Source organism: Carcharhinus amblyrhynchos, chromosome 28 (assembly GCF_965287045.1).
Source record: "Carcharhinus amblyrhynchos chromosome 28, sCarAmb.v2.hapA, whole genome shotgun sequence".
NCBI classification, from domain to species: Eukaryota; Metazoa; Chordata; class Chondrichthyes; order Carcharhiniformes; family Carcharhinidae; genus Carcharhinus; species Carcharhinus amblyrhynchos.
Window position 1 is genome coordinate 12,430,019 of NC_137351.1, and position 72,089 is coordinate 12,502,107.

Consider the following 72,089-nt stretch of genomic DNA (forward strand, 5'->3'; position numbering starts at 1 on the left):
AAAATCATAAAACAATTTTATTAATATCTCTGTTAAGAACCCCTCTGATGTAAAGGCAAGAATATTCCAAAACTCAGAAGGGTAACTTGGAACAAAGGTTTGTAGTGGTATATATTTTCAATTTGGTGCAATGCGAAGAAAGATATGCAAGCCAGTGAGGTACAGTCAGTCTTGTCGTAATCAATTAATAAAGAATATTTATTAACTTAAATGGAACATAAAACAAGAAAGACTACAATGCACTGCAACAGTACACTTAACTACATTAATCACATACAATATCTCATGAAGTTAACCCCTGTTATAAAGCAAAATTACTGCAGATGCTGGAATTTGAAGCAAAAACATGTTGGTAATGCTCAGCAAATCTGACAGCATCTGTGGAGAGAGAATAGAGCCAACATTTTGAGTTTGGATGACCCTTCACTGGAGCTGAGCCCCTGTTCCCAACTATCTATGTTCCTGAACTCTGAAGAATGCCCCTTTTCCCAAATAGGGAAGAGAGAACGTCCGGGATGCGTGGGGTCCATGATTATGCTGGCTGCTTTGCCGAGGCAGTGGGAAGTGTAGACAGAGTCAATGGATGGGAAGCTGGTTTGCATGATGGATTGGGCTTCATTCACGACGCTTTGTCGTTTCCTGCGGTCTTGGGCAGAGCAGGAGCTGTGATACAACCAGAAAGAATGCTTTCTAGGGTGCATTTGTAAAAGTTGGTGAGAGTCTTGGAGGACATGCCAAATTTGCTTGGTCTCCTGAGAAAGTAGAGGTGTCGGCGTTGCTTAATCCTTTCTAATTTCCAGGTCTATCTGATCAGGCCGTTTCCTGTGGGTACAGAATTTCTGATTATATACCTCTGGCACTAACTGGTACGATCTTAAAACAGCTTGCTTGGCTGCCTCATAGTCAGCGATGTGTTTGTCGGGCTAGAGGAGTAAAGCTCTCAAAATTTCCCTGAAAGTTTACTCTGCAGTAACTGGGACCGCTGTTGCAGCGTTCACTTTACCTGCAGTGCGAGTCGCTCTAAAGACAAAACGACATGCCATCTCTGCTTTATCAAGCTTAAGGATTAAACGAACGAAGCAGTTAGCCTCAACCCTTACGTCTGAGCTATTGGGGTCCTCAAGTGACACGGAAAAGGGAGCATTTTTAGATTAAGTGTCATAGCGACTATCAGGGGGTGTTGAATAAAGACAGGAAGCCAGTTCATCCCTCCTCACCTGGGGTGTTACAGTGGGGGAGGGGGTATCTCATCTGGCTGGTGACAAATTGAGGGGTCTCATACAGACTAACACTTTGAGGAACCTCACCATTCTAATTCACAACTATGTGGATCAAACTGCTATATTGTCACTGTCCACTTGGGGGTAGGCATGAGCACAGACAACAAAATGACGATGAATGGAATGGTCTTTAAGGCCAGTGAGTAAGATCAGAAACTTCATTGCCCTGGAGTCAGAAGCCACACAAACATAGTGCAAATCTGGGTAAAGTATACAAGTATAAAGTACAGAAATAATGACAGATACATGTCAGTCAACTCTTTAAATTCGTCAGTAAGGTGATTAGGGGCACAAATTATTCAGTGTCCCCCGAGTGGGAACAATTAGTTTCAAACTGAGACAGAACTAAGGTAAATACAAACCTGCCAAATTATAATTGCTCCCTTTATCTGCAGTAAGTTCCAGCCCTGTGTACACAGTTGTGGAGGCAAGGTTAAAGTTTATTTATTAGAATCATAGAATCCCTACAGTGCAGAAGGAGGCCATTCGAGTCTGCACTGACCACAATCCCACCAAGCCCCTATTCCCATAAACCCACATATTTACTCTGCCATTCCCCCGACACTAAGTAGCAACGTAGCAGAAAGAGGCCATTCAGCTCATTGGGTTTGCACCAACCACAATCCCACCCAGGCCCTATCTCCATATCCCTAAATATTTATCCACTAATCCCTCTAACCTTTGCATCCCAGGACACTAAGGGGCAATTTACAATGGCCAATCAACCTAGCCCGCACATCTTTGAACTGTGAGAGGAAACCTCTCCAGTCTATCCTCGTAACTGAAGTTTCTCAACTCTGGAACCATTCCTGTAAACAGCTTCTGCACTTTTTCCAATGTATTCACATCCTTCTGATAATGCAGTGCCCAAAGGTTGTCCGTTGACAATCCCTGCCTTTATTCTGCCATTCATATCTCTTAATGGATGCTATTAGCACCATTCTCAGCCTCTATCATCACCATTTATATTTCCTTTGTCTTTTTGTCCATGATGTTTTTCTGGGTTACACGCCCCTCCACCCTCACAGTATAAATCTCATCTGATTTTATTTCTCTAGAGCTCTATCGAAGGGTCATCCAGACTCCAAATGGTGGCTCTATTCTCTCTCTACACAGGCTGCCAGGCCTGCTGAGGTTTTTCCAGCATTTTCTGTGTTCGTTTCAGATTTCAGCAGTATTTTGCCTGTATCCATATTATGCAGTTTAGTGTCAAATTCTGCTGGAAATTGATCCTACAGAGCCATTCTTTGTGATGATCTGAGAGGCGCTACATAAATGCAGGTTGTTGTTATTGTTGTCTGATGTCATTTCCGCCGGACGTTGTCCGCCGTGCTTTCCAGTGATCCAAATCCCTCAGTTTGTAAAGATTCCTCGCGCCGTGCCCGGAGGGAGATTCAGCTTCACCTTCCCGGGAGAACAGAAAACCCTCGCCGCCATTCAGTGCCAAACTCCACTCCGGCGGCAGCGAGCACCGTCAGAGCAATCTAACCAATCAAAACCGGACCCCTCTGATTGATAGTAAGGTTATCCAATCGGACTATGAAGGGGGCGGGTAACGGTACACCTCACTGTGATTGACAGCGCCCTAAGCCAATCATACGACAGACACCGATTGTGGGCCAACATCCCCCATTCTCATTGACGGAAGGAATTGTCCAATCACACAGCATGAAAAGCTGCGGATGGTTCGCTTGACCGCAAATCGATCAATCAGGTGAGAGAACGAGTTGATCGACAGCGCTATTACCCAATCATATGAAAGGGGCGTTCCATTGTGAACGAGTCGTTATGATTGACATGAATTACCCAATCAGAGACGAGGACGGTCTGTGGCCCGTCTTGATTGACAGGAAGGGGACCAATCAAATGGTGTACACGATTGATGGACTGGCCGAGTATCCAATTGACTGAAAGGGGCGTTCGTTGGGGAAACGGTCCCCCACCTATGACTGATAGGAAACAACGTAAGAAGTCTCACAACACTCGATTAAAGGCCAACAAATTTATTTGGTGAGCCTCACCTGACGAAGGGACAAACCCCGAAAGCCTGTGAGTTTACTATCAAATAAATCGGGGACTTAAACCTGGTGTTTACCGTGTTTACCCCAGTCCAATGCCGGCTTCTCCACGTCAGGAAACAATCCAATCAGGCGATGGAGCAAACTGATGGGCAGCGCTGATTAACCGATCAAATTAAATGGGCGTTGTATTGGGGGTTCAGCCCCAGGGAGGAATTCATCCAATAAAGTGGAACAGGAAGGTCTGATTGACAGGAACAAACCCAATTATAGACGGGAAAGGCTGATGGACAACCAGACTATCCAATCAAATGAAAGGAGCGTTGTATTGCGGCCCAGTCCCAGGGAGGGAACCATCTGATAACATAAAGAAGGGGCTGGTCCTAGTCTGATTGACAGAGCAACATCCAATCATAGCGGGGAAAGAGTCATCGACAGGGCAATTAACCAATCAAACGAAAGAGGCGTCGTGCTAAGGCAAAGAATCGTTCAAAAAATAGGAAGGGGCGGGTCTAGTCTGCTTGATTGGAAACAACCCAATCAGATGCGGGAACCGGATGTTTGACAGGACATGTATCCAATCAGAGGGGAGTAAGGCGGGTTGGCCGGCGGGGGCAGGGATAAGGGACGGACTAATCAGAGGGCCGGTGGGTGGGGCTCGGTGTTAGGGGCCGGGCCAATGGGGAGGCGGGCCAGGTGGCGCGAGGCGCCAATGGGAGGCGCGGGATTTGAACTGGCGGGCGGTTGGCAGGTGGCGGCTAGTCGGGGCAGAGACAGGCGCCGGGGCTGAAGAGAGCTGTGGCTCAGCATCGGTACAGCAGGATGAAAGCAGCGTGAGTACAAACACAGGGACCAAATAAACCCCTTTTCCCCCACCCTATCTCCTCGGGGCCTCGTTTATTTTCGGTTTGTGGCCGTTGGCAGCAGTTTAATTTTTCAAAATTTAAATTTTTCAACAATGTTAATTTTTCAAAAATTTTAATTAATTTTTTTGCCTCCCCAGAAATCAATAGAGAACAGATCTCTGACTTTATTAATAGCCTCTTTTTTTCTCAAAAGCTTTACAAAGTGACGCCAGTTCTTACAGTGTAATTTTATTTGTTATTGGTCTTTTAAACATTTTTTAAAAAATGCTTCTGGGTGTTTGATAAATTCTCTGATATTTGTGCTGTGGTTGTCTTTCTTCTTCCCCCCCCCCCCCCCAATCTTCCTCCCCCACCGTGCCCCCCCAGTCTCGTTGCACTTTGCTGGTCACCAACTTGGGGAATGGTGACTTCAACAACAATTTACACCTCTAGGTAGGAGCAGGCGTGGGCCTTTTGTATACTGGAGCTTGTGTCGCTCACTGAGATCATTGATGGACAATCTGCCACCTATGTGAATCATCACAGAAACTGTAGTGCAGAAAGAATAGAAAGAAATGGGCGGCAAGGTGCCACAATAGTTAGCACTGCTGTCTCACAGTGCCAGGGACTTGGAGTTTGATTCCTGGCTTGGGTCACTGTCTGTGTGGAGTTTGCATGTTCTCCCTGTGTCTCTGAGGGTTTTCTCTGGCTGATCCGGTTTCCTGCCACAGACCAAAGGTGTGCAGGTAGAGTGCATTGGCTGTGTGAAGCTCTCCCTCCGTATTCCCGAACAGGTGCCAGAGTGTGGTGATGAGGGGATTTTCTCAGTAACTTCATTGCAGTGTTAATGTAAGTCTACTTGTGACTAATAAATAAATAAAGTTTGAGGCCATTTAGCCCATCAAGCCTGCACTGACAATCCCACCCAGGCACTGTCCCCATAACCCATGACTCTAGGGAAATTTAACAGTCAATCCACCTAACCTATGCAGCTCTGGACTGTGGGAGGAAACCGGACCACCTGGAGGAAATCCATGCAGACATGGGAAGAACATGCAAACTCCACATGGGTAGTCACATGAGGCTGGAATTGAACTTGGATCTCTGGTGCTGTGAATCAGCAGTGCTAACCACTGCCAATATGTGCTGCCCTTGAGTTATGATTGCAACCCAGGAGACATTTTGTTGACTGTTGCCCCATTCTGCCAATTTCTATCCAAGTTTTTTTTACCTTCCTGTATGACTGAAGTGATTTGCACATAAAGCAAGTGCAAGTGAAGTGCGGTGTGTACTGATTGTTCACAGCATTAACCAGGTGCTCCCTGTGTCCAAAGTGTAAACGTTTATTTTGATTTACCATTTGAAGATGATAGTAGTTCTATTAATGTATAAATGATTAAGCATTTTTTTTTGTACCCCATGAAATATTTGATGTGCATAAGAACATAAGAAATAGGAGCAGGAGTAGGCCACCTAGCCCTTCGAGCCTGCCCCGCCATTCAATAAGATCATGGCTGATCTGTCGTGGCTCAGTTCCACATTCCCGCCCTCTCCTCATAACCCTTAATCCCCTCTCTTATCAAAAACCCATCAACCCACGTCTTAAAAATATTTAGCGAGGTAGCCTCCACCACTTCAACGGGCAGAGAATTCCAGAGATTCACCACTCTTTGAGTGAAGAAGTTCCTCCTCAACTCCGTTCTAAACCCCCCCCCCCCCCCCTTTATCTTGAGGCTGTGCCCCCTAGTCCTACTGTCCTTTCTGAGCGGGAAGAGTCTCTCCACCTCTATCCTATCCATCCCATTCATCATCTTCTACATCTCAATGAGATCTCCCCTCATTCTTCTAAACTCTAACGAGTACAAGCCTAGTTTATTCAGCCTCTCCTCATAGCTCAACCCCTTCAACTCTGGCATCAGCCTAGTAAACCTCCTCTGCACTCCCTCCAAGGCCAAAATATCCTTGCGTAAGTACGGCGCCCAAAACTGCACACAGTACTCCAGCTGCGGCCTCACCAATGGCCTGTACAGCCGCAGCAAGACCTCCCTACTTTTATATTCAATCCCCCTCATTAAATGTATTAATTTTGTTTATGGAGTCACGGTTAGTGAACAAGCCCGAGTTCAATCTTGCGAACCACTGAGATGGAGAGTCACTCATGCAGCCCGCTCATTAGGCCAAGTTGCCCATCACTGATCTAGATCTTGGCTGGTTTTCCACCGCCATGTCATGTTGTCCCCATGTCCCTTGATATATTCACTCCCTGAAAGTTGCTGATTGAGCCTCTGCAGTAAACAATTGTAAAGACTCATTGTCCTCCAAGTGAAGGAATTCTTCCTGTTCTCAGTCCTAAATAGTCTGCCTTCATTCTGACATGCTGTCCTCTGGTTCTAGAATGTCCCCATCCCCTCTCAGTTAAAGGAAGCAAACATCCTTCCTGCATCTACTCTGTAAGAATTTCACAAACTTCAATGAGATCAACCATCATTCTTTAAAATTCTGGGGGCTACAAGCTCAATCTCATCCTCCCATCCCAGGGTACAGACTGGTGAACCTTTATTGGACTCCGTCAATGGCAAGTATATCCTTGGGTAAAGGAAGCTAAACTGCACAATACTTCAAGTATGTTCTCAAAGCTCTGTACAATTGAAGTAAAACAATTCTGTTCCTGTATGCCTATCCTCTTGCAATCAAAATCAATATACCATTTGCTTTGGTGGGACCTGCACCTGCACGTTAGCTTTCAGTGACTTGTGAACAAGAACACCCAGGTCTCTTTGGACATCTGCATGTCTCCATCTTGATTGAAGAAATATTCTATATGCCTTTTTTTCCTGCCAACAAATGAATTTCACACTTTTCCACATTATATTCCATCTATTGTGTTCTTGCCTACTCGTTTAGCCTGTCTCGACCCTCTTGAAACCTCTTTGCGTCTTTAGTACTTTTAATGTGCTGAAATGTCCCACAGTGCTTCAGGGGACTGTTTCAACACAGTGTCTCGTGGTGTGAATTACAGCTGAGCATTTAACTGCCTCCTATTGAAAACTTTCTTGCTAGTTCCCCTTTTTAGGATAAAAATAAAGAACAATTTCTAGTTTATCAGCATTCATTTGTGTAACACTTTTCATGTAATAACATTTCAAGGTGTTTCACGGGAGCTTTTGCTAGAAAACAAAATCTGACACCCAGACATGTGGCATACTGGGGCAGGTGACCAAATACACAATCAAGGAGTGGTAGAGAGGTTTAGGGAGGAAATTCATTTGATTTTAAAATGAAAAGAGTGAAATAATTGACTGGTATAAAAATGGCTGGGGTATTGTTTAATTCTGGACAGCATACTTCAGGAAAGGTGTCAGGGCCTCACGAGAGGATGCAAAGGAGATTTGTGACTTATACCAGAGTGGAGGGTCATCAGTTATGTGGCGAAGTTGGAGGTTGTTCTCATTGTAGCAGAGAAAGTTGAGGAGTGATTTGACAGACATGTCCAAAGTTGAGGGATTTTGAAAGATTAATGAGGAGAAACTGTTTCCAGAGGATACATCTAAGGTCATTGGCAAAAGAGTTGGAGGAGAAATGAAATAATCTATAGTTTCATCAGATTCTAGACATTTCCTGCCACAATTTGTGACTAGTTGGGTTTTGTCAATGGCACTCTTTGTCTCTGGGTGGCCGATTCTGTTTTTTGGAAGTTGGGGTGGGGGGGAGGAGGCTAAGTAGGTTCCACTCTTAAGTTGGAAGTGATCTGTCATAAGAAAGATTCATTTGCATTAATATGACATTTTTCACAATCAGACATCTCAAATTGCTTTATTGCTACTGAAATACTTTGGAAGAGTATTCACTGTAGGAAACGTGGTACTTAATTTGTGCACAGCAAACTTCCACTGATATCAATGTGATAATGACTAATTTATCCTCAGTGATTTTGATTGAGGGATAAATATTAGCCAGGACTTTGGGGAAAGCTTGACTGATCTTTTTTGCAATAGTGAGGGCAGATAGGACCAAAGTTTAATATCGCATCAAAAATCCAGCGCCTTCACCAGAGAGAACTGCGCTGGTGTCAATCATGATTGACAAAATAAAGGAACACATGGTGAAGAGAGCATTAAATTTGAATGTGGACAGTTAGCATAGCTGAGTTTGGTTCAGTTGGGTTGTCAGTGCAGAGGGCAAAGACGTGCTTCTTTTCTACTTCAGCCTCCAATATTTGGTGAGTTTTCTTTGTCTCTAAGCAAGGTGAATGTGACTTTCCATTTATCTGTTATATTAATTGACTAATTAAATGTATAATGTTGACAAAAATGTCAAGGCTGAAGATTTGCTATGACTACAACATGTGGGAATGTATGGAATGCACTGCAAACACACAGCCGTACCTACAGAATGTGTCTGCAGCTTGCTAGATTTTAGCTAAAGGGTTGCTGAGCTGGAGTCTGAGTTGCAGACATTGCAGGCCATCAGGGAGGATGAGTTATGTGAGCAGTTTGTTCCAGGAGGCAGTCACACCCATTATGTTTGGCAGGATATGAGTTGGTCAATGGTCAGGGACAGGAGGGCATGATTATGAGTCAGGCATGATTGTGAATCTGGCAGCTAAGAGGAATCAACATGTTGTGATTGCGGACCCTCAGCCCCTATCTTTGTCCAACAAGCATTGGTGCTTGGTACACGTGGATGAGGAAAAGCAGTGCAAAGTGAATGAATTACTATAACACCATTGACTTCCATGCTAAGTTTGAAAGTGACATTCTCCAATTGGAAGAATCTTAAAACTTAAAACCAAGGCATGGTGTGACAGGGTAAATAGTCTAAATAGTATGGTGGCAAACATTTGCAATTCCAAACTTTCAACAAAAATTCAATCCATTGAAAAACAAAAAAAAGATAAAAAGGGAAGAAATAAAATTGAGAAGAATGCAACCAGCAACAAGACAGCAGACTATATGAAAGGAAGAGAGCAGCCAAAATAACATCAGTCCCTGAGAAGGGGACTGAGGAAATGTTTAAAGTTTATTTATTAGTGTCACAAGTAGGCTCACGTTAACATTGAAATGAAGTTACTGTTGAAATTCTCTAGTCACCACACTCCAGCGCCTGTTTGGTGCTGAGGGAGAATTTAGCATGGCCAAGGCACTGAACCGGCATGTCTTTTGGACTAGGAGGAAACCAGAGCGTCTGGAGGAAACCCATGTGGACACAGGGAGAACATGCAGACTGTGACCCAAGCCGGAATCGAACCCATGCTCCTGGTGTGAGGCAGCAGTGCTAACTACTGTGCCGCCCCACCATGGCAGAGACGTTAAACAAATATTTTGCCTATATCCACAGTAAAGGCACAAAGCTTCGTACCAGAAGTATATGGTAACCAAGGGGCTAAAAAGAGTGAGGATATTAAGAAAATTAATACCAACTGAGAAACCTAGGGACTGAAGTACTAATGAACCTGAAGGCTAATACCCAAGGGTTCTAACAGAGAGCTGCAGAGATAGTGGACGTGCTAGCTATGATTTTCCAAAATTTCTTAGATTGGCATCCATAGACTCTGTCTACACTTTCTGTTGCCTCAGAAAAACAGCCGATGTGATTAAGGACTCCAGGCACCCTGGATGTTCTGTTTTCCATCATCTTCCATCAGGAAAAAGATACAGAAGTCTGAGATCACGTACCAACTGACTCAAGAACAGCTTTTTCCCTGCTGCTGTCAGACTTTGAATGGACCTACCTTATTAAGTTGATCTTTCACTACACCCTAGCTATGACTGTAACACATTCTGCACCCTCTCCTTTCCTTCTCTCTGAACGGTATGCTTTGTATAGCACTCAAGAAACAATACTTTTCACTGAATACTAATACATGTGACAATAAATCAAATCAAAAATGGTTCCATCAGATTGGAAATTGGTAAATGTTAGACTACTTTCTAAGAAAGGAGGAAGACAAAAACAGTTTGTCTATCATTTGCTGGGAAAATACAGAATTCTATTATTAAGGAAGTCTTAACAGTGCACTTTAAAAACATTGTTTCATTTGAACAAGTCAACATTATTTTACTACAAGGGACATCCTGTTCGACATCTTAGAACTTTTTTGAGGATGTAACTAGTAAGGCTGATGTAGGGGAACCAGTAGATGTGGTATACTTGGAGTTGAACAAAGCTAATAAGATGCCACACTAAAGGTGTCAAGATAAGGTCCCGTGCAGTTGAGGTAGTAGCATGGATAGAGGATTGGTTAACAGCAGAGATTGGGCATAAACTGTTCATCTTGATAGAGGGGAGAACCCAACCAGCAACAAGACAGCAAATTGTAAGGACCTTATACAACTATATGAAAGGAAGAGAGCAGCCAGAATAACATCAGTCTGTTAGAAGGAGCGAAGGGGAATGAGAAAATGTTTTAAATTTATTTATTAGTGTTACAAGTAGGCTTACATTAACACTGAAATGAAGTTACAGTTTAAATCCCCTAGTCTCCTGTTTGGGCACGCTGAAGGAGAATACTGTTTGGACTGTTTACCCAGTCACCCCATGCTTTAGTTTTAGTGGGAGTGCTGCAAGGATCATTGTTGGGTCTTTGGCAATTTGCAGTCTGTATTGGTGACTTGGATGAAGAGACAGTGGGTAATGTATCCAAATTTGATGCCAAGCTAGGTGGGATGGTAAGCTGTGAGAAGCTGCAAAGATATATCAGTGGGTTATGTGAATGGGCAACAAAATGGCAGATGGGGCATAATGTAGGGTAGTGTGAAGTTATTCATTTTGTAAGAATAAAAAAGCAGAATATTTTAAATATATGAAACTTGTACGTACTTAGGTCAAAGAAACTGGTGTGCTCATATGCGGATCACTGAAAATTAGCATGCAGTTGCAGCAAACAATTCAGAAGCAAATGGCATGTTTGCCTTTATTGCAAGCGGATTAGAGTAGTGGAATAAAGAAACTTTGCTACAATTGGACAGGGTTTCCACATCTGGGATATTGTATGCAGTTTTCAAGATATAATTGCATTGGAAATGATTTGGTGTCGGTTCACTAGATTGTTTCCTGAGATCAGGATATTGCCTTATGATGAGCAATTGAATGAATTGGGCTTGTTGTATTCACTGAGTTTGGAGGAATGAGAGATGATCACATTCGGAGTTTCAGAATTTTGTAGGTTTCATAGATTTGTTTCTGTTGATCAGGGAATTTAAAACATGGGGGCACAGGTTCATTGTAACAGGTCGCTCATTAGGGCTGGGATGTGGAAAGATCACATCGATAAAAGGGTACTGAATATTTGGAATTCTCTACCTGAGGATTGTGGATGCTACATTACAGAATATTTTTTCTCTTGGGGACTTAAGGGGTATTGGGAGTGGGCAGGGCAATGAAGTTGAAACCAAGATCAGCTGTGATCGTATTAAATACTGGAGGAAGCTTGATGGGCTGTATGGTCTACTCGTGCTCTTATGTCTTCTAGTCTTCTGATTTTGGTGTGAGAATTTTTGAGTGGAGATTTGAACCTGTAACCTTTTTACTTGGGATCGAGCATGCTTCCAGCGGGGCCAAAACAGCATTTCTGATGGTTTCGTACATCAGTGCTGTGTTCTATATGTCCTCTGTACTCTGCAATGCAACAAAAGCCGGTACTAGGATTCACTAAGAGGGTTGTTCTTCCGCTGAAGGCCTGAGCAGTAAATATGAGCTCACTGGGGAAGTAGCCACTTGTGCTGAGATCATTCCCACATCTTCCAATTGGCCTAGGGTGGTGTTTCTGGATTGTTGGGACCCAGATATAGTCAAAAGGTAAGATGTGAATGTATGTGCCTTGTGAACAGTTGCATGTGAATATGGTTTGTTCCTCTGGAATCCCTGACCTTTGAAAGTGCTAGTTTTAGCAGTACCAACAATCCAGGGTCTTATTATTTTTAAAAAATTCTTAATGCTACAAAGCCAATATACAAAGCAAACCAGGCGAACCCTTAATCCATTTCCTTGCTTGCTCCAAAAACAAATTCAAATTCAATTCCTTTTGGAGTGCCCAAAAGAGGGACATGCAAGATCCAAGCTGACAAGAAAAAACATCGCACCCGAGCTTGGGCTTCATCTGACACTTGGCTTTGCCAGGGTGTTGCATAAATGGATGTCACTAAAAATCAAGGCCTTCTCTTTCCCAGGGTTTGATCTCTTGAGTGTTTTTCCTTCAGTGTCATGAGGGTTGTGTTTCCCATTCTGTCCCTTTCTCCCTTTGATGTATTCAGTTTCATTAGAAAAATAATGAATATAAAAGAGAATTTATAGCTTTTTGATTTTGAAAGCACGCTAAAAACTCATGAAAATTACTCTATCTCTGTCATTTGCATTGTGTACAAAGTGAAAGTTAATGCTTTGACACCCCACCACCACCATCCACCCCAAAACATCATCTACATGACAGAGATGTGTTGAGGCCGTGCTGTTAGTAGAATATAGAAATAGATGTGACAATGCTTTATTAACAGTCTGGGAGCAGGTATTGGGATACACAAATAATTGTCTGAGATGAACTTGTATTTGTTGTCAAATTCAGTTACAGACTTTTGCTGGTATCCTATGATATGCTGAGGGAGTTGGAAGTTATTTCATTTTAGCATGCCATTGAGCCCTCCATAAAAATGATTTGTATTTAGGCATGTAATACGTTATGGAATTTACGATGACATTGGGATTAAAACTTAGTCAGGTAATTTAATATATCATCTGAATCTATGATACGGCCTTGCAACGATCTCTAACTTAGAAATTGCAATGACAAATAATTGAAATTTCCTATTCCTGTGGGTGATTGGCTTTTGTTTGTGGCTTCATGCTAAGTAAACATTTTACTTGGGTAGCTTCCTGTTATAATGGTGCCTTTGTGTCAGATCAGCTAAAACATTTGACTTGGTGATTTTGAACACAATAAAATATGAGGGCTATTAACTTGCCCATTGAGGGTTAGCTCTTAATAACTTCCTCGTTTTAGCATTCACTTTTAACTTGATTACTGTTTTATTTTACTATGCTGTCTGGTAAATGATTACAGAGTTTAAATGTCCGACAAGTAAATGAAATTTTGATGTTTTCGCTTTTCATTCTTTGGTCCTACTTTCAATGTTTACTTTGAAGCTGCTTTAATAACTTCAGACCATGAACGCGCTCCTCTATTTGGATCGTTTTTAATTTTTTTTCCTTAACGCCCTCACCCCAGAGAGCCATCTATAAGTTGTTCTTGTGTTTTGCTTTCACTGAGCTCTGTTCCTTGTTTTGTTATTACTTTGGTCTGTTATCTTGTATTTATGCCAGTATTAGTGCCTTCCTTTAATCTTTAACACTCCCATTGTCACTTGATCGTGACAAATCTCTCTGGAACTCCCACCTATCCCTGACCTTTTTATTTCTACCTACTCCACTCCACTCCACTTGAACAGTATAAAATCCCAACATATTTCAAACTGTCTTCAGCTCTGAGTCATAGAAGCTTGAAGCATTAACTTTGTTTCTCTTTCCTGAATGCTGTCAGACTAATACTTTTTTTAATACTGACAGGCGGATCCAGACGCCCAGAAGACCATTAAAGAAACCATCAAATAACCTCAAAGACCCAGTTGGTGTAAGTATCAACAAAGCTTTTGTTTCAAGGGTCTAGTTAGGGAATATTTCATGCAATGTGCTTGTTTTGAAATGAATGCTACCTATAGTAGTGAAGGGTTTTAACGAAAGGCTTTTGAGTTAATGTGTCATAAGAACTTAAGAAATAGGAGTAGGCCATCCAGCCCTTCGAGCCTGCCCTGCCATTCAATAAGATTATGGCTGATCTGAAGTGGATCAGTTCCACTTTCCTGCTTTCTCCCCATAACCCTTAATTCCCTTGTCTATCAGAAACCTATCTATCCGTGACTTAAATATATTCAGCGAGGTAGCCTCCATCACTTCAACGGGCAGAGAATTCCAGAGATTCACCACCCTTTGAGTGAAGAAGTTCCTCCTCAACTCCGATCTAAACTGCCCCCCGCTTATTTTGAGGCTGTGCCCTCTAGTCCTGCTATCTTTTCTAAGCGGGAAGAATTCCCGCTCTACCTTCTCTACCTCTACCCTATCTATCCCCTTCATCGCAATATATTTTCCAATGTCACACAAGTCTCCATTTAAACCAATGCATTTTTTTAACTTATTTTGACATTTCACTAGTTTGTGTGATTGGCAATTCATGGAATTCTGAATTGCTACAACTGTTTTGGGGATCGCATTTCACAATTCAGTTTGTTTTTTTTTTAGTCTCTTGATTGTGTTGGGTGTGATTTCAGTTTGACAATATGCTGGATTTCAAAACTTTGCTTTGAGGGAAAAACACTGATTCTCACCATTTACGTTGGTTGCCAGGTTTATTGTCGAGTCAGACCACTGACCGTAGAAGATACAGAATGTTGTGTTGAACTTATCAGTAATACCACAATACAGCTTCATCCTCCGGATGGGATTCGAGTCAACAGGAATGGCGAGTTCAAAGAGGTGAAGTGGAATATTAAATACTCATTCATTTTTATTTGTAAAACTGATGTCTGTGATGCTAAACGCACTAATTTGGGTTTCTTTAGATGCAGTATTCTTTTAAAGAAGTGTTTGGAGCCTTTACAACCCAGAAAGAACTATTCAATGTCGTTGCACGACCCCTTGTGGAAGATCTGATTCATGGCAAAAATGGTATGTAAGTGTTTTTTCCAGTGGGAAAAACGATAAGCTTCCTGCTGGGAGGATCGGTGTGATTCAACTTGCCAGTTTCACACCAAATGCTCTCCCCTTAAGTCCTGGCATTGCCAAGTTGATACTGCTAGGATGCCAGCAGGTGGTGCCAGGGCGTGACTCAACCATTTCCCTGCCCACGTGGGGGCATCAATGGCCTCTCAGCCCTTGACACAGCCATCATGACTGAGGGGAAAACACTGATTTTCTGCATTTGGAAAGCAGTAATGATTGGCGCTGGGTTCTCAGTGCCTCAAGTCTCAGAGAATCTCAGGAGCAGGGAGAATCTTGTTTAAGCTGACACATTGTATTTAGATAATTATTTAAATAGGCAAATCTGGTGCCCACCAGATTTTGTCGGTGCTCTGATGCAGGGATAATCCCAAAGGAGTTTCTCCCCAGCACTGTGCAGTAGCCCCTCCCCTGTGATTCTCCAGCCCCAGCACAATCTGCAAATGGGCATTTGGGGCTGGAACATTGTCTCCCTTGACTCCAGGAACAAAGCAAGGTCTTGGTGTAGAAAGCAGTTAACACAATTTACCGTTGTAATTGTATCAAAAGCCATTCCAGCGTTAAGCTGTCTAAATTAAAGTTCTGGTATGCTCATATGTGATTTAACTCAACATTGGAAATGAATCATCTAATACACTGAACCAGACTTCAAACTTTTTAGACTGAATGGAATGGGTATTTGGTGAGAGTGAGTGATAACTGTTTACAGCTTTACTATGCCACGTCAACAAATAGAGCAATGAGTTTTATTACTGACACCAGAATGTGGGGGTATTATCTGTCCCGTGTGAGTGGGAGGCAAAAGTGTTGCTGTGCCTGAAGTCAATTTTTGCTGTCTGTCAGGTTTGCTGTTTACTTACGGTGTTACCGGAAGTGGGAAAACGCACACAATGACTGGATCTCCTGGAGACGGTGGCCTTCTGCCCCGTTGCTTGGACATGATTTTTTGTAGCATTGGACCATTCCAAGCGAAGCGATACGTAAGTATTAATAGTGTTGACATGATTCATAACATCATGCTCAGCAAAATTAAATATAATAAGTTAATGTAAGGCTGTATTTCCTTGAAAGACAAGTCTTACTAATTTTAATTCATCTTGCGAAATGTTTGGTTTTTTGACAGGTGGCTGCCTTCAAATTGAAATGTTTGCACTCTTGGGATTGAAATACTGTCCACTTGCTATTAATTATGCTTTGTTTAAATCGAGCACAGCCAGTTGTACAAGGTTTCTACTGCTCAACACAATCAGCTGCTACATCAGTGTAAACTCTTGCCATTCTAGCCTTGCTTTCATGAGACGTAGTCGCCTGGCTCACACCCACTGGCATTAGTTTGCAAAATACCGCATTCCATTCAATAAGAAGTGCCTAAAAATCATGGAAAGTGAATTGGATACGAAATGCATATATGGCCATTGATTTGTTAATTACTGAGTTGCTCATCTAATCCCCTCTTAAACGCAATGATTGTGTGCTGGGATGCACGGACATGAAGATGGGATTTGAACAGATTTATCCGATGCCAAACTAGATATAAATGATAGACTGAAATGTCTCCACTGAAATTCAACATTGACAAAGCAGTGCTAAATCTGAATTCAATTGCAGGGGCCAAAGTTCTCTGTACTCACTCTCTAAGCTCCCTTTTATGTGTTAGTTTCCTTTTGTATGTAACCTATCTGTCGGGTTATTGTTCCTGGCTGTCTTCACAAATTGGTGTTTGTATCTTTACACTGCCATCTGGGCCTCTTGTGATAAGAGGATCAACGTCTATTGGTGATTCTTGTTTCACCTAGAACCGCTTGCTGTGTCTCCTGACCTTGCCAAGTAGATGTATGACTTAGGTTCAGCACCTGAATTACATATTTTGATGTTGGAACAACTTGTTAGGTGCTTTTACTTAAGAGGTGATCCCACCAAAAATCATGTCCCTGTGTAAAAGAATAAAAAGCTTTAAATGACTTTGGAATTGTGTCTGCCACCTGCAGGTTTTCAAACCAGATGATAAGAATACAATGGAGGTGCAGGGAGATGTTGATGCCCTGTTGGAGCGTCAGAAGAGAGATGCCCAGATTTCTGCAACTCCAAAGAACCTGCCCTCCAGGTAGGTGCCTAACATGGAAGAATTGATGGGTGAAATATGATGAGTTGCTGGATGTGATTTTTCCCTTTGGCAAGTGGGATTTTTAGCTCTGAGAGCAACTTTGTAAAATTTAAATTCTGCTGAGCACTGTCTTCTGCAAAGTCTGTATAAAATTTCAAATAACCATTAATTCAATATACATGATTTGAATGAAAAGTAACTGTATAAGGCTGGGGAATTATTTGATTATTTTACCAGGTGCTTTTCCAGATCCAGGAAGAAACCTTTGGGCCTATTCTTTCCTGACTTCCCAATCCCTTCTCAAACCATGATTATCTCCAAGCCCCTGTTCTCCACTTGCCTTAAGCAGGGGAACATTCCCTTGGACACCCAGAGGCCAAAATCCCAACCCTATCAAATGGCACATACCGATTCCTGCTGTGATCGGGCAGGGATCCCGCTGGGATTGAGCAATGAAATTAATCCTGGCAGTTAAAATCTCCTGGGTTGCACAATGGGGATGGATGTTTCCTGCTTTCTGCCTTTAGTTAATATCTAGGCTTCAGCGTGTGCTTAAAGTTCAGGTTTTTTATTTTTAGTACGTGGGAAGTTAATTTTACTGCAGTTGGGGATGTGGTGGAAATGGGAAGGAATCCATCAGAATAACTTAACCTTTCTAGCATTGTGGCCTTTTGTATTCCAGGATTTAATCATAGGAATGTGTGGCTTTGCCTCAATCATTTTATTGCTTTTTGGAAATCTAAATACCCCAACTCCCTGATGCAGCAGAAGTAGCTCAGATTTGATATATTTTCTGCTGTGTTAGTTGATTTCAATCAAGACACTGTTAGGGTTTTTATACTATCACCCTCAGTTGAATGCTTGCTGCAATGAAGACGTCTAGCAAAGATCAGATCAGGTTTAGGTGCAACTATTGAGTAAGTTAGTCAACTCATTCATCTTGGTTCGCAGACATGATGTCCACCTGGGTGATGCATTAAGAGGGAATCCATAACACCAGCACTGTTAGAAGTCCAGTCCAATGCCAGCATCTCCACGTCATGACCAGCACTGTTGCTTAACTCTGTTATATTATAGCCAAATTTATTTAAGACATTCTTACTTAAGGGTTTAAAAAAAGGGGGGTCTTGGACAAGTTGGGCCAAAGGGCCTGTTTCCATACTGTAAACCTCTATGACTCTACTTTTGAAAAAAGCATATAAATCTTGCATAAATGTTTAATAGTCATTTTAAAAAATGCTGGTATACATTTTTAATGATCCCAGTAGCTGTATCGAGTGTGTAGTTAAGTTGTTGGAACAATTCATTTACACAGGCACAGAATGGATCCAGAGTTTGCTGATATGATCACAGTGCCTGAGCACTGCAAAGCTGAGGGAGTGGACGAAGACAGTGTCTATAGCCTGTTTGTTTCTTATATTGAAATCTACAACAATTACCTTTATGATCTTCTTGAAGAAATTCCACCAGATCCAATTAAACCAAAGTAGGTTGCCTTAAGATTTTTTGCAAGTGCTGTTGATGTTTCGCTTGTTTCTGGCTGCATGTTTCCTGAATCTGCTGTGTTTAATAAAATTGAGTGATATGTTATCAAATTAATATAGTGGGGTGGAGGGATGGACTGGAAACAAGCTGTTTTCCCAACAAGAAAAAGGGAAGGGAGTGTTTCATCCAAGGTTGTTAAATGTGTCGTAGCGTCGGTTTTTCTAAGCACTGCCAACAGGAGTGAGAAGCAATCTGCTTGCCCTGCAGGATGCAAACGTTACAGAGGGATCCAAGAAATGATGGAAGGTAAGTAATTTTTTTCTTGTCTAATACTGAAATGTGAGAATCCATAACCAACGTTGCCTTAAATCTGAAATGGTCCTCAAATTAATATCAGAATTTAATATCAAAAATGTGTGATGTCTGAGGCTTGGTGTGAATTTTGACCAGCTGGCCAGTTAGTGGCCTAAGAGTCAATTAAGAATAGTGGGCAGGTTGCAGAGGTTGGAGGGTCACGGGGAGGCCATACAGCAATGAAAGGTCAGCAGCCCATCTGTCAGTGGTGGGAGCTACCAATATACATAGGAGACATGCCCTGACTTTTGAACCACAGCTGCTATTAAGAAGAAGGAAGCCCTTCAGAAGGGGCCTGATCCATTTTGCAATTGAGATTTGGGGTGTTAGTATTGGTTCCTCTGCTCCACAAAGTTTGACACCAGGAGGCTGCCTCTCTTGGGCATGATTCTGTGTTGGGGGAGGGTGTTGTTGATGACGATGACCTTAAATTCCAGTCAGTGTCTGCACCATGCCCCTTTTCTTAAACATATAGGTCCTTTTTGGGGCTTTAACTGACTACTCACCATTTGCAGACAGGTAGCTGTCAACCTCCACACCAAGGTTCAATTCCTGGCTTGGGTCACTGTCTGTGCAGAGTCTGCACGTTCTCCCATGTATGTGTGAGCTTCCTCAGAATGCTCTAGTTTCCTCCCACAGTCCTAAGATGTGCTGGTTAGGTGAATTGGCTGTGCTAAATTCTCCTTCAGTGTACCTGAACAGGCGCCAGAGTATGGCGACTAGGGGATTTTTACAGTAACTTTGTTGCACTCCGAATGTAAGCCTACTTGTGACTAATAAATAAACTTTACGTTAAAAAACTTGCAGCTAGGGTTGAACATTTGACATTTGGTTTCTGGACTTGTGTTGGAGTTTAATTGCATTGATATGTTCTTGCAAATTTCACTTGTGTGCTTTCACGCATACTTTGGCTTGTCTTCTAAAGGGATTAACATTTAAATTTTGCAGAGGGAGTTGGGATGAGCATGTTAAGACCATATGTTGTAGAGGCTGAAATGGGTCATTCAGCCCATTGAGCCTGCTTTGCCATCCAATGATACCATGACTAATTTGAAATTATAATCCTCAACTCCATTTTCCAGCCTTATCCCTATAACCCTTAATTCCCTTACTGATTAAAAACCTGCCTATTTCAGGCTTGAACATACTTAAAAACCCCACTTCCACAGACCTCTGCGGTAAGTAACTCCACAGATTCGCAATCTTCTGAGATAAATTGATGGCACAGTCGTTAACACTGCTGTCTCACAGCACCAGGGACCCGGGGTCAATTCCCAACTTGGGTCACTGTCTGTGCGGTGTCTGCATGTTCTCCCTGTGTCTGTGTGGGTATCCTCCAGGTGCTCCGGGTTTCTTCTCACGGTCGAAGGAGTGTTGGTTAGATGCATTGACCAGAACAGGCGCCAGAGTGTGGTGATAAGGGGAATTTCATAGTAACTTCATTGCTGTATTAATGTAAACTTTACTTGTGACTAATAAATGTTAACTTTAGAAATTAATTGCAACAATATGCATTGGGAAGCAGATACATTGATACATCGTTCCTGCCCCTGGTCACTATCCAGTGGTAGTGCCCAAGGTGTATATATGGATATCAGATATTGTCAGATTCAATCTGAGCTGCATTGCCCAATAAGAAAGATTAGTGACCTGTACCATTTTATCTTTTTAATAAAACCTCAGTACAAAGCCTTTATGATATGTCTGTTTCAAATGAATAATGTTAGTCCTACTGAAGACCTTACAGAAATAATAATGTATATCTGTTCTGATTGAACCTAATTGTGTTTGAAGGCATTGAATTCCTTTCTACACACACTTTAGGTGATTTTTTTTTCCCCAGGGTCCTTTTGGAAATGTTTCTCACTCTTCCCTCACTCCTGCAAATAAAATTGCATAATTGTGTTGAAATGACAGGGAAGAAAGAGAATTGATGGGGCCATTGTCTGAATAAATTGAGAGCAGTTGCACTGTTTTTGGTCATTTTCTCTTCCCCCTCCTCCCAACCTCCACTTCTCCCCCCAACCCCGCCTCCCCAATCAAACTGGTACCATATAAATTTGTTCTTCTGATGGAATCCGTGTGCTCAAACAATATTGGAACATGCCTTAAATTGCATTTTATTGGCCGTGTAGATTTCAGAATATTACAAAATAGTTTTGAATATTTTGCATATAATCTATTCTGCTATCATTAAATATTTCTGAATCAAAAAGGGAGAAAAGTAGTGAGCTGTAGGCCAGTTAGTTTAACAGCTACGATTGGGAGATTTGGAATATGTTAGTAAGGAAGTAGCAACAAGACATTTGGAAAGTCAGAACATTTTCAGCAGAGTCAGCGTGATTTTCTGACTGCTAAATCGTGTTTGATTTGCTGGAGTGTTTCAAAGGGGTATCAAGTAAAGTGAATAATGGGGGTCTTGTAAATGTTGTGGGGTTGGGGGTAACACAGTGGATTGGATTAGTAAACAACAGAAAGCAGAGTGGGGATAAATGGATCGTTTTTGGCAATCTATAACTGGTGGCATGCTACTGGGTTCCATTCTTGGGGTTCCAACTATTTACAATTTGTGTTAATGAATTGGATGCAGAGTTAGAATGTACTATAGCCAGATTTACAGATGACATTAAAATAGGTGAGAAAGCAAGTTGCAATGTGAAAATAAGACATTCACAAATGGTTATCATGAGGAGAATGGGCCAAAATTTGGCATTTGGAATTTGATTTGGATAAATGTGAGATTACCTGTTTTGGTTGGAGGAATAAAAATGCAACTTATTCTCTAAATGTAGAGAAACATCAAAACGTTTCAGTACAGAGGGATCTGGGTGTCCTTGTGCTCGAATCGCAGCAAGTTAGTATGTAGGTGGAGCAGGTAATTAAGACAAATAGAATTTTTCATTACAAATATACAGGGTATTGGCGAGACTGCGTCTGTAATACTATATACAGTTTTGATCCCAATGTACGCATTAGAGACGGTTCACCAGATTGATTCTAGGAATGAAGGACTTTAGGAAGAGAGGTTGAACAGTTTAGGCCTATACTGGGTGGAGTATGAGGAAGAGGAGATCGAATTGAGGTACATAAGATGCTAAAGGGGATGCACGGGGTGGGTGTAAAGAGGATGTTACCTGTTGGACATTCTAGAACACGAGGCACTTAGTTTTAGGCTAAGGGGTGGCTGATTTAAAACAGAAATGAGGAATTATTTAATTTAAAGGGTCATGAATCTAGAATTCTCTACCCTAGAATACAGTGGATGCCAGAACACTAAACAAATTTGAGGAGATAATTGGGTTATAGGAAGTGGGGCAGGAGGGTGGATTTGAGATGAGATCAACCCTGATTGTATTGAATGGTGCAGCAGGTTCAAGGGGCTGGATAGCCTATTTCTGCTCCTAGTTCTTGTATTGTTAAGAATGCAATATCCGGTGTTTCCAGGCGAATGTTATAACCTCCCAAAGTCTTTTCTCCCTTGCAGCATAACAAACTTTGATTTTTAATACTTGAATGCATTTTATAATTTGCTCATTGTTCATTATTTCCTCCATTGTACACCACATAAACATTTTTGAGCATAAGCTAATGAGCTTTATACTGGATTTCTTTGACTGTTGCCATGTTTCTTTATTAGGTGGAACTGTAACAGCACTCCTGTGCGGAACATTGATTTCATGTACGTCTCTGTAATATACAAGTTATCAGGGGTAATCGTTGTAACTGATAGAGTAGTTGGGTAACATTTAGCTGGTTGATGTTTGTTCTAGCTAATATTGTCCTTTTTCAGCTAACTGACCCATCCTGTCCCCATGGCTTCCTCGTTGTTGTAACCAGTAGTGGCCCCAAGCATGTATAGAGGCTTTCACTCCTTGCACTTGTGCTTAGTTTCAAACACAAAACAAAATGATGCTAGCACAACAAATGCTTGAATGTTAGCTTGCTTTTTGTAAAAGTATTTATTTTAAATCTGAGCAAATATATTTGATTGTGACATTCCAGGTAAACAATTGTGAGCTCTGCTTCCCTTCCTCCCCAATAATACATTCTGGTTATACCAAGCTGTTTTTGTATCACATAAATGATACCAAGGACTCAGTTTCATCCTTCTTGTGGTAGACAAATTAGTCTTCACCTAATGTGTCAGTACCATTCCTGCTGTTCTTTGGGTTGGAGGGTGGTGGGAGAGAGAGGCACACGACCTGCATTTATTCATATAGTGCTATTCGTGATTGCTGACTTCTCAAAGTGCTTTACAGCCAGTGAAGTACTTTTTGAAGTATTGTTGTTGTAATGGAGAAAATATGGCACCCAGTATATGTTCAGCAAGCTCCCACAAAGAGCAATATGATAATGACCAGATCATATGTTCTGTTATGTTGATTTGAGATTAATATTGGCCAAGACGAAGTGGACAACTGAGTAATATTTGCCAACCACAAAATCTGATCAATAAGTAAAGGGGATAATTTATTAAGCTAAGATGACTTATTAAGTGTGTGCCTTTCATGGCTTCAAGATGTTTCAAAGGTGCCTATAGCCAATGGAGTAAGTATAATCACTTTTATAAAGTAGGTGGCAGGGAGGAATGGTGACACCAGTTTGTCTCCAGCAGGGTTTCAAACAGTGAGATACATGGCCAAGGAATCTGTTTGTGATACTGTTCGTGGGATAAATATTCACCATAGCACGAGGAGAGAAGCATGTTGAACAAACTTTAGGATCATAGAAAAATCCAGCAGACTGGTTTACACGTTATTTTTGCTGCTTTATATTTGTAATCCTCAGATGCAATTGAAGTATGTCTGAACTTGTCTTTTCAGAAGAACCTATTGCATGTAGGATTTTCACAGTAACTTCATTGCAGCATTAATGTGAGCCTACTTGTGACTAGTAAATAAAAATGTAGTTTCTCTATTTTGTTTATTTAAAAAGAAAATGCTGCTTTTTAAACTTCATTTAATGAGCTGCATTTGAGATCAGCTATGAGAAGAGGGTTACGATCTAGGCAAACTGTAATCTTGACTTGTAAACTGTGGTTTTGGTTTAAAATAGCAGTTTTCAATGGTCTGTACAAGCAATTCAAATTCTATACTTTGGAATTGGAATAAATGGCAGGCAATCTCTCCTTCCTGGGTTGATCAGGGCTGCTCTTAGAAAATGGGATAATGAATTTGAAATACAGCATAAGTTGCATGCATAAACTTCACAGTAGTTTGCAGTTCTGCTTTGCTGCTTAAGGTAACTCCTGGGCTTGTTTCTCATAAACAAGGATCACTTCTGTAAATTTAACAGGCAGAATGGTGCTGCTGAAATCTGTTTAAATTCTATGCTTGCATGCATTTGCAATGATTTGAAACTTGGCAATCCCACTTAATACTGACTTCCTTGGAATAATCTTGCTTAGAAAGAAATGTCACAGATAATTTAGAATTAATAACATTTCAGTCCATTAAACATTTATATCTTGAGATTCAGCAAAATTAAACTGTAATTAAAATTTTTGAGTTGACTCTACCAAATGGGTTGAAGAACAAACATTGTTAACCCTTTCCTGGAAAGTGAAATGTATCCTATAGGTAAGCTGTAAATGATGTATATATTTACATAAATTTGCCGTATGTCTTCATTAGAGGGGTTGTGAGGGAAAACATTTTCACCCAGAGGGTGGTGGGCATCTGGAATTCACTGCTTAAGTTCGTAGTTAGGCTAAAATGCTCAAATCATTTGAAAGGTGTTTGGATCTGCATCTGAAATGCTGTAGCCGGCAAAGCTATGGGCCAGATGCTGGAAAATGGGCAGCTGGTTTTCTTTTTGGCCAGACAGACAAAACAGGCTGAATGGCCTGTTTCTGCACAAAGTTATCTATTGTTCTATATGTCAATGAAAGTAATAGCTTATGGTAAAGTTTTGGGCTGTTCGTTTCATCTCTTCACGGGTTGCCCAAATATGCATGTAAATATTTTAGACAAACTTTGATTCGAATTATATTCATGTCCTAACTCATGAAATAATGAGCCAGTTACATGTTTCTGATCAGTCCTAGCTGAATAGTATTTTCTGTGGCATGAAGATTTTTTTCTATATTGTCAATTTGAGAATTAAACAGACTGTTTGTTTATAGACCTCCACAATCCAAAATTCTTCGAGAAGATTCTAATCATAATATGTATGTGGCTGGTTGCACTGAGGTGGAGGTGAAGTCAACAGAAGAAGCTTTTGAAGTATTTTGGAAAGGTGAGTTGCACTTGATTGCAGTTATTTTCTATCTTTATTTTCCATCTGTAAGATTAGTTCTTGCATCCCCTGTAGATCGAGAGACGAATAACACCGTGTCCAAATGTTTGACATTTTTATGGATATCCTCAAGCATATGGTCTTCGATAACACCTCTTAGAGACCAGGACTATTGATACCAATTCATAGATAACTCACTATATGTCCTCAGTCATTGAATGGAAATCCAGTTCTCTGCCAAATTCCTTACCCACCTTGCAATTGCTAAACCACTTCAGGGCACTCTTTTTCTTTGCAGGCCAGAAGAAGCGACGTATTGCTAACACAACGTTAAATCGAGAATCCAGCCGTTCACATAGTGTTTTCATCATCAAGTTGGCTCAGGCTCCATTAGATGCTGATGGGGACAATGTCCTTCAGGTAAATGAGGCTATGGAAGATGTTTAATTTTCTTTTATTTGGAAGTTGCTGATATTAGCATTGCAAATAATCTGAACACTAGACAACATTGCATTACCAGGTGCATGCCAGCTCCCGAAAGTTGCACGTGTTTTGTTTAATAACATTTAAGAAAGTTTTTTTTTTATTGTCCTCTAATAACATGGGAATTTTTCCACCATTTTTACCATACCTTGGTAGCTGAGACTTCTACCTTGTTGGATGGAACTTTCCATCTAAAACTCTACATCCCTACTTTTCCCTCCACTTATAAAGAAAAGTATTGGAGCCGTTGCCCATCTACTTGGACAAGACTTTGGGATTTGTCTTGTACCTCTTCCACTTCTATTCTCTGCATCCATTTCCTTATCGCCTCGCTCTCAAATATCTTGAGATGTTTTCTCTGCATACGTTTATTTCTTCCTTTGCCGAAACCTGTAAAAGCACTGTTGGGTGCACCAATCATTAGTATTAAGCTAGCACCATCCTTGTCTATTCATTCCAGTCTGGGAATATCAGTTATTGTTGTAATTAACATGTTAAAATAGTTTCACATGAGCAAGCATTCCAGAACAGCAGAGAATGACGGACTGCACAATGGTAATGTAAGTTCACCAGCACACCAACTAAAGATATGTCTATGCTACTGTTGCATTGTAATGCAGTGTTAGTTTTACAAGTGGTTTGTCGAGTTTTTTTCATCCTGGAATCCATCATTTGTTTTTAAAATAGGAAACTAGAGAACGTTCTGGAAATCCATGGAAAGATTTCTGAGATGTCCTCAGCTACATTATAGCTTAAGTGAATATTTCTGTATTTTTACTGTGTGTGTCACTCAGTTATTTCTTTTATCTTAGACCAAGGATCAGACAATAGTGAGCCAACTGTCCCTGGTGGACCTGGCAGGAAGCGAGAGAACAAACAGGACAAAAGCTGAAGGCAGTAGGTTGCGAGAGGCAGGTAAGGATTTTAACAAAGCAAAGTCTTGTTTGTGAATTGTGTTGTGCGCCTGCTATATTTAACACTGTGCTGAGATTAGAGGTAAGGCTTTTCTACAAAAGTGTCATTGCCTGAAGTTGATTACTGTGTAAGGAGTTCTGAACTTGTTTCTGAGTGAAGAAATTGTCTCTTTGCTCACAGCGTGGACTTGGGGGAAAAGGTATTTGTGTAGCAGCATTGTGTGAGATTAAGATGTGTTGAGGCAAAGCTTTGAATTTGAAGACCTCTCCATGCCCACCATTTTGTGCTGGCTTTCTGGATTCCTCATGTCTACAAAGGTCTGAGCTCTAAATGTAGAATTATTTTCCTTCTCTTGGGCAGTTTCTATTTGCAAGAGTTACAAAAGCAGACCAAAAATATTCTTTATACTGTAGGTCATAAAGCAAGTGTGCTTTTAAGTCTCTCTTTAACATCTTGCTGGCCACAGCTTTTCAGCACAAACTAATTTCCAAGTAGAATTTGGCTGTTGTTCTAAAAACGAAAAATTTGGCCATTTTCCTGAGAAGGATTTTATTTTACTTGTTATTTATTTGTGTATCGTGAAAGTTTGTCCAGCCGTGCCATAGCTCTGTTTGACTTCTAACCTGCATCTCACACATCCTTCTGCTGGTTGATGTGGTTAGATTTTCACCAAAAATGACCATATTTGAAAATGGTTCATGTTAATGAGCAAAAATACTGTTTGAGCACTAGCATCAATATAACTAAAATAACTTTCTCATGCAGGTAACATTAATCAATCGTTGATGACACTAAGAACATGTATTGAAGTACTAAGGGAAAACCAAATATATGGAACAAATAAGGTAATGTTTGAATTTCAAAAGTAGCTGTATTCAAGCAAGTTAAAAATTTTAAAGTTTATTTATTTATTAGAGTCAGAGGTTTACAGCATGGAAACAAGCTCTTCGGCCCAACTTGTCCATGCTGCTTTTTTTTAAACCCCTAAGCTAGTCCCAATTGCCCGCATTTGGCCTGTATCCCTCTATACCCAAGTTACCCATGTAACTGTCTAAACGCTTCTGAAAAAGACAAAGTTGTACCCACCTCGACTACTACCCCTGGCAGCTTGTTCCAGATACTCACCTCCCTCTGAAAAAATTACCCTTTGGGACACTTTTGTATCTCTCACCTCGCACCTTAAACCTATGCCCTCTAGTTTTAGACTCTCTTACCTTTGAAAAGGTATTGACTTTCTAGCAGATCTATGCTCCTCATTATTTTATAGACCTTTTTAAGATCACCCCTCGGCCTTCTACGCTCCAGAGAAAAAAGTCCCAATCTATCAAGTCTCTCCTTATAACTCTAACCATCAAATCCTGGTAATCCTAGTAAATCTCTTCTGCACTCTTTCTAGTTTAATAATATCCTCCCTATAATAGGGTGACCAGAACTGTGCACAGTATTCCAAGAGTGGCCTTACCAATGTCTTTACAACTTCAACAAGGCATCCCAACTCCTGTATTCAGTGTTCTGACCAATGAAACCAAGCATGCTTGAATGCCTTTTTCATCACTCTGTCTACCTGTGACTCCACTTTCAAGGAGATATAAATGTGTACTCCTTGATCTTTATTCTGTAACTCTGCCCAATGCCCTACCATTAACTGAGTAAGTCCTGCCCTGGTTCAGTCTACCAAAATGCATCACCTCACATTTCTCTAAATTAAACTCCGTCTGCCATTCATCAGCCGCTGGCCAATTGATCAAGATCCCAATGCAATCCGAGATAACCTTCTTCACTGTCCACTATGCTACCAATCTTGGTGTCATCTGCAAACTTACTAACCATGCCTCCTATATTTTAATACAAATGACAAATAACAGTGGGCCCAGCACCGATCCCTGAGGTACACCGCTGGTCACAGGTCTCCAGTTTGAAAAATAACCCTCTACAATCACCCTCTGGCTTCTGTCATCAAGCCAGTTCTTTATCCATTTAGCTACCTCACTCTGGATTCCGTGAGATTTAACCTCTTGCAACAACCTACAACGCGGTACCTTGTCAAAGAACATAAGAAATAGGAGCAGGAGTAGGCCAACTAGCCCTTCGAGCCTGCCCCACCATTCAGTAAGATCATGGCTGATCTGTTGTGGCTCAGTTCCACATTCCCGCCCTCTCCCCATAACCCTTAATCCCCTCTCTCATCAAAAACCCATCAACCCGCGTCTTAAAAATATTTAGCGAGGCAGCCTCCACCACTTCAACGGGCAGAGAATTCCAGAGATTCACCACCCTTTGAGTGAAGAAGTTCCTCCTCAACTCTGTTCTAAACCGCCCCCCCTTTATCTTGAGGCTATGCCCCCTAGTCCTACTATCCTTTCTGAGCGGGAAGAGTCTCTCCACCTCTATCCCATTCATCATCTTATACGTCTCAATGAGATCTCCCCTCATTCTTCTAAACTATAACGAGTACAAGCCTAATCTATTCAGCCTCTCCTCATAGCTCAACCCCCCTCAACTCCGGCATCAGCCTAGTAAACCTCCTCTGCACTCCCTCCAAGGCTAAAATATCCTTGCGTAAGCCTTGCTAAAGTCCATGTAAACAACATCAACTGCATTGCCCTCATCTACCTTCTCAGTTACCCCTTCAAAAAACTCAATCAAATTTATGAAACTTGATTTTCCACTCTCAAAGCCATGCTGACTCTCCCTAACCAGTTCTTGCGCCTCTAAATATCTGTAGATCCTGTTTCTCAAAATACCTTCCAACAATTTACCCACCACATGTGGGGCTCACCGGCCTGTAGTTCCCAGGCTTTTCCCTGGGAAACTACAGACCGGTCACAAGTTGGCTTATTAGTCACAAGTAGGCTTGCATTCATACTGCCATGAAGTTACTGTGAAAATTATCTAGTTGCCATACTCCGGCGCCTGTTCAGAAACACTGAAGGAGAATTTAGCACGGCCAATGCATCTAACCAGTACATCTTTTGCAATGTGGGAGTAAACCAGGGCATCCAGAGGAAACCTACGCGGACATGGGGAGAATGTGCAAACTCCACACAGGCAGTGACCCATGCCAGAAATCGAACCTGGGTCCCTGGTGCTGTGAGGTAGCAGTGATAACCACTGTGCTGCCCCAGTTTTACATATTAAGAGTAAAATTTCAAAGAAATATTCTTGTTCCTCTTGTGCTTTTGACAGTTGTTTATTATTGCCCTTTTTAAAATCAGTTTCAACATAATCTTGTGACATGGTAGTGTTTTTTTTTCCCAGATGGTTCCATACAGAGATTCAAAGCTTACTCACCTTTTTAAAAACTATTTTGATGGTGAGGGGAAGGTTCGGATGATTGTGTGTGTCAATCCCAAAGCAGATGACTATGAGGAAACCCTGGTGAGTGTCATAGAAAGAATGGAGTAGATTGTCCTAGCATTCAATTTGGAACATCTTCAGCCTTTTGGCAATACAAAAGTGAACTGTTAATACCTTGGTGAATATCTGAGGGGGTTTGGGGGACACCCCTTTTTACATCACTAGCTACTGTCAACTGGTTAAAGTTTTTAAAGCTCTATATCTGTTCATGAATGTGTGGATTAGAGATGGGTTGATGGGATAGGGTGGCGGAGTTGGTGGGGAATTAGTTGAGCTGGAGTGAGGGTTGATTACCCAGCAGTTGGGCAGTTTAAAGCTGATCTGACTTGACCAGGATGAGTCCCACATTCTAATCCAAATTTCCATTCCAAGCTCTGCCTCGGAGATGTTGGCAGGGGGTCCCAGCAGCAGGGATCAACCCATCAGAAGTTTAATTGTCACAGGCAATTACCGCATGTTAGGATGACATACATCCCGTCTCCAATTCAGCAACAGGAAGCTTTAGACTATGGTTTCTTTAAGACAAAGTTTGTATTGTGTTCCAGACATTTCTTGTAAATCACGATCTTAACTTACATTTTAAATTCATATATCTAATTTGAACTGTTTTACATATGCTGCAGCTGGTTATGAGGTTTGCTGAAATGACTCAAGAAGTGGAAGTAGCCAGACCTGTAGATAAACCAATCTGTGGCCTCACTCCAGGCCGTAGATACAGGAATCAGGCTTTCAAAGACGAATTGACAAAGAAGCTAGAACTACGAGGAGGCCCCATTGATGGAGGTATTGTATTGCATAGAGAAGAAAGTTTGCTAGTCTGTAATTTGCACATGTTCTATAGGCCAAGCAAAATGTATTCCTTCATTCTCGGCCTTTTGGCTAAGATCAAGTGTAGTATCAACATGCTGTACTTGGTTGAAGCCATTAGGTTACATTTTAGCTTCGTTTGAAGCAATTTTTTAAAGCGGCATCTCAGCCTTTTGGCTAAGATGCAAATGAGATCAAGCCTTGGAGGTGGAGCTACACCTACTCTAATCAGCTTGGGTTATGTAGATCAAGCCCAAGACAGGAGGTGAGAGCCCTGTCTTGTCAGCTTGGATCGGGAATGTCCCAACTTGTTAGGACTCTGAATTGAATTTGATTTGATTGGATTGGAATAGTTTTAGAAAAAACGTATTCCTTCAACCCTTCAACAACTTCCCAAGCACGTCATTTAAAAAAATAAAGGATATGACCATGGTTTGTATTTAAAGTGGACACCATCCTGTTTGAAATCAATCCCCCAAAATTTAAGTTACTAATGTAGTATCATCAACTCAAGGATGACTCAGTCCCACTCTGCTCCTCATATTAATTTAAGCAGTTTGTCATGTATTTAAATTTGATGTTTCAGTTGATCTGTGTTTTAGTGTCCTTCATTCCTTGTTTTTTTCTTGTTGGAATTGGCATATTTCAAGACAGAGGCAGTAAATTATTAAAGGGAAAAGGTGATGTGCATTTACGCAGCACCTTTCACAATCTCTGGACATATCAAAGTACATTACACATAAACTTAGTTATTGCTGTAACATAGGAAATATAGTGTCAGTATATGCACAGCAATTACCACAGACAGCAATGTAATATTGACCAGATAATTTCATGTGATTTTGGTTTGTAGGATAATTATTGATCCAGAGCACTGAGGATAACTTCCCTGCTCTTTGCATTAGTGCTGAGATATTTTATATCCACCTGAGGAAGGCAGACCCAGCCTTAATATTCATGTCTTGTCTGAAGCTGGAGTTTCCAACAGTACAGCACACTCTCTGTACTGTACTGGAGTTTGGCTCAAGTATATGGAGGGATACGTGTACCCATGCTGTACTGGCTTGGCTGTGCTATCGACTGAGCTGTGGCTCACTTATTGAAAGCCAAATTTAGCACATTGCTCGATCAGATTTCTTACAATATATTTAAATTTAGAATTAATGGAATTTCATTTCTTTCCTAAATAATCAAGTGTTTTTTGTTTTGCTTGGATAAAACTTTTCCTTTGGCACGTTAGCTCTTGCTTTGAGATTTAAAAAAAAAACTTGTCAAAATTAATCCTTGTTGCACGTCAACTATACAAGCTCTATTTGCTTATTAAACTCCATAGCGCATAAATTGTCTAGCAAACTGAAGAAAAATTAGTTAAGCCTTTTATATAAATTTTCCTTGCATAAAGATATTGTTTAATATGCTTTCTCTTTCCATGTTAAAGGTTTTTTGCATTGGGGAAGGAAGAGCATTTTTAAATATTAAAACGGAACTCCAGCAAAGGTGGACAGATGAGGGGGAGAAAGGCTTTTTGAAGACAGATGTTTAATTTACAATAACTAGGGTTATGGGAATAGGGCCTGGGTGGGATTGTGGTCAGTGCAGACTCGATGGGCCAAATGGCCTCCTGCACTGTAGGAATTCTTTGATTCTATGAACTAATTCCATTCCTTTTTGCTTACGTGTCATTCCAGAAGACCCATCCATTGCAGAAGCGCTTCTGCAAAGTTTGACCCCATTGCCTTCAGTGGAAGTAACAGATGCCAATGATGAGCAAACATTGCCACGTCTTATTGAATGTTTGGAGCAACGGAATAAAATACGCCACCTGGCAGCTGAGGAGCTGAAGAAAACTGGTACGTTATGGACAAAATGCAACAAGTTTCTTTTGTTTCATTGTGTGCCATACTGTTAACATTGCCTCGGTTCTGAGTTGGGAGAAAATTGTATATAAATTTCTTTGCTCTAACGTTGATCAGTAAACTCTATCAGAGGGATGCTCCATGACTGGGACAGTAAGTTCACAGCAAAAGAGAACTACATACAGGATCAGCAAGAAAAACTGCTGGAAAAGGACCGGTTTATAAATGGACAGAAAGCAGAGACTGAACGGCTGGAGAAAAAAATCAAAACCTTGGAATACAAGGTGATTCTTTTGTGTTTCTTTTATCTCGTGCCACCTTTTACTTGCCTCTGAATAGTGAGTGAACAGTGCTAAGGCTCATTACTCTTCCTCTAGTCAGGGAAGGTGACTAGACCTTTGCATTTGGGCCATTAGCTCAGCCAAATGGTATGGATTGCAATTGGTGGAAGCAACAACCTCTGGCTTATATTTCAAGCATTGTGTGATCTAATGAGTCTGTGGGAATGTCAACTACTGAACTAACCCTAGTACAAACAGCAAGCTTTTGAATGTGAAAGCATTGGAGCTAATTTTAAGTTTCTGCTCCTAGATTGAGATATTGCAAAAAACAGCAAACATCTATGAAGAAGACAAGCGGACCTTGCAGCATGAGTTGGATGAGAGAGACCAAAAGTTACACCGAGAGCTGTCGGACAAACGGCGCTTGGAGCAGAGAATGCAAGGGGTGATGACTGACACAAAGATGAAATGGGAGAAGGAATGCGTGAGTAATCCTAGGTTTTGGATGCTGTGAACTTCACAGGGTTATAACCTAATTTTCTCGAATCTTAGTTTCAGTGAAGTTTTTTTTTTGTTGAAAATTGTCTTCAGGTTACAAATATTGATTAACAGAATATCTTCGCATCCCAGTTGTTTATGTAAAATATTCCCCAATTCCAGCAGCAAGTATAATATGTACTGCTTTGGGAGTCTAGCCTTGTTTTTCAAACATGGCAGCTCCAATTTGCACACTATTTACATGCTAAGCTTTTTAAACTTCTGAATAGCCATATTTTTATTAAGATAATTTTTTCCAGAATTTTCAGGGAATTTCTTCAAGTTTTTGTTTACTTGTTTGTTTTATTTTATACCATGGAGCCTCTTAAGGTCACTATTCCAGCTCAGCATATAACACTGTTTTGGCTAAATTGTCTTGATATTCTGATTTAGCTAACAATGAGGCAAGAGCCTGCTTCACACCTTCAGGCCAAAATTGAAACCAAGCAATAGTGAAGTATAAATGAGAACAGAGCAGAGTTTTATGGACCGCATGGCGAGAGCTCATGGCCTAACACTCCAGAATAACAAATAAAACCAAGCACAATAAATTCCCTCAAGTGAGGTATTGAACTTTGGAAGGACAAACCAAAGTAGAACGTACAGGGTAAATGGTAGGACTCTGAAGAGTGCAGTTGAACAGAGGGACCTGGGAATACAGGTACAGAATTCCCTAAAAGTGACGTCACAGGTGGATAGGGTCATAAAGAGTGCTTTTGATACATTGACCTTTATAAATCAGAGTATCGAGTATAAAAGTTGGAGTGTTATAGTAAGGTTATATAAGGCGTTGGTGAGGCCAAATTTAGAGTATTGTGTACAGTTTTGGTCACCTAGTTACAGGAAGGATGTAGATCAGTTCGAAAGAGTGCAGAGAAGGTTCATGAGGATGTTGCCGGGACTTGAGAAGCTGAGTTACAGAGAGAGATTGAATAGGTTAGGACTTTATTCCCTGGAGCGTAGAAGAATGAGGGGAGATTTGATAGAGGTGTATAAGATTTTGATGGGTATAGATAGCGTGAATGCAAGCAGGCTTTTTCCACTGAGGCTAGGGGAGAAAAAAAACCAGAGGGCATGGGTTAAGGGTGAAAGGAGAAAGGTTTAAAGGGAATATTAGGGGGCGGGGGCTTCTTCACGCAGAGAGTGGTGGGAGTGTGGAATGAGCTACCGGACAAAGTGGTAAATGCGTAGTCACTTTTAACATTTTAAGAAAAACTTGGACAGATACGTGAATGAGAGGGGTGTGGAGGGATATGGCCTAAGTGCAGGTCAGTGGAACTAGGCAAAAAATGGATTGGCACAGACAAGAAGGGCCAAAAGGCCTGTTTCTGAGCTGTAAATATTCTATGGTTCCTTGCAAGATGGATCAAATTTTTTTCTGTGTCTACAGGAACGCCGTGTCCAAGCGAAGCAGCTGGAGATGCAAAATAAGCTTTGGGTGAAAGATGAAAAACTTAAACAACTCAAAGCAATCGTTACTGAGACAAAAACTGAAAAGCCTGAAAAACCAGCGCGGACACCAAGGGCAAGAGACAAAGTACATGTCCGATCAGCATCTCCACCTTCAGTTCCTGTATGTACAGTAACACTAAATTTACTTTACACAACAGTCAATTGATGTGCTTTTGAAAACAAGAGCTTAAACAGGGGGGCTATTTCAGTTTTGGGGTATTTGGTTATGTCAAATTTAAAGAAACTATTAGCTTTTTTTTTGGTGGGGCACATTGTTAACATGTTTCATCAAAATATTACTCTGTCCTGCCTTTTAGGTTCCTATATGCAATTCAGATGGTTTACGCCTTCCTTCTGCTGCAGAATTTATTTTAAAATTGCATTTTGTATTATGTTGTTGTAGAGTCATGTTTCATGGAGTAGATGAGGGTTGGTAGTATATTCTGGTAACTGACCTGGTGACTAACTGTTCAAATTAAATACCTGTGTACCAGAAAGTATTCAGTACACAACACAATTTCTGAAATTCTGTACATTTTCTAAAACTAATATTTTAGTATTTTTGGTTTTGAGCAGTGGTTTAGTGTACCTCCATGATTCATTCTGTTTCTCCCAGACAGCTAAACTTTCCTCTCTTACTCTTCCACAAGAAATATTTTGAATGCCACGGTTTCTTTTCCTTTTTCCTGTCAAAGTAGAAATACAACTAACCACGTATGTCCTTCACATTGTATACTTGAGAGGAAAGTACACAGCTTTAGAAATATTTACAACTACCTGCAAGATATAATGCGTATATGTGGCTGCATTTGGTGCTTGTGTAGCGGGATTTTTTCAATTCTTTCCAGAGGGATGTTATTGGGGATGTGCCATATAGCTCCTCCCTTTGTGATCTATTCTGTGAATCCACACCTTTATTACTTTTGATTATTTTGGGAAGAGTTGTTTTATTTAATTCTTGGCTTTGTTACAAATACTGTATTTGTTTAAATTTGCGGCATGTAATTTTATAGCAGTTACTTGTTTTTGTAAACTTCATTTTCTTACTGGCAAGGAACATTTGTGATTCTGTAAGATAAATGCACAGATCCAGTTTGCTAGCATATTTTCTGTATTAAGGACAATCACTGCCATGTTTTATTGCTTCTAACAGTTATTAGTTGTCTTGCAGACTTCACAGTCGAGGTTTTGAAGGAATCCAAACTTAGTTTAAAATTGCCTTAATGCTGCAATAATTACCAGCCTGTGTCTACCACAGTCTTGTTAATAATCCTGGTAGCTACGTTTGTACATGTCTCTGCAGCACTCAACTTATACTTTACAATGGAAGTAAGGTTCTGCCTGAGGTCTCTTTGAGCGGATGAATTCCTGGACCACTTGTACACAAGTAGAAATAATTTCAGGAAAACTTGTGCATTAAAATCTAATAAGGCAAATGGTAGCTTTAGAAAAATCATCACACCATACCCATCCATCATATCAGCACAACAGGAAGCATGCAAATGGATTATTTCCATCTTCATTTGCAGGCTTACTAACCTGGAGTTGTCAGATACAAAGTCAGTGGTGTTTAGCAAACAGCATCTGACTTCTAAGTGGTGAAGAGAAACTCCAGTGACTGCTGAAAAATGCACATCTGGCTGTCTCTGGTTAGAGGCCAAGGTTTGGCAGCGATGCTTTGCACTGTCAAATAACCTGACCCTTTCATCAAATGAAGAATGGTGCTTTGACGTACCAGAGGGTGGCTGATTCTGTTCAAGCTGCAACTCTACAAGAATGCATTCTAGCAGAACTGGAAGAGAAAATAGACAGGGATCATTGTTAGTAACTATTACATAGTGGGAGGGAAATGTTTTTTTTTAATGCTTTAGATATTGCATGCTTTTTTTCCTAATTTTTCATCCTGTTTCTGTAGTTTCCTGGTAACAATATAGCATCCATGCCCATTAGCCAGCACTGCCTAGTATCTGGGCCACAGCTGCATAGGCGCTCTAACTCCTGCAGCACCATCTCTGTGGCCTCTTGCATCTCCGAATGGGAGCAGAAAACTCCAGAATGGAACAAAAACAGTAGTGCATTGCCCAAGAATAAGCATAGACTGCTGGACGCTCCAAAAGTTAGGGATACCAATTTCCGAGAGAGAAGGCAGGGAGTGAACAAGTTGGGCGGCTGCAAAATCGACGGCTATAGAAGAGAAGCTGGAGTGGACCAGGATGGACCCCAGCGGGTTAGTGAAGCACTTTGCAATGGGCAAGAGAGATCATACACTTTAAGACAAAAAGAATACTTGCACATAGCACACACTTCCTCTAAGTGTCACACTTGTTTCCCATCACACATTGGTGATACTCCCTACCATTATAAAAATGCCATGGGAAGCCCTACAGCATTGTCTTTATCTATTCTGTATTTAAAATATAGAAAATGTAATAATATTAAATAGATACAGATATGTGGATATTTCCCATGTTTCTAGGGGATGAAAATGACATGTTAGTTAGTAACTTGTCTCAAAGTAGGTGGAACTTAGCAAAAGCAGATCATGATTTGTTTAACTGGTGAGAATATTGTATTTTTCTCTTAACCCACAGAAATGCAACACTCTGCTGGTAACTGTACCATCAGTACAGTTTTGAGAATTGGTACATTTAATGTGTGATATTTACTGAAAGTGTGTGCAATGTATTAAACCAGTTATTTGCTGGTTGTTTACCCAGGTATATAATGAGAGTTATGGGTTAACACTGCAGCCATCTAAAATGCTTTATGGGAGTGGAAAGGAATATGTCTCTAGCAGAACGAAGTCGATTTCATTACTGACCAGTACAATCTAAGGATACAATATATTTTGCATGTCCTGCAATCTTGCTGTTTTGCTACTTGCTGGAGAGAGCTGTATCTAACTGGTTGCTTGTTATGACCGCCAATCAAGAGTGTTCATTGTTGAAAATGATTTACAAGGAACAAATATATCTAATGAGCGCTTTCTGGAAAATCACAGTTTTTAAGTGCCCTTGATTTCCCAACCTTTTGTAAGTTTGACTTGTGACTTCCACTTTCCTCTCTAGTGAATCATATAATTTGAGTGGTTAAGTCCAGCTCAACCTATTGAATCAAATGAGTCTCTTGACTGTATTTGGGATATTTTGCAGTCATGTTAAATAAAGTATGTCACTTGTGCTAAGGTTTCTGTAGCTGCTGCTGACTGACTTGGAGTCATAGAGGTTTACAGCATTGAAACATGCCCTTCGGCCCAACTTGTCCATGCCGCCCGGTTTCTTCCACTAAGTTAGTCACAATTGCTTGTGTTTGGCCCATATCTCCTTTATACCCATCTTACCCATGTAACTATCTAAATACTTTTTAAAAGCCAAAATCGTGCCTGCTGTTCCTACTGCCTCTAGCAGCTTGTTCCAGACACTCACCCCCTCTGTGAAAAAATTGCCCCTCTGGAGCCTTTTGTACCTCTCCTCTCCCACCTTAAATCTATGCCCTCTGGTTTTAAACTCCCCTACCTTTGGGAAAAGATTTTTTTTTTCCAAAATCATTTTTCTGATCTATGCCCTCATTATTTTATAGACCTCTATAAGATCACCTCACAGCCTCTTATGCTCCAGGGGAAAAGTCCCAGTCTATCCAGCCTCACCTTATAACTCAAACCATCAAGTCTTGGTAACATCCTAGTAAATCTTTCTTTGAACAGTATCATTGCATCTCTATGTTGGGACACTTTTTTCTCACCACCATTGCCCCTATAGGTATTAAGATATCTTGGGGTTCTTTGCTATAGACTCCAGCCAACCTCTTCACCAGTGATCCTGAGTTGTGAATATCAGCAAAATAACATGCGGGATAACCTTGTCCGTATGGTGCTCGCACAATGTCCACTTACACTTTCTAGGAGAGGTCACCACCTGTATAGTAGTCAATGGGTGGAAACCTGACAAGTTCTACCTTCTCCAACTCTGAGATGCCAAAAGCAGATTTAAGCATCCCTTCAGTCAAGACCAACAAACTTAGGTATTTCTGGAAACCAAATCTAGGTCCATTCTCAAACCCATAGACAGAAACACTCACATCTACACAGTGGCTTGCACAAAATTAAGAAGTTCCAAAATGTTTCGCAGCCAATGAAACACTTTTTTCAACTAGGTTGTCAGTGTTGTATCGTATGAAATTTGTCAGCCAATTTGCACAGAATACGATCTGACAAACAACAGTGAAATAAGTGACTGGATTATTTGCTTTAGATGTGGTGATATCCTTGAAGACGAAGGTCTGTTTTTTAAAGCATATCATAAATTAAACTTTTGAGTTGCAATAAAGGCAAAATATTGATGCTGGAAAAACTCAGCAGGTCCCGCAGCATCTGTGAAGAGAAATATTTTGTGCCAATATTCCTCTTCATTCTGAAAAAGTCATATTGGATGTGAAATGCTAAGTCTGCTCCTCCCCCCCATCGATGCTGCCAGACCTCCAGAGATTTTCCCGCACTTTGTTTTTTATTGAACCTTTTGAACTCACTGGGTTTCAAAAGTTTGTTTTTTTTTAAACTCCTGTTTCTATCATCTCTTGGTTAAGGCCAAGTAATCTTTCTCATTAAAAATCAACTCTTGTTTCTCCTTGTGGTGTGGCTTACCTATCAGCTACGGCCAATGCACACTTTAATGTTGTTCTGATTTGGCATTTAGAAAAATATGAAAGCTGTGGAGGGTACAGTGCTCCTATTTGTCCTCCCTGCCATCCCCATGCAATTTGAGTGAGTGCCTGACTTCTTAGTATGGACCTCCGCCTCCAACAAATTTGTCAATAATTGGCTGCCTCTTGCATTGTTTGACGACTGTCTTGTGTGATCCAAATTGGCTTATAAAGTGACCAGCATTCAAAGCAAATGGGAGTGCGTTCTCTACAGAAATAAATCCGTCAATTTACTGGTAGGTTTGCACAAGGATATTGCTGTAACTTTAAAAAAGGTTACAATGAACTTAAAGTACACCCAGGAATAGTACGTTAGAAATTTTTGAAGCCACTAAATGTGAGGCAAATGCTAAATCCAAGTTATTGGTGTAGAGGACAAGCAACCTGTGGTGCTGCTGCTTGTAATTTTGTTTGTTTCATGCTTGCAGCTTTAATCGCCAAGCTTATAAGATTCTCAGTTCACAATCTTGGCTGTGCAGCTGGATAAAAGCTCCAAGGCACAGATGATGTAAAAGAGCCACAACGATCTCTAATTTCAATCTAAGTTGTTTACTGTGTTAGATTGAAAAATGCCTTTTACAGTTTTGGGGGTTTTGGCGTGCAGTAAAACTACTGAAGGAGTAGAAAGCTGCATTGGCATTCTCTGAAACACCTGTATATTTGTATAGATTTACCTTGAAGCTTGTTCACAGCAGTGCTGAGTAGATTCTAACTACTGTAGTTGTTGTTAAGAAAACATTTCTCTCATTTACAATTCTTGTATAGCCACACATATTTTATTAATATTTCAGTTTTATAAACAAGGTTGAGTTTGACATTTGGCAGTTTAGAAATAGCCTCTGCACACTAGTAAATATTTCTTGGTTGGCTAGACTACAGTAAGGGCAACGTTCAAAGCTCCAAGTCAACAAATGCTACGGGAGTTCCGGTTCTCTTGTGGTAGCACTGCTGCCTCTGAACTATAAAACTCAAAAGTTCCACTCCAGGATGTGATTGCCACGGAAGGAGTGTTCATGATGTGGTCTAACTTGTTAATCAGTCTGCAAATCCTTTGAATACTTCACACTATTCTCCAAGGGGAAGCATGTATAGATATGAAACAAAGCTACCACCATTCTCCCCAAAATCTGGGGATTAATTTATTCTTCTGTCGCAACAATTAATTGTGGAAAAGTAATTCAAAATCCTTCTGACTCCTCCTGCTCCTGCGGAGGGAAAAGGTGGCCGATGAAACATCAAATATTGCAGTGGAAGATAGGAGACAAGTTGTGAGAAAGAAAATGCTATTGGGTATTCAGGCTTGTGTCGCAGTTACTGTTTAATGATGCACAGTTCCACACCTGGAGCCTTTTCCCTTGTGTGATAAGACACTACATCAGATAACAATCCAATTTTACAAGTTTTCAAGCCATCTGTTTTGTGGTGATTTTGATCATATTTGGCAATGTTAGCTCCATCTGAATAATGGCATGTCTCCCTTTCTCAAACTGTGTGCATTTTTGGGCGCCGCACCTGCGCAAAGATATTTTGGCCTTGGAGGGAGTGCAGAGGAGGTTTACTAGGCTGATACCGGAGTTGAGGGGGTTGAGCTATGAGGAGAGGCTGAATAAACTGGGCTTGTACTCGTTAGAGTTTAGAAGAATGAGAGGAGATCTCATTGAGACGTATAAGATGATGAATGGGATGGATAGGATAGAGGTGGAAAGACTCTTCCCGCTCAAAAAAGACAATAGGACTAGGGGGCACAGCCTCAAGATAAAAGGGGGGCGGTTTAGAACGGAGTTGAGGAGGAACTTCTTCACTCAAAGGGTGGTGAATCTCTGGAATTCCCTGCCCGTTGAAGTGGTGGAGGCTGCCTCGCTAAATATTTTTAAGACGCGGGTTGATGGGTTTTTGATAGGAGAGGGGATTAAGAGTTATGGGGAGAGGGCGGGAAAGTGGAACTGAGCAGCGACAGACCAGCCATGATCTTGTTGAATGGCGGGGCAGGCTCGAAGGGCTGGATGGCCTACTCCTGCTCCTATTTCTTATGTTCTTATGTTCTTATTGGCCTTAGTAAATGCAAGGTGCAGTTTTCAGCCATGCAGAGTAGATGGTGTTGACACTCTAATAGCTGAAGTCAACATTGTCCTTGATAGAGAAAAATCATGAGAGGGGGTGGACGGGTGTTCCCATTCCTGGTTACTATCCAGTGACCTCAGTTGGAAAAGTAAGTGCAATATTCTGGATTCCACCATAGTAGAATTTGCTGATGGACCATATCCAGCAAGGAGTAATGTTTTATGAGAAGGAATTGGGAGTGAGGGGTTTTCTGTAAAGGGAAGGAAATGTTGGAGCTATACTTGAGCACATAGGCAATCCTTTATTGTGCTAATTGCAGCAGAAAACCCCATTAATTTGTTGAAATATGGTGCCTGTCCAAAGATGTGTGGGTATATAGTTAGAGTTAACATGTTTCAGCTTTTAAATATGTCTGAATAGCAATCAGTTAAATGTTTCCTTTCAAAAATAACTAACCTTAGCCTGCCTATAAGTGCTATTTTGGCATCAGTGTTTTGTTTAATTTGCTGTGTAACTTTTCAGTTTTACTCATTTTTGGCCAAGAAGCTGCAGTGGTCATACTCTTATCCAAATACTCTAGCATCTAATGCCAAGATAGCCATATGAATTTTATATGTAATTCCTTGAATAAACTTCCATGCTGGTGACCAGTCACTTTTCAGAACTGGACAGTTGCTCATCAAAATTTTTTACTAACTTGTGTGCATGTTGTAATCAAGAGCATGTTAAAACAAAAGTCAATGGAACAGTTTTCCCTTTTTGAATAACACTTTAGTGATTTAACTAACCCATTTGAGCTAAAGCTCCTATTTTTTAACTCTCCAGTGCATGTTTATACACTTTGTTACATGGTGGCTGAATCTAAAAGGAGTAAAATTAGTTTGTATGCCTGCTGTTCCTCCTCTATATTTTGCTTTACACAGAAGCAAGCGCTCATAGGCCAGACATAACAGACATGGGGGTTTGGGAGTTTCATAGTACGTTGAGCGTAATTCTTGGCTTGCACTGTTAACCTAACCTGCTTTCATCTTGCTCCCTGTTTATCTATAAATTCTGTTCTCACCATTGCAGATGTGCATGTTTTAGTTTTTTCTAAATATGTACTTTGGCACAAACACAATTGGAGATGTAAAGTTGAGTAATGGATGCTGTCTGTGTATGAAGCTACTAAATGTCTTACGGTCTTGTAGCATGGTTCCTTTGCTTGTATTCTGAGAATTGCTCTCGTATGTGGTCGCATTACTATGTTTGAGTGCCTTGTTCTGCTTTTTCTGCATGGTGGCTTGCTTGCATAACTGCAAAGGGTCATTTTCTGAACTTACACTTGGCTATTAACATAAGTCTTTTCAAGCTGGCCAGCTAAATCAGTTTGGGATGACAGTTTATTTTTAATTCATTTTATGTTGAAGTCTTACTGTGGTATTTGCAATTTCTAAGTTAAATCAGAAAACTGCTTTAAAAAAAATCATTCTGCCTCTCAATCTATTATAATGGAGCTTTGCCATTCTGGTTCTTGCCAGGTTATTTTCCAGCAAAGCATGGGTTTAAATTCAAATGTTGAATTTGTTCTTCCTATTAGTAAGAACAATGTAATTTGGCAGAAAAGAATACTGCTGATAAGCTGTTTTCCTTTTTTGATTTTTTTTTTTGCTCAATCAAATCTGTTTTTAAGGGATCCTCTAATTAGGAATCTCTGATTACAATTTCTGTTGATTACTCTTTCAATCTGCTTAGAATGCACCACCTGTTCGCCTACGCCACAGACGGTCACGCTCAGCGGGTGGGGAACGATGGGTAGACCATAAGCCAGTTGGTAGCGTGGAAACAGACACTGTCCTACAGCCACACATTCCCAATGCCATCACAGTGGCAGTGCCAAATGAAAAAGCTCTGGCTAAGTGTGACAAGTACATTTTGACACACCAGGAGCTTGCATCGGATGGGGAGATTGAGACCAAGCTCATCAAGGTAATGAACAGCATTGCAGAAAAATCCAAGTAAACCAATAAAGCTTAATATGCCATAACTCTAGATTTCGAATGCTTACTTAGTAAATTTTTTAGTTTTTACTTCAAATATGTTTGAAGGTAAAAGTGATAATTTCAGTGTGAGATTGCCAATTGTTTTGGATCCAATTTTCTTGATCCATTTTCTTGTAAATAGTAAGGTGTGCGGTATTTATTTTTTAAATATTTGAAGTTTTGCTGTGTTGATGGTGATTAGTATTCTGATTTTTTTTTGCATTTCAAGGGAGAAGTGTTCAAGACCCGGGGTGGTGGACAAGCTGTCCAGTTCACGGACATTGAAAAACTGAAACAAGAGACGCCCACTGGTACAAGGTATTTATTGTGGAGCAGAATTTAATTTTCAAGTTCAAAATGAGTTTTGGGAGGTGAGCTTGAATTTGCAAGCACAGGTTTAATGGAGGGAGTGAGTTAAATTTAGCATTTTAAACATTAAGGCCCCTTTGGTTTTTCAATTTTTTGTTATAAACTTTTTTGTTATAGTGGTTGATTTTGAGGGAGAAACTAACTAGAAGAGCAGAGATACTGGGTGAATAATTTAATATGGTTATAGATTAAATTGGCTTCTTGTACTGTTGAACTCCAATGGCTCTTTGGAAAAGGAAATCACTTTCAAAACCTATGTGACTGCCTTCACCTGCCCTCTGGAAAATCTTTCCCACTGGTAATTGGCTAAATTGGTAATTGTGGTTTCAGGCGACTCTTTGCCCTTTTGAAAACAGTCTATTCTGTTGACTTTTATTAAAATATTCTACTTGGTTTTGGGTGCATCAAGTATATTAGTCGTTGCCAAAGAGTGTCTTCAGTACCTCCCCTTTCAGTCAGTCAGTATAAAGATTTAGATTATCTTGGTGCATGAGGTAATTAACCTAATTAGTTTCGTAGATATTTCACATTACATGCTACTGTGATTGTAAAATGTAGCACATTTCTAGTGGGAACTTGAGCTCTGTGGTATCTTGGGGTCTACAACTCTCTGCACTGGCAGTAATAGACTCTTAATCTTGGAGAATATGTAACTAATGTGTTCACCTTAATATTTTTAATCTCCATTTATCAGAAAACGTAGATCATCACAATCAGCAGCCCCACAACAGGAGGAGACTACAGAATCTGAATGGACAGATGTAGAGACGAGGGTAAAGACCTGTATTTTTAGTGTTTTAAAGATTTAAACTTCCTAATTTTTGTTTTCTCCTCCATTGTTAATGGCTTGTTATCAATGCTAATATACACAACCCCTTTCACTGCTTTTTCAGCTTGTTACCCTCTGTTTTTCAGTGTTCTGTTGCTGTAGAGATGAAGGCAGGAAGCAACCTTGGACCTGGATATCAGCATCATGCTCAACCCAAGTATGCCCTTTGATCTGCTTTAGGTTTTATTTCCTGTGATTTTTATTTAGATTGTCTCAGAACTTGACAGCAGTCCCAAATTGTATGTTGCAACACCAGTTAGAGACGGTCAGCAAATTACCCCAGTGGCTGGAGTTCTTGTTCTTCATTCGCCTGCACAATGGCCTGTTAGAATGTAACTGGTAACAACTTTGTATTGGATATAATGTGACCAATGGGAACAAGATGTAAAGGTCAGCTGACCAGTCAATCATGGAACCAATTACAGAGGGATGTAATAGTCAGCTGATTCACTGTCAATAAGGAACTGTGTAGAGTTGTGGTAAGCTTGGAGTGGCCCAGGGCAAGGCCCAAAGTTTGAAGAAATGATGTTTCTTTATTAAACTGTTTTTTGATTTATAAATTAGAGTAAGTTTTTTGTCATATTTTCATTAGCTGCAATTTGAAGAGTTCCTTTTGAAGAGACACGCCCACAATGTCTCTGAACAATCTCTGTGGAAGCTTCCATTTCTTTCGCTGATGGACACAGCATGCACCCTGCTCAGGCAGCAGTGTGAATTCTGCCAACTGGGCTAGCTTATTGCTGGCCAATGGTGCCAGTAACCAGGCCTGGAAAGAGCCACGGAGGGTAGATGGAACATATAGACTCCCTACAATATAGCAGGGGCCATTCGGTGCACCAAGCAAACTCCACATAGTCACCCAAAGCTGGAATTGAATTCTGGCCCTGATACTGAGGCAGCAATCCTAACCATGTGCCACCATGCCACCCTTTTGAAAAAAAGGTTATTTCTATTAGATTGTGGTACAAGGACTAAAGGGTATAGATTTATGGTTTTGAGCAAGAAGAGAGGGTGTTGGACGGAGAGAGTGAAGAGGAACTTTTGAATGCAGCATGTGGTAATGAATCTAGAACTTGCCATGAGTCTCTGGAATGCTCTTGCTCAAATGATAGTGGAAGCAGAGCCTTTGAATATTCTTACAGCACAGCTAGATAGATCTTGAACGGGGGAGTGAAAGGAATGTGGGGTTGAGGTTACAGTCGGATTTGCCGTGATCTCATTGGATGGTGGAGCAGTCTAAAGGGGCTGAAAGGCCTACTTCTCCTCATTTGTATATTGTCTATGCAGATGAGGGGAGTGGAAATAACTAATGAGTTTAAAAGTGTGTTTGGGAGAAATAAATGTGCAGGGCTACAGGGATAGGCCAGGGGAGCAGGACTGAGCAAGTTACTCCAGAGAGTCGGATGGCCTTGATTGCCTCTTCCTGAACCATAGCAACACTGTTTGTTTTGCTCTTGATTGATTTACTCAATGATATCTTAGTTTTTCTCTCTTTTGTTTTCAGGCGCAGAAAACCATAAATGCCAAATACCCATGTTCAAACTTCCTTCAAAGGAGTGATTTCCAGCAATATTAGACAATTGTTAAAACTCCAGGGAAAATGATGCTATGCAAAATTAGGAAGAACACTATTATCATCAATGCTGTAAAACTTATGAATTGGGATAGTAGTACTTAGTTGGCTTGTTATGTATATATTTGATATTTGGGTGCCTTTTCATTACGCCCGACAGATTATGTATTTTTTCAGAATGGGCATTGTGCTCCTTTTACATATGGATATAAATTTATACCTTTCCTATGTAGATTAATCATGATCTTTTGTTTTGCGATTTTTGTTAAACAAATGGTCAGTATCACTGATGGAAAGAACTTGTGTTCGTAGATTGGGCTGTGGTTTTTGTAACAGCATTTAGAAAATCTGACTTTTATATTGCAGCGTCCAATTTGAGACTCTTTTTCTAGTTGTCTTTTTAAAGAAAAGAAAATAGGATAATGCCTTCCATATGTAATTTTAAGAAAGCGATTAAAACATTGATCATCAAGCCCCATATAAACCCTGGCATCCCATGTGTTTTGAGCTGCTGCTATTATTCAGTTGACACAATGCACTTTAGAACAACCCTGTTTTTTTGTATGTGTATACGCATGTCATACATCACGGCAATACCTTCTGCACTCTTGTACCATTTGCTTTACATATGAGATAATAATTTTGTTATAATTATTTTGACTAAGCCTCCTAAACAGTTAAACTAATAATAGATTTTTGCTTAACATGTTTTCCTCGGAAATGACCCATTTGTAAGCGATGTATGCTTTCTAGCATCTAAAATGAATGGTCAATTCATTTTGATTAAATTGTTCATAAATAATGTCTGGAGTTTTGTGTGCATTTTTCCTCTACATCAAAATGGGCAGAATAAAGATGTTGTCTGGAACTTGAAAAATTGATCAATTTCATCTTCAGTTTCCACCTCTCTATCACCTTCATGTGGTTTAGTTCTGGTACATCTCTCCCCTTCCTTTACCCCTCTGTCTCCATTTCTGGTAAGAAATCTGACAACACCAGATTAAAGTCCAACAAATTTATTTGGTAACACAAGCCACAAGCTTTTGGAGCACTGCCCCTTCATCAGTGGAAGTTGTGTTCACAAATGGCATATAAAGACACAAACTCAAACTACAAGATAATGGTTGGAATGCAAGTCTTTACAGATAATCAAGTCTTAAAGGTATAGATGATGTGAGTTCCAAATTTTCCAAAATGGCGCTACTACAATGTATTCCTTCTTCGTAAATCATGGTTTTTCCATCCAATGTGGTTGACAGGACTCAACCATGTTAGACCCACCTCCCGGGCAACTCCCAGAACTACTTTTCACCCCACCAACCTCTGCATTCAAAGAATCATCTGCCAACTTCAGCATGATGTCACTTCTACACACATAGTGTGTAGTACAATACAAGTCATTTATTAGAGGGAGAACATAAGAAATAGGAGCAGGAGTAGGCCATCTAGCCCTTCGAGCCTGCCCTGCCATTCCACTTCGCGAGGCTCTTCCTGCTCAGAAAGGATAATAGGACTAGGGGGCACAGCCTCAAGATAAAGGGGGGGCGGTTTAGAACGGAGTTGAGGAGGAACTTCTCCCAAAGGGTGGTGAATCTCTGGAATTCTCTGCCCGTTGAAGTGGTGGAGGCTACCTCGCTAAATATTTTTAAGACGCGGGTTGATGGGTTTTTGATAAGAGAGGGGATTAAGGGTTATGGGGAGAGGGCGGGAATGTGGAACTGAGCCACGACAGATCAGCCATGATCTTATTGAATGGCGGGGCAGGCTCGAGGGGCTAGATGGCCTATTCCTGCTCCTATTTCTTATGTTCTCCCCATCACCCTTAATCCCCTTGCCTATCAAAAACCTATCAACCTGCGTCTTAAATATATTTAGCGAGGCAGCCTCCACCACTTCAATGGGCAGAGAATTCCAGAGATTCACCACCCTTTGAGTGAAGAACTTCCTCCTCAACTCCATTCTAAACTGTCCCCCCCTTGAGGCTGTGCCCTCTAGTCCTACTGTCCTTTGAGTGGGAAGAGCCTCGCCACCTCTATCCTATCCATCCCATTCATCATCTTATACGTCTCAATGAGATCTCCCCTCATTCTTCTAAACTCTAACGAGTACAAGCCTAGTTTATTCAGCCTCTCCTCATAGCTCAACTCCGGTATCAGCCTAGTGAACCTCCTCTGCACTCCCTCCAAGGCCAAAATATCCTTACGTAAATGCGGCGACCAAAACTGCACACAGTACTCCAGCTGCGGCCTCACCAGTGCCCTGTACAGTTGCAAGACCTCCCTACTTTTATATTCAATCCCCCTCGCTATGAAGGCCAGCATCCCATTAGCCTTCCTGACCACCTGCTGCACCTGCAGGCTGGGTTTTTGTGACTCATGCACAAGGACCCCGAGGTCCCTCTACACCGTAGCATGCTGCGGTTTTTCGCCATGTAAGTAGTAGTAGTAGTAGGGGGAGAAAAAGAAATGAGCAATAGCTTGTCAGACATGTTGGAGCTGAGGATAGCCTGAGCTGCTTCAAGAACAAGTGGCTGAAATTTTACGATTGGAGCAAAAAACATATTCAATAAACTCCTATTGGCCCACATGAGCTGACCTCAGAACTACAGCAGTGGCTTTGCAACTTTTGTTTGTGGTGACAGGACTTTGCAAAACCACATGAGGTCTCTTCTGACATCTTAAGGGTGTTATGTTGCTTTACAAAACAGAGTACTTTTTATTTAATAAAATGTGAGTACATCAACAAATACAAAAACCTTACTCCCCATCCCTCCAGCATCTAAGCATCATTTTTGAAGACTAAAATGACCTTTCCCAATGCCCCATGTTGGAATATGGAATGGTGTGCAAAGTCTGTTTGCTTGTTTTCCTCTTCCCAAGGTCAGACAGATTCTTGAATGGTCCTATCAGTACCCAGAGTGAGAGAAGCTCTGGGTTTCCTTCTTTTGGTCTAATTTGCTGCCAATGCGTGGCTAGCTAACGTTTCTATTTTGGGGTACATTAACCTCACTGCAGATAGCTGTTCCTTCACTCTGCTCTGTTTATTTTGCCACACTGAGTCATCGCTGATTACAGAAAAAGGATCATTGGAGGTTTTTTGAGCGCTGTTTATTAAACCAGTAACTCTCTGGCACTTTTGTAGGAGTGATGCCATTTACTGTACTTTTTTTTTATTCATGCCTTTTGCCAGTTGACAAATGTCAACACAAATGGGTATGACAAACTGAAGCACACATTCACATGTACTTTCTGCTTCCACTGAACTCTGCCAAGTTTCATGTATCAGATCTTCTCAATGCCTTTGCCTCTCACTGGATGTTATTGGCATATAGAGATTGTTCTTTAGGGGATGGGAATAAGTGTGAATTTGTGAGGATTATTTGGGGTGGTACAGAGAGGTTGGCGCATCACTGCATCTCAACACCAGGGACCCAGGTTCGATTCCTGGCTTGGATCACTGTCTGTGTGGAGTCTGCATGTTCTCCCCGTATCCTCCAGATGCTCTGGTTTTCTCCCACAGCCCAAAAGACATGCTGGTTAGGTGCATTGGCCACGCTAAATTCTCCCTCAGTGTACCCAAACGGGTGCTGGAGTGTAGCGACAAGGGGATTTTCACAGTAACTTAATTGCAGTGTTATTTAATTTATTTATTAGTAATAAGTAGGCTTACACTCTCAATATAATGAAGTTAATGTGAAAATCCACTATTTGCCACACTTTAACACCTGTTCGGGTACACTGAGGGAGAATTTAGCACGACCAATGCACCCAACCAGCACGTCTTTGGGAGGAAAGTGGAGCACCCGGAGGAAACCCATGCAGCATAGGGGAGAATGTGATTACTTGCATAGACGGTGAGCCAAGCCGGCAATCAAACCCAGGTCCCTGGCACTGTGAAGCAGCCATGCTAGCCTCCATGATGGTCAGTTAATGTAAACCTAATTGTTACACAAATAAATGTAAACTGATAAAACTGGTGATGACGTAGAGAAAGTGATGTTAGCCTCCACCAAGCTGTCCTATGAGTGAAAACTGAAGAAAGAAAAGGCTTCCATTTACGTTACACTTTCAGGACATTCTGTAGTGTTTTACAGCCAATTATTAGAAATAGAAACCTTACAGTGCAGAAAGAGGCCATTCGGCCCATCAAGTCTGCAGCGACAACAATTCCACCCAGGCCGTACACCCCATATCCCTACATATTTACCCACTAATCCCGTTAACCTACCCATCTCAGGGCACTAAGGGCAATTTTAGCATAGCCAATCAACCTAACCCACACATCTTTGGACTGTGGGAGGAAACTGGAGCACCTGGAGAGAACCCACGCAATTCAAGGAGAATGTACAAACTCCACTCAGACAGTGACCCAAGCCAGGAATTGAACTCAGGTCCCTGGAGCTGCAAAGCAGCAGTGCTAATCATTGTGCTACCGTGCTGTCCTTATTATGTATCTTTTTTTAAAGTATAGTTGTTTGTCATGCAGGAAACACCACTTCGTTCACAGCTATCTCTGGTTAGCAGCGATATGTTGATCTGTTTTCGCTGATTATGATAACTGAGGGATAAATGTTGGCCAAGACTATGGGCGCAAGAAGTTGCTCCCCTACCATGAGGAGGGATTGAATAAACTGGGATTGTTCTCCCTGGAAAGATGCAGGCTGAGGGCTACCCTGATAGAAATTTATAAAATTATGAGATATAAATAGGGTGAACAATTGGAAGCTTTTTTCCCAAGGTAGAAATGACAATTATAAGGGGGCACAAGTTCAAGGTAAGGGGGGAAGGTTCATTGGAGATGTGCAGAGTGAGTTTTTTACACAGAGGGTGGTGGGGACCTGGAATGCCCTGCCAAGTCAGGTTGTTGAGGCAGATACGTTAGCCACATTTAAGACTTATCTGGATAGACACGTAGACAGAATGGGAATAGAGGGATACAGGTGGTTGGTCTAGATAGGACAATGTGATCGGAGCAGGCTTGGAGGGGCCAAAGGGCCTGTTCCTGTGCTGTATTGTTCTTCTTTGCAGCTTGAATTCAGGTTACAGGAACTCTTACGTTTACCTGGGATGGTAAATAGGGATGTAGCTTAACACCTCACTCAAAATTCAGCCCTTTTGATTTGAATGTTTTACTTTTTGGAAAGGAAATAGCTGATTTTGAATGGATATGCAAGCTTGTTAATGACTTAACTTGGAATTGTTCAAATTATACCTCGGGTCAGAGACTCAAACTGGCAACACATTCTTACAAAGAATAATGAAGGTATTTGTTTCATCATTTTGTGTTTAGTTTTGGTCTTCACTCCAAACTATTGGAGCAGTCCACTCTGCACCTGAGACAACCATCACTGTCTGACACTAAACACTCTGTTCACACCCTCGGTATCATATTTGACCCAGGATGAGTTTCTGATCTCCCATCACTAAGATCGCCTATTTCCACCTCTGCAGCATCTGGACTTTGCCGCTATCTCGGCTCAGCTGCTAAAACCCTCATCCATCTGTTGTCATCTCTCAACTATTTCAATAGCGTCCAGACTGGTCCCTGACATTCTCCCTCCAAACCGGAGGTCATCCAGAATTCTGTCTTAACTCGTAGCAAATCTTGTTCCCTGATCGCCCCCCCCCCCCGACTGCTCACTAACCTACGCTGAGACCCAGTCAGAAACAACAACTCGATTTTAAAATTCTTATTCCTGTTTTCCAATCTCTCTGTGCCCTCACCTCTTCCCAGCTAGGGAGCGTCCTTCAGCCCTCAAATTCCTAAATCCTCAGATTCCTCAGCCCTCTTCCACGTCCTCATTGCTCCACCATTAGTGACCATATCTTTAGCTGCTCGAGTCCCAAGCCCCCCTCCCCACCTCCGCTGCTGTCCTATTCATAAAACCTACTGGTACAGTGGTTCGCACTGCTGTCTTGCACCACCAGGGACCTGGGTTCCATTCCTGGCTTGGGATGCCGTCTGCGCGGAGTCTGCATATTCTCCCAGTGTCTGTGCGTGTTTCCTCCAGATGCTCCAGTTTACTCCCACGCTCCAAAGATGTGCGGATTAGGTGGATTGGCAAGGCTCAATTGCCCCCTCAGTGTCAGGAGGATCGTTAGGGTAAATGCATGAGATTATGGGGGCAGAGCTGAGGTGGGATTATGGTCGGTGCAGACTTGATGGACTGAATGGCCTCCTGCACTGTAGGGATTCTATGATTCTACTACTTTGACCAAATTAGGACAGGTGATTGAAAATATCTCCTTATGTAGCTCGGAGTCAGGTTTTGTTTGCGAAGCAGTTTGAGGTGTTTTTCAGCACGAGAGGTGCTATATAAATTGGAGGAGATGGTTGTGGAGTGGTAATGTCACTGGACTAGTAATCCAGAGACCCAGGCTAATACTTTGGCGACCTGAGTTCAAATCTCAGGTTCAGTAAATAGTGACAACAAAACTATTACCAGTTGCTATTTAAAAACCCATCTGGTTCTCTGATGTCCTTCAGAGAAGAAAATCTGCCGTGTTTATCCGGTCTGACCTACATGTGACTCCACACCCACAGCAATGTGGTTGATTCTTAACTACGCTCTGAAATGGCCTAGCGACCTATTCAATTCAAGGATGGGAGCAGCATGGTGGCACAGTGGTTAGCACTGCTGCTTCACAGAGCCATGGAGCTGGGTTCGATTCCCGGCTTGGGTCACCAGCCAGTTTGCACATTCTCCCTGTGTCTGCATGGGTTTCCTCTGGGTGCTCTGCTTTCCTCCCTCCCTTCCTCCAAAGATGTGTGGGTGAGGTGGATTGGCCATGCTGAAGTTGCCCCTTTGTGTTAGGGGGACTAAGTAGGATAAATACATGGGGTTATAGGGATAGGGCCTGGGTGGGAATGCGGTCAGTTCATACTTGATGGACCGAATGTCCTCCTCCTGCACTAAAGATTAAAGACAGGCAACAAATACTGTCCTTGTCAGTAACATCCTATGGAAGAGTTTATTTTAAAAGTTGACATGACCAAAACCTTTTTCTGTATTGTGTGCTGGAGGTTAAAATCAAATGCGGGGGTGGGGGGGGCGGTGGTTGAAGGGAAGGCATCAGTCATCCTTTGTGACAGGGCCATGGTGGGACTTTCTTTACCCTTGCCTATATATAGACATGTTCTCGCTCATTTGGGAGGTGAGGCCAAGGAGTGTTCATCACTGCTGCCTTGTGCAAAGCAGTAAATGTGCAGCAGGTGGCACTAGCGTGCTGTTGAGCATAGACACTTCTACAAGGCCCCTCAGCTGTTCCTCCGGCTGAGGTTTCACCTTCCCAAGGTATCTTCCATCTCCCAAAAAAGATCAAGCTGGAACACTTTGTGTAGAAAAACACCACGGTGGCACGGTGGTTAGCACCGCTGCCTCACAGCGCCAGGGACTCGGGTTTGATTCCCGGCTTGGATCACTGTCTGTGCGGAGTCTGCATGTTCTCCTCGCGTCTGTGTGTGTTTCCTTTGGGTGCTCCGGTTTCCTCCCATACGCCAAAGAAGTGCAGATTAGGTGGATTGGCCATGCTAAATTGTCTCTCTGTGTCAGGGGGACTAGCTAGGGTAAATACATGGGGTTACGGGGATAGGGCCTGGGTGGGATTGTTGTCAGCGCAGACTCGATGGACTGAATGGCCTCCTTCTGCACTGTAAGGATTTTAGAATTACCTTCTGTGTCTCAGGATGTGATACAAAGAACAAAAGAACAAAGAACAAAACAGCCCGGGAAACAGGCCCTTCGGCCCAACGAGCCCGCACCGCCATTTTAACATTACAAGTCCCCCCATGACCCTTATCTATGCTTATGGCATTCCACATTGAGGGAAAACTAATTTAGGGACAATTTATTACACTACTCAGCCTAATAGCACATCTTTGGGGTGTGGGAGGAAACCGGAGCACCTGGAGAAAACCCACGCAAGCACGGGGAGAATGCGCAAACTCCCACAGACACTGGCCCAAATCCATGTATCTGCACAGCAAACAGTGATAGTCACTGAGCTGTGGTGTTGCCCAGCACCTGGTCCAGTTCAAGCATACACTTAATGTGATGTTTGATTGGTGGGGCTGTTTCTGCATCTTAACACAGAAGTGCCAATATTAATGAACAGTTAACCTGATTTCTGTAGGTACACTTCTCAGCTTTAGAAACAAGAGTCAGCTCTTTTGTATTGACCTGAAAACAGAATACTGCAGATGTTGGTGTCCAAATTGAATGTTTCCAGAATTTTCTGTTTTTATTTCCTCCATTGCTGAGGACAACAGACCTACAAGAGGTGAGGGTGTGCTATCTCCATCCAGCTCCCACATGTACAGCCTCACCACACTCCGGGTGCTCTGGTTTCCTCTCACAGTCCAAAAGATGTGCTGGTTAGGGTGCATCGACCATGCTAAAATTGTCCCTCAGTGTACCCGAACAGGCGCCGGGATTTGGCGACTAGGGGATTTTCACAGTAACTTGATTGCAGGGTTAACGTAAGCCTACTTTTGACTAATAAGTAAACTTTCAATTTACATGGCAAGATCCTGCAGAGTAATGAGATATAACTTTTAGTGTGCTGCTGGGAAAGTTTGGCGCAATGGTTAGCACTGCTGCCTCACAGCGCCAGGGAGCCGGGTTCGATTCCAGCCTCGGGTCACTGTGTGGATTTTGTACATTCTCCCCGTGCCTGCGTGGGGTTGCCTCTGGACGCTCCAGTTTCCTCCCACAGTCCAAAGATGTTAGGTGGATTGGCCATGCTCAATTGTTCCATTGTGTAAGGGGGGGATGGTGGTTAGCAGGGTGAATATGTGGGGTTACAGGGACAGGACGTGGGTGGGATTGTTGTCAGTGCAGGATCGATGGGCCGAATGGATCGGTAACTGTGATTGCAAACTGTTCAAACATATCATTTTGAACGGTCCCGCAGGTATCATTCACCCCTTACAGTTTGTTTGGCTTCTCTGGTGGCCGATGTAAATTCTGGGGTGTGTAAGTCTGTGACTTCTTAATAACTTTGGATTACTTTCCATGATCAGGAAATGATTTAAAACATAATTCAGAAGGTGTTGTAAGTGTTGAAAGTGGAAGGAAAAGTGGTTTGTTGGTAAATCTGAACGATGTCTCAGTTATGCTGTGGCCTGGAGATTTGAGCTGGATTACGCTGCTTCATATTATTAAAGTTTGAAGTTTCTGAACCGTGTTATAAATTCCTGGTTCAGTCACTGGGGGGTGCTGTTGTTCAACGTCCAGCAAACACCAGCTCCGGGTAAAGTGTGGCTGGTGTTGACAAGTACTCCCAGATGTTCGGAGTTAACTCTGCTTTCACACATACACACACACACACACACACACAAAGCCACATGTTATCAACCAGAGTAGAACAAGAAACAAACTCTGGCTGGTGCAACTTGAGAAGGTTCTGATCGATTCCAACAGACACAACTCAATGTGGCGGAGGGAGGTCCCTCCCCTGCCCCCTGGGAGTAGCGCACGGGCTAAAAGGCCAAGCTTCATCCCCAAGGCCCAGGCGGGTTAACCATGGAATCCCTCAAAGACTCTCGTGTATCCCTGGGCTGCTCAACTTTAGGAGGAAGCTTTATGATCGAGGGATAAAAGCAAAATGTGGCGGGTGCTGGAATCTGAAACAGCTCTGACGAAAGGTCATCCAGACTCGAAACGTTGGTTCTGTTCTCTCCACTCCGATGCTGTCGGACCTGCTGAGATTTTCCAGCATTTTCTGTTTTTGTTATGATCAAAGGATACGGTGGGATGGGGGGGTGGGGGGGGTGGTGGGGTGGGGGGAAAGATGGGATCAGGATATTGAATATGACCAGCCATCGTCAAAATGAATGGTGGAGCAGGCTCGAAGGGCCAAATGGCCTCCTCCTGCTTCTAGTCTCTATGTAACTTAATCTTATTCTCTGCTCTCTTTACAGCTGCGAACTTGCACAACTGTGTTTATATAGCATCTTAAGCGTAGTCCAAAGTGCTTCCCATAAGTGCTTATGAAACAATGGGTCCAAAACTTCGGGAAGGGGATGGGGTGGGATGTATGCCAGAGATGTGCTGGCAAACCCACCCCCAGACGTTTCCATGTAAGTTGCTCAGGAAGTGCGAACATCTGGTGGGCGATTGCCCAGCCCTGGGAACCATCTTCCACCAACAGTTACCCAGAAAATGTTGGAAGGATTAAAAACTCTAGCTCCTGGATAGAATCCCTACAGTACAGAAGGAGACCATTCAGCCCATTGAGTCTTGCTGACCATAATCCCACCCAGGCCCTATTCCCGTAACCCATTTACCCTGCTGGTCCCCCTAACTAGGGTCAATTCAGCATGGCCAGTCCATCTAACCCGTACATCTTTGGAGTGTGGGAGGAAGCCGGAGCACCTGGAGGAAACCCACGCAGACACGGCGAGAACATGCAAACTCCACACAGACAGTGACCCGAGGCCAGAATTGAACCTGGGTCCCTGGCGCTGTGAGGCAGCACTGCTAACCACTGTGCCACTGTACCACCCCACAACTGGATAGTTGTTGTACAGACCCTCACCAAGCTCCCGCCAGACTCCCCTGAACTCTCACAGGGGCTATCCCCAAACTCCCACCCCACTTCCTTCCTACTTGCTGGGTATTTAAACCCACCTGATTTACAGAGCTGCTGCTCTATGAAGGGTGGGGTTGGCTGTGGGCAGTGGGGGGAGGGGCCAGGGGGGGCTTAGCCTCTGTTTCTGCAGTGCTCGGCTGACTCCCTCCATCCCCTACACTACAGGGGCCCAGCCTGGTGTGGGGTGTAAGGTCTGGTGAGACAGGATTCTAAAGATCACAAGGTGCCACTCCACGGGGGTTCAGGCCCAATATTTGACAACTAAGAAAGGGGCCAGCAAGAGGTTTTGTCCAGGCGGGAGGTTTGACAGTGTCTTGAGGGAGGAGAGAGAGGGAGGGAGGGTATTCCAGAGCTTAGGGTTCACGTCGCTGTGGGTCTTCAGTTCGGATTGATAGAGATGGAAATAAGGCTTGGTGTAATCTTTTTATTGAACATTTTTATAACTATGTATAAGGACAAGATGCGGCGTTGGGCTAGGGTTGGCACAGCAAGAGGTTTCACAAACACCAGGTTAAAGTCCAACAGGTTTATTTGGTAGCACAAGCTTTCGGAGAGCTGCCCCTTCATCAGGTGAGTCAAGGACAAACCTTTGAACAGAATCATCTTTCAGACTCTTGTGTGATATTACACTGCTGATGATGTGATTATTTACACGTGACACACTAACCCTTTATGCTGCTAGTGATAGTGTGGTTAAAATTGGGAATAGTTGAGCACAGCCAGAATCGGCGGAGTGCAGAGATCTCAGGACTGTAGGTCTGGAGGAAGTTACAAAGTTAGGGAGCGGTGAGACCATGGAGGAATTGAAAATGAAGATGGAGATTTTAATTATTAACGTTTAAAATCCTGAGACCAAATATGAACAGATTATTTTTTCTGACACGCCGTTAATTTTATTGGAGGTAAATTCAGTGACTCAAGCCTTGTGTTTTGCTCCACAATTCTTTTTAAATCCAATACCGAGAATGTTCTGGCAGTGAAGATAGTGCAATCCATCCCCATGTCATCCGACAAGCCTGAAAAATGTTTTAAATAAACCTTTACTTCGCGTAAATCATTCTTGTTTTAAACAAGGCCTATTTTTGTGCAGAAACTGAACATGAAGCTATAAGTATCTCTGATAAATGCTGAGAAACTCCATCTCCCTGAGTTTCCTGAAAAACACTTCAAATTAACCCACTTTAAGTACTTGTCCAATTGCCTTTTGGAACTTCCAGTGGAATCTGCTTCCTTTTAGCATGTGTAGTCTAAATCTTTAACAAGCCTGTGTGTGCAGAACATTCTCCCTTTAGTTCCATTACCAACTGTCTTCAAGCTGTGGCCCCTGGTTACTGACCCACTTGGCAGAGGAAATAATTACTCTCCTATGTGCTTTATTAAAGCGCCTCGTGAATTTGAACACTTTTGTGAAACCTCCCTTTAATCTTCTCAGCTTTACGGAGATCACCAGTCTCTCCACATTATCTGCATCAGGGTGGCCACAGTGGTGAGAACTGCTGCCTCGCAGCACCAGGAACCCGGGTTCAATTCCGACCTCGGTTGACTGCGTGGAGTTTGCACGTTCTCCCCCATGTCTGCCTGGGTTTCTTCCAGATGCTCCGGTTTCCTCCCACGGTCCAAGGATGTACGGGTTAGGTGGATTGGCCATGCTAAATTGCCCCTTGGTGTCCCAGGATGTGTTGATTAGGTGGATAAGGTAAATAGGTAGGCTTATGGAATGGAGGGGTGGAGTACTTGGCTTGGGTAAGATACTCTGTTGGTGAGTTGGTGCAGATTTGATGGACCGAATAGCCTCTTTCTGTGCGGCAGGGATTCAATATTCCCTCCTGCCTGGTATCTGTTAAACCTCAGCACCATCTCCAAAGAGTATTAGTGATTTTTACATGAATCAGGTATGAAGGTGAACAAGCGCCCCTTCAAAATCTGAAGGCCAACAGGTTCAAACAGCACAGTAGAGGCGCCAAGGAAACTGTAAGAGGGTGAGCCTTTATCAAGCTGCTGTGTAACAGACATTCAGAACCTGGACAATTGTGCACAAAAGCTTCATTTCTTCAACAGATACAAGCCCAGTCCATCACGCAAGCCAGCTTCCCATCCATTAACTCTGTCTACACTTCCCACTGCCTCTGTAAAGCAGCCAGCGTAATCAAGAACCTCATGCACCCTGAACAATCTCTCTTCCACCCTCTTCCATCGGGAAAAAAATGCAAAAGCGTGAAGACATGTACCAACCGGCTCAAGAACAGCTTCCTCCCTGCTGCCATCAGGCTTTTGAATGGACCTACCTTGCATGAAGTTGATCTTTCTCTACACCTGAGCTATGACTGTAACACTACATTCTGCACCTTCTCATTTCCTCCTCTATGAATGGTATGCTTTGTCTATATAGTGCGCAAGAAACAATACTTTTCACTGTGTGCGAATACATTTGACAATAATAAATCAAATCAAATTATCTTAGTGTGGACAAAGAGCAAAAGGAAAGGCAGTCTGACCAAAGTTAAAGTTTATTTATTGGTCACAAGTCAGTTTATATGAACACTACAATGAGGCTACTGTGAAATTCCCCTAGTCGCTGAAGTCCAGTGCCTTTTCGGGTCAATGCACCTAACCAGCACCTCTTTCGGACTGTGGGAGAAAACCAGAGCACCTGGAGGAAACCCAGGCAGACACAGGGAGAATGTGCAGATTTCACACAGAGAATTGAACCCGGGTCCCTGGCACAATGAGGCAGCAGCGCTAACCACTGTGTCACCGTGTTTGTTAGTTAGAAAGTTATTGTAGGTGGGGCAGGCTGATGGACAGTCAAAGGACGATGAAAAACAACTCGAGAATAGACAAGTGGGGTGACTCATGGCAGGACTGTAAGGGATAGGGTATGGGAAATGAGAGGCCGTGCAATGAAATCTGTATGAATCCGTCCAGTCAGAGTTGGCAATCCAGATTCGAGGAGGTGTACTGTGTTTTGGGTGACGGGATTCTCTCCCACCACCTCCCCCCCCCCCCCCCCAGCCTCCACAGAGTTACCTGTTTCCCCAATGAGATTTATATTAACAGAGTTACTAACACAGGTGCGGCTCCAACTCAGGACTCTGGCTATCTACAATATTTGCTAAGAACAAAAGGCTTCTTTAAACTCTCAAGTAGACTGATATCCTCAAAGGGAAAAAGATAAGGATATTGTGCGTTTTACAGAAGGTCATCTTGCGTACAATCAGAGTCACGCTAACGCTGTCAACACAAAGCCTATCTTTTCCTTTGTGTCATGTGATTCTCCACCTTACACCTCACCACAAACTTCTCACATCTCCTGTTTACTCTGCAAGATGTTGCGATCCAATGGGTTCAGCTTGTGAGGGTTGCTTTTCTGGGAAGGGGCCGCAACTCCAGAGACTGAGCTAAACTCAGTCATGCTCCTATATTTGCTTTTGTAATGTGTAACTGATATCCCCATGGAAAATCGTTTATGTCTGGCTGAGAGGGAGGTGAGAGCCTCACCTTAACATCTCATCCGAAAGAGAGCGCCACCAGCAGAGCAGCACTCTCTCCGTATTGCACTGGAGATTTAGCCAACATCCTTGTGCTCCAAGTCTCCGGAGTCAGTCTGGAGACCCCGAGAGTCTGACCCCGAGGGAAATGTGTTACCCCCCCCCGCCTTGCCACAGCGAACATCATCATTCCCAGATTCAGCCATATTAAAACATTTGTGATTAGCTGCCAAGTATGGGTGGCACGGTGGTACAATGGTTAGTACTGCTGCCTCACAGTGCCAGAGACCCAGGCTCGATTCCCAGCTTGGGTCTGCCTGAGTCAGCACATTCTCCCCGTGTCTGCGTGGGTTTCCTCAGGGTGCTCCGGTTTTCTCCCACACTACAAAGATGTGCGGGTTAGGTTGATTAGCCATGCTACATTGACCCTGGTGTTAGCAGGGTAAATATATGGGGTTATGGGAATAGGGCCTGGGTGGGACTGTGTTCAGTACAGACTCAATGGGCCAAAAGGCCTTCTTCTGTATTATAGGAATTCTATTTTATTCCAATTGAGATTAAGGACTGGGTGGCATATAGAAGCAGAAATAGGCCATTCAGCCTTTCAAGCCTGCCCCACCATTTAACACGATGATGGATGATCAATGTCAGCCTTACCCAGCTTTGTCCCACCCTGACAGCCTTTCTCCCCCAAACCGCCTCCACCCGTTTCACTCCCTGCCCGAATATATTGACTTTCCGACAGAATAGGTTGGGGCTTTTTCTCAAGGAGAGAGGAGATTGAGCTTGGATCCGAGAGAGGGTCTTTAAAATGACAAAAGTAGTTTCGTTCGGGTAGATAGAGAGAAGATGTCTCCCCATTTGAAGGAAGTATAGCCTCTGTAGGGATTCTATGATTCTATGTAGAATCAGTGCATTTACACAAACGTGAAGCAGAAGGGAGGGGTGAGAGGGGGCTCATATAAAACTCATAAAATCGCGAGATGGATCTGATAAGTTCATAAGATACAGGAGCAGAATTAAGTGGTCGGTCCATGGTGAGCCAAATGGCCTGTCCCTGCGCTGTGAATACCATGTATAACGTCACTAACTCAATCTTCTCCCTTCTTTTCTTAAGTATATTGATTCCCTTTCAATCTCTCTGAAAACCTCTTTTTAATGACATTCTCAGTTTGATGCCCAACTCTTCCTACAAAGGCTCACTGCCCATGTTGACCTTCCTTTTGCAAAGGTTTTCCTATAAAAAGTTTATTTATTAGTGTAACAGGTAGGCTTACATTAACACTCCAATGAAGTTTCTGTGAAAATCCCCTAGTCACCACATTCTGGTGTCTGTTCGGGTACACTGAGGGAGAGTTTAGCATGGCCAATGTACCCAACCAGAACATCTTTTGGATTGTGGGGGGAAACTGAAGCACCCGGAGGAAACCCACACAGATATGGGGAGAACGTGCACACTCTGCACCAACAGAGATCCATGCCGGGAAACAAGCCCAGATCCATGGTGCTGTGAGGCAGCAATGCATACCACTGTGCCTCCGTACTGTCACTTTTTAATGCAGGCGCCATATCAAAGCAGCTTGACTTGGCGGAGGACAACAGGGCCTAGGGAGGGTCACCTTTTGCTTTCAGGACAGTAAACAAAGCAGGAATCTGTTGCTATATTTATACAGGGCCTTTGGGAAGCCACACCTAGGGATTTTCACAGTAACTTCATTGCAGTGTTAATCTAAACCGACTTGTGACTGATAAATAAATTTTAACTTTAACTTTAAATATCGTGCGCAGTTTAGGTCTCCTTTTCTGAGGAAGGATGTTCTTGCTCTTAAGGGAGTGCAGTGAAGGATGATTCTGGGGATGGCAGCATGGTATGAGGAGAGATTGACTAGGTTAGGATTGTTTTCCCTGGAGTTCAGATGAATGAGGTGGGGGATCTCACAGAGACTTATAAAATTCTAACAGGACTAGACAGGGTAGATGCAGAGAGGATGTTCCTGAGGGTGGGGGAGTCCAGAACCAACGTTCACAGTCTGAGGGATCAGGGTAGACCATTTAGGATGGAGATGGGGAGACATTTCTTCACCCAAGGAGTGGTGAGCCTGTGGAATTTATTATCACAGGAAGTAGTTGATGCCAAAACATTGAATGTATTCAAGAGGTGGCTGGATATAGCACTTGGGGCGAATGGGATCAAAGGTTATGGGGAGAAAATAGGATTAGGCTATTGAGTTGGATGATCAGCCATGATTGTGATGAATGGCGGAGCAGGCTCGAAGGGCCGAATGGCCTCCTCCTACTCCTATCTTCTATATTTCTATGTAAAGCGAAGAGATTATGAGGTGAGTGGGAGGGTGGTGGTGGGGGGGGGGAGGCGGTTGAAGGAGTGGGGGTGGGCTGTGGGAGAATGAATCTGAATAAAAATGTGAATGAGGTTTCACTCCGTGTTCTGAAATTTCCAGAGCTTCTTACTAAAGCGCTAATACAAACAGCGAGGAGCTTAACAGGTGCTGCGGCTGTTCACTGTGCTGTGAGAATGAGCCGAGAATTTAATCAGCGATTAATTTTATCATATTGACTTTGCAGTTTGCGACAAAATGTCAACATTAGCTCTGTCAACAATGAAAGAGTTGCTATTTACACAACCAACAGTGAGATGCCAATGACACAGAGAATACTGGAGGTCACAAGGAAAGGAGGGGGGGGGGGGGTGAAGTTTATGACAGTATTTCTGGGAGAACATAAAGGGGTGCAGTTCGAGCTGTGGGTCCATCATTGTCCAACTGTGAAGAAATATGAAGTAACAGGTGTAACAAATGTACTGGATGGCGTGTAATTAGACTGAGTAACTCTGCTCCCACTGTGTTTGTTCAGTGGGTGGGAGGATCTCTCTGCCTGTAAAAATATTGACCATGAGTACCTACACTTTGTTCCCCGGCTAGCATAACAACTGTCAAGTGTTTGTTGGCCAAATATCACATGGCTTTGCAGCCTTGCCAATGGAACACACACTAATGAGAGATTAACTGCTTCCTTATCAGCTTGTCCTTATTGCTCACTGAAGGAGATCATTTTCCCAGCTCCTGGAACTTTTCTAATTGAGGCCCAGCCATGAAGGCTTCTTTCTCCAGAGCTCCCTGTTTCTCAGGCGCTGCGTTGACTGCGGCCCCCCCACAAGGTTTGCTGATGCAAAGCTAAAGGGACGACTCCTTTTATTTCTTTCCCTTGTGCCTCTGAGTCGGGGGGGTCGTGCTCTCTGGACTGGTCTCCAGATTAAGACACTCTTGCGGGTAATCTGGGCCAACGCTACCAGCGCAGAACTGAGGGAGAGCTGCACTGCCGGAAGTGCCACGGTTCAGAACCGAAACCCCTTTCAGGTCAATATTAAAGATCCCATGAAGTTTCATATCATAGATTCACTTCAGTGCAGAAGGAGGCTATTTGGCCCATCGAGTCTGCACCGACCACAATCTCACCCAGGCCCTATCCCCATAACTCCGTATATTTACCATGCTAATCCCCTGACACTGAGGGACAATTTAGCATGGTCAATCAACCTAGCCTGCACACCTTTGGGCTGTGGGAAGAAACCAGAGACCTGGAGGAAACGCTTGCAGACACGGGGAGAATGTGCAGAATCCACACAGTCACCCGAGGCCAGAGTTGAATCCAGCCACCCTGCCACCCCTTTTGAAGCAAAGCAGTAGAGCTCTCTCTGGTGCCCCGGCCAATGTTTATCCCTCAACCCAACGGATTGTCTGGCCATTTATCACATTGCTACTTGTGACATGTTTCTGGCTACAGACCAGCGGCCGTGTTTTCTACATTGCGGCATTGGCTATACTTCAAAAGGCATTGCAAAGCACTTTGTGATATTTGGAAGTTGTGAAAGAATCATAGGATCCCTACAGTGCAAATCCCACTTGGCTCATCGAATCTGTACTGACTCTCCAACAGAGCATCTTCCTCAGGTCCTATCCCCGTAACCCCACATACTTACCCGACTAATCCCCCTAACCTATACATGTTGACACACTAAGGAAAACTGTAACATGGTCAATCTCCCTAACCTGCACATTGTGTTCATTGGTGGTTCAGTGGTAGAATTCTCGCCTGCCACGCCACAGGCTTGGGTTTGATTCACAGCCAATACAAAGCCCCTTCTTTGGGGCGGCACGGTGGCACAGTGGTTAGCACTGCTGCCTCACAGCGCCAGGGACCCGGGTTCGATTCTGACCTCGGGTGACTGTCTGTGTGGAGACTGCACATTTTCCTGGTGTCTGCATGGGTTTCCTCTGAGTGCTCCGATTTCCTCCCACACTCCAAAGATGAGCAGGTTAGGTGAATTGGTCACCCTAAATTGCCCCTTAGTTTCAGGGTATTAGCAGAGTTATGGGGACAGAGCCTGGTCATTGCAATGGGCCAAATGACTTCTTTCTGCACTGTACAGAGTCTATGCTCTTTGGACTGTGGAGAAAACTGGAGTATCTGGAGGAAACCCATGCAGATATGGGGAGAATGTACAAACTCTATACAGTGGCTCAAGGCAGGTAGAAATAATTATCCATTGTCAGTGAGGGACCTTTGTCTATTAGGGAGAGGTAAGTGCTTATATATCCTGATGGATGCTATACCTAGCATGGGGTAAGGCAAGCTTCCATGAACTCCCACTGCTGGGATGGGGATGAAATCCATGCTGTAGTGTCATCCTGCCTCACACTCTGGGATATGCAGCCACCATTTAGGGAGTGAACCCCAGAGCACAGAACCTCAGTAGAGGCACGACCGTCAAAAAGACTAAACCCAGGGATGTACAAGAAGTCAAAATTGCATGGGTGCAAATACCCCAGAGAGTTAGAGGTTAGAAAGATAAGGGACGGAATTTTTTGGCCACGCTCGCCCTGATACCGGAAAATCCCACCCTAGGTCAACGGACCTTTCCATAGTCCACCCCTTGCTCGCTCCTATTCCTGTAGCAGGTGGAACAGGAAAATTTGCCCCAAGGACTGTAGGTTTGATGAAGTCTCTGTAATCATTTGCAGGTTAGCTGTAAGTCTTCATTGACTAGTCGAAGTGTTTGCAAATATACAATAAAGGGTACAGCCTCGGAGCTGTCTCCACACTGTCCTCTCGGCATGGGTCATTTGTTCCCTTCCATCACTGTGTGGCCAGAACAATTTTCAGTCCCACATTAACCCTATGTGTGCCAGACTGTCCTACTACAGCGAGAAGTAAGACTATGGAGGGACTTGATAATAAGGATGAGAATTTTAACACTGAGGCTAATGTATATCAGTGGACAGGGTGACACCTGAACTGGGCACCAGTGTTTGATTTTTGTTTAATTTTGATTTTGATTTTGATTTATTATTGTCACATATATTAACATCTAATGAAAAGTGTTGTTTCTTATGCCTGTTGCATCTGCACCAACTCTCCAAAGGATCTACCTAGGATCACTCCCCCCGCTTTATCCCCATAACCCCATTTTGATTTGATTTATTATTGTCACATTAGCATACAGTGAAAAGTAATGTTTCTTGCGTGCTATACAGACAAAGCATACCATTCGTAGAGAAGGAAATGAGACAGTGCAGAGTGTGATGTTACAGTTATGGCTAGGGTGCAGAGAAAGATCAACTTAATGCGAGGTAGGTCCATTCAAAAGTCTGACAGCAGCAGGGAAGAAGCTGTTCTTGAGTCGGTTAGTATGCAACCTCAGACTTTTGTATCTTTTTCCCGACGGAAGAAGATGGAGGAGAGAACGTCCGAGGTGCGTGGGGTCCTTAATTATGTTGGCTGCTTTTCTGAGGCAGTGGGAAGTATAGACAGAATCAATGGATGGGAGGCAGGTTTGCGTGATGGATTGGGCTCCATTCATGAACTTTTGTAGTTCCTTGTGGTCTTGGGCAGAGCAGGAGCCATACCAAGCTGTGATACAATCAGAAAGAATGCTTTCTATGGTGTTTGAGATGTGCTTAAAGGAGGGATGTCAGTTCCTTGGTTGGAGTCTTCAAGCTGTAGGTCAGAGAGCACAGGCCTTCATTTCACCCCCGCAAAACACGGAGCAGGAAAACTGTCAAGAAAATATTCAATAGCAACGCGTACAAACGAAACCCCCCTGACTGTTAGAGGAGAATATCCATTACTGGGATTGTTTTCAATGAATCAGACATTATGTGAGTACGGCAAAATACTGCTGTAAATCTGAAATGTTAGAACGGCTCAATGGGTCAGACAGGATCTGTGGGGAGAGTTAATGCTTCAGGTCTGAGATCTTTCATCAACAGGTCGTTGTTGAGAAAGGTTTTATTGATGGTGAATCAGAACAAAGCTCCGTTGGATCTGAGTGACGTTAAATGTCCACAAGCCAAGTGAGTTCTACATTGCTGTAAAGCTTTCTTGGCTCAGTGGTTATTTTGGACTTGGCCAGGCTGTTGATTGAATCCCTTGAGTAATGAACAATTTCTCTAGTTTCTCATAGCGCCCTAACCCTATTCTAGAGAAAAATGAACCTGCATTTGTGTTTTTCTTTCCTTTCCTAACTGCTTTCCCTCCTCCCTCCAGCTTCTCCCGACGGACAGAAGCTTGTCTTCAGCCCAGTTCATTCCAGTGTCTTCGCTGGAGAGCTAAGGTACCGAGAGTTGGCAATTGATCTGATTATGGGTGCGGAACCAGGTCACAGTTGAACTCAGTCATGCCCTCCCCTCTCCCACCCCACAGCTATAGACAATTCCCAACATGGTTCTCTCTGGGTGGTCAGGAGCATTCGCTTATTATCCATTCCCCTAACCCAGAGACCTAAAGTTTAAAATTTATTTATTAGTGCCTCAAGTCTGCTTACATTAACACTGCAATGAGGTTACTGTGGAAATCCCTTAGTCACCACACTCTGGTACCTGTTTGGGTACACTGAGAGAGAATTTAGCATGGCCAATGATCAATTTTTGAACAATAAAGGAATTAAGGGTTATGTTGAGCGGGCGAGTAAGTGGAACTGAGTCCACAAAAAGATCAGCCGTGATCTTATTGAATGGCGGAGCAGGCTCGAGGGGCCAGATGGCCTACTCCTGCCCCTCATTCTTATGCTCAATGCACCTAACCAATGCGTCTTTTGGACTGTGGGAGGAAACCAGAGCATCGGGAAGAAACCCACACAGACACAGGGAGAACATGTAAATTCTTCACAGAGAGTAACCCAAGCCAGGGACGAAACCCGGGTCCCTGGCACTGCCAGGTAGCAGTGCTAACCACTGTGCCACCGTGCCGCCATTAACGTAACTATAAGATTCTCACTGCTCACATCGCATTCGCCAATGACACAGACCAAAGAGTCAAACCTTTTGGCTGAAGCTCAGTCGTAGGAAACAACAGCCTGCATTTATGTGGCACCTTTAATGTTGTAAAGCGTCAGGAGACGCTTCGCCAGAATGTAATCAAACAGCATTTGGTGCATGAAGAGATATTGGGACAGGTGACCAAAATCTTGGTCAAAGGGGCTGATGTGAAGGCACAACTGAGGGAGGTTGGAGTGTGCATTCCAGAGTCTCAGGCTCAGGCAGCTGGAGGCACAGCGGCCAGTAACAGTTGTTTTCAAGTGAGTGAGTGTGCTGGAACCTGAAGATCTGTTACAGTGTGGCATCAATTAGAGTAAAATTACTAACAGAGCCATAACCAAGCCTGGTTTAGATTCCCAGAGCCAAATAGTTTACAGTTACAGTCGAGTTTTGCTTTGAGTTGCTTAGAGTCGTAACTGTGTTGGCCAGATTGTTAACTCAATCAATCAGTAACGCTGCCAAAGCCCCCCTCTCAACAAGAAATGTTAAACAGCCTTTCCGCGTAAATTAAGGTTCCTTGATGTGTAATCGCTGAACATTTGCCATACGCTCCAGTGGTTCTGAGGTTACAGCCATTATCCTTGGTAACCCCCTTGGTTTCTCCTTCCTGAATCATTGACCTTTATAACAGGATATTATGAATTTAATTTAATGACCGGTAATGTGTAGAAAGAAGCCAAAACTATTTAAATAAACCCGCAATGCTGCTTTATAATTTCCTCACAGCTTCCTACGGAGTCTATCACTGTCAGGTCCAAACCCAGACTGGGATTTGATAAGACGTTGGCAGGATTCATGTTGTGGCTTTGAGTTTGTTAACGTTAGTCTCACTGATGTCACTTTTAGAAATAATGTTTTTGCATCATGAGGAAACAAGAATTTGGTTTCTCTATTCTTCCAGGGGATTTGGTCACTGCTGGCTGGGGCAGTATTTATTGCCCATCCCTAATTGCCCTTGTGCTTGTGAGGCCAGTTCAGAGGAAGTCAACCACATTACTGTGGCTCTGGGGTCACATGTAGGCCAGATCGGGTAAGGATGGCAGATTTCCTTCCCTAAAAGGGCATTAGTGAACCAGATGGGTTTCTACAACAACTGATGACAGTTTCACAGGCCAGATTTCTCCTCAAAAAGTTCCAAGGGTCGAATTTGTGTAAAAACTGGAGTAAATAACATTAGTTTTTTCAGCGGAAGTTTCAAAATGAATCTCCCACACTGCAGAGAGCACTAGCGTGATTCAATCCAGAAACCGGGGGCCTATTCCCGCTGAAGAGGCTGACAGCATAGTGTCGAGTGGGCCATTGCGCATGTGCTGATCTATCAGTGCCATGATCGACACATACCCATTGGCCCCACACTGCCAGCCTCCTGACTGCTGGCTAGTCTTGCGACCTCTGCAATGCCAGCCATTTACCCACCCACGACCCGATCACTAGCCCCCCTGACTGTGATCGGCCACACCTCCCCAGCAGCCCCGATCTTCAACCCCTCTCGATACCTGTGCAGGTTTGCAACAGGATCCCCATCCCCACCAATTGCCCCAGCAGGCCCTGCCCTGGGGCCCCTCCTCCTAATGGGCATGCCAAAGTGCACCCTGGGGCCATGCCAGGGGGCCCAAGCTGGCACTGCCAAGGTGCCAATGCCCGGGGGGCACCACCGCCTCACCCTCTTAGGGGGCCCCGATTACCCCTTCGCTCCAGCTGCTAATCCCCCGAAAGTGGGGAGCTGCTGTAAATCCCGCTGGAGTGAAATACTCCTGGCTGGGGCAGGAGGGGGGATGCCAACAGGCCCGGAGATTTCAGTTCCGAGCCCGCTAATCACATTTAAAAGATATGGTAATGCTAATGACCTCATTTATACACCTCCCCACCGATTTCTGGCACGGATGTGATGCTGCCGGAAATCCGGCGCTGGGGGGGCTAGGATGCCCAGTGTGGATCCCGCGCATCGGGCACGGCTGGAATCCCCCTGTCGGCTGCACTAAAAAATTAACATGGTCATCCTGTGAAACCAGAGTGAAAAGTCCTGGGGGCGAGTCTCCGGTCTCACCGTGCCTGGAGCAGATCGCAATCCCAGAGAATCGTGGCAGGCCTAAAAATCCACTTCATTCCCGGCGCCAAACAGTTTACGATCCTCTTGTCCCCTCTCTAATGGTGCGAACGCATAGTGCCCAGAAAGGGGGTGAGGCCAATTAGCATATTTAAAGTAGCATTTAAATATGCAAAGCTCATTCAACTCACAGCGCATGGAATTTGGTCACGGCGCGATAAAGGCGAGAATTACTACTGGTCTCCACTAGCCTGGCACAATGATCACACTGCGGGTGGGAGGGAGGCTCAGAGGTCATTGAAGCCCCCAGGTGGTCAGCTTGGAGATGCCCATCAGGCAGTGCCCACCAGGAAGTACCTACCTGGCACTGCCCACCTGTCACACTGGCAGTGCCCAGCAGCAGCCACCAGACAGACTGGCAGTGCCAGTTGGGTACCACCAGTGTGCCAGGGAAAGTGCCAAGGGGCTGAGGCCTGAGTGGGGGCCATGACTAGGAGGCTATGGGGGGAGGTGTTTGTGCAGGGATGGAACGTGAAGACAGTCTTGAAGGAGGAACATGTCAGAGATCCTGCTGGGGGGACATGTTGGGCAGGGGGATGCAGAACAGGTCTCCAATCCGTGTCAGGGAGTGAATGGGAGAACATATCATCGTCGGGGGTGAGGGTGGAGGGTCCCCCCAGTGCGCTGTGTGATTGGGCTGCCATCTCGGAACGATGCCCGAGTGCTCTGAATTCAGGGTCACCACGTGTTTAGGCCCCTCCCCTGGTATCGGTGCAAAACTCCCAACTCTCCAAAAAAGTGACAGGTTGTGGGAGGATTCCAGCACGGAGCATACCTGAGAATCCGGGCATGGATCACTCCATTATTCTCGCTGTGTGCTTTGATTTTGATTTATCATTGTCACATGTATTAACATGCAGTGAAAAGTTTTGTTTCTTGCGCATTATACTGACAAAACATACCGTTCATAGAGAAGGAAAGGAGACAGTGCAGAATGTAGTGTTACAGTCGTAGCTAGGGTGTAGAGAAAGATCAACTTAATGCAAGGTTCGTCCATTCAAAAGTCTGATGGCAGCAGGGAAGAAGCTGTCCTTGAGTTGGTTGGTACTTGACCTCAGACTTTTGTATCTTTCTCCCAATGGAAGAAGGTGAAGAGAGAACGTCCAGGGTGTGTGGGGTCCTTAATTATGCTGGCTACTTTGCTGAGACAGGGGGAAGTGTAGACAGAGTCAATGGATGGGAGGTTGGTTTCCGTGATGGATTGGGCTACATTCACGACCTTTTATAGTTCCTTGCAGCCTTGGGCAGAGCGGGAGCCATACCAAGCTGTGATACAATGAGAAAGAATGCTTTCTATGTTGTGATACTTAGAGATTTCTGGAGAGAATTCCGCCCTCTATTTCTGTGCAGACAGGTGACTGCAGGACCCAACTGTGTAACTGAGACAGAGACATTTGAATTTCATCTTGCTCTGGGAATCTTAATGTTCCCATGATGCCTCATTAGTCAATTTCTCTCTCCCAATTTCACATGGCTTTGACTTGTGACCAAAATGGCCACGTTTATGCAACCTTGAACAGCTAATGCACATTCCCCCACCCCTCCACCACCTCATCTGCACCCCCCCCCCTTCCCACGCCGATCCACCCTTTCCTCATTTGAGGGCGGACTCAGTTCTAAGGTTTAACCGTGTCAATATGAAAACGTAGCTTGAGTTTCCTACTGGTGCGCTGTTTACCGAACGTAATTACCTCGGGCTCAACAATCAAAAGGCATTTATAAAAATTGTTTGCTTTGTACTGAATTACTTGCCTGTCTGCCAAGCAGTTCTATACCAGTTATTAATTGCTGTTTTGCTATTATAACTAAAAGCCTGTGCAGCGATATGGATGATATGAGGGCCATAAGTTACAAACCGTGTACACAATGCCAGATACTGTCCTCCACAGTAACTCTATTAAACGATAGTGATAGGGAGCAACAGAAAATAAATGGCAGCTCTGTGTATTTGCCCAACCTCAAGCCTGTGGGAATACACAGTAGTCTCACGATGTGCTGTTGAAACATGGGAATGGTCTTTGCAATTTCCCTTTTGACAACATCCTCAATGTTCCAGGATCTCGGGTAGTTGAAGTGGACGTTATCATTTAGCCCAGAAACAACCCTGCTCCACTACTTGTCCCGAATGATTAGTGACTCCCCCCTAAAACAGGTAGTCTTGTGCATCAGTCTCTGAAAGTAAGTGTGCAGGTACAGCAGGCAGTCAAGATGGTATAATGGCCTTCATAGCGAGAGAACTTGA

At 42.9% G+C, this 72,089-nt stretch overlaps 1 protein-coding gene and 1 non-coding gene across 8 annotated transcripts; both read left to right on the plus strand.

Moving 5' to 3' along the window:
- Positions 1-4,051: 4,051 nt before the first annotated feature.
- Positions 4,052-47,129, plus strand: kif23 (kinesin family member 23). Of its 7 annotated transcripts, XM_080214051.1 has the most exons (24): positions 4,052-4,131; positions 13,702-13,765; positions 14,536-14,664; positions 14,751-14,856; positions 15,751-15,887; positions 16,896-17,011; positions 18,327-18,497; positions 22,488-22,529; positions 24,975-25,087; positions 25,386-25,507; positions 26,383-26,485; positions 27,251-27,330; positions 29,744-29,863; positions 30,466-30,625; positions 32,338-32,499; positions 32,623-32,789; positions 33,097-33,270; positions 34,714-34,896; positions 36,691-37,002; positions 43,269-43,502; positions 43,785-43,873; positions 44,619-44,697; positions 44,840-44,910; positions 46,258-47,129. In XM_080214051.1, exons 1-24 carry the CDS (start codon positions 4,121-4,123, stop codon positions 46,271-46,273), a joined length of 2,961 nt encoding a protein of 986 aa, XP_080070177.1. In that variant the 5' UTR covers positions 4,052-4,120; the 3' UTR covers positions 46,274-47,129. The 7 variants fall into 7 exon arrangements, with proteins under 7 accessions (XP_080070177.1, XP_080070179.1, XP_080070180.1 ...); XM_080214053.1 differs by lacking the exon at positions 43,269-43,502; XM_080214054.1 differs by lacking the exon at positions 36,691-37,002.
- On the plus strand, positions 30,702-30,900 carry LOC145359717 (U2 spliceosomal RNA). The gene has a single exon (XR_013889624.1). It is a non-coding gene; the product is annotated as a U2 spliceosomal RNA (small nuclear RNA).
- Positions 47,130-72,089: the final 24,960 nt, after the last annotated feature.

What these genes read in the sequence shown, in the direction of transcription:
- kif23 (XM_080214051.1), top strand. An exon ending in ATGGGGACAATGTCCTTCAG is followed by an intron (nt 25,508 to 26,382) that starts GTAAATGAGGCT and finishes CTTTTATCTTAG; the next exon opens with ACCAAGGATCAGACAATAGT. An exon ending in CAGTAGGTTGCGAGAGGCAG is followed by an intron (nt 26,486 to 27,250) that starts GTAAGGATTTTA and finishes TTTCTCATGCAG; the next exon opens with GTAACATTAATCAATCGTTG.